Source organism: Aegilops tauschii, chromosome 6 (assembly GCF_002575655.3).
Source record: "Aegilops tauschii subsp. strangulata cultivar AL8/78 chromosome 6, Aet v6.0, whole genome shotgun sequence".
Classification (NCBI taxonomy): domain Eukaryota; kingdom Viridiplantae; phylum Streptophyta; class Magnoliopsida; order Poales; family Poaceae; genus Aegilops; species Aegilops tauschii.
The window spans coordinates 29,838,708-29,910,796 of NC_053040.3; the positions used below are offsets into that span (position 1 = coordinate 29,838,708).

At 48.2% G+C, this 72,089-nt stretch overlaps 2 protein-coding genes and 1 pseudogene across 3 annotated transcripts; 2 read left to right on the top strand and 1 right to left on the bottom strand.

Annotated features, from left to right (window-relative positions):
- The first annotated feature begins 30,996 nt into the window (after window positions 1-30,996).
- On the top strand, window positions 30,997-31,371 carry LOC109781037 (ethylene-responsive transcription factor 14-like). Its single transcript, XM_020339612.1, has one exon. The coding sequence runs from the start codon at window positions 30,997-30,999 to the stop codon at window positions 31,369-31,371; it is 375 nt and encodes a 124-aa protein (XP_020195201.1).
- Window positions 31,372-36,938: 5,567 nt separating this feature from the next.
- LOC109781043 (probable serine/threonine-protein kinase PIX13) lies at window positions 36,939-39,958 on the top strand. 2 transcript variants are annotated; one of them, XM_020339620.2, is made up of 6 exons: window positions 36,939-37,200; window positions 37,683-37,993; window positions 38,089-38,248; window positions 38,384-38,526; window positions 38,607-38,727; window positions 39,444-39,958. In XM_020339620.2, the coding sequence occupies exons 1-6, from the start codon at window positions 37,101-37,103 to the stop codon at window positions 39,737-39,739; spliced, it is 1,131 nt and encodes a 376-aa protein (XP_020195209.1). In that variant the 5' UTR covers window positions 36,939-37,100; the 3' UTR covers window positions 39,740-39,958. The 2 variants fall into 2 exon arrangements, with proteins under 2 accessions (XP_020195209.1, XP_073357001.1); XM_073500900.1 differs by having other exon boundaries at window positions 38,390-38,526.
- A 4,330-nt stretch (window positions 39,959-44,288) lies between these two features.
- Window positions 44,289-45,351, bottom strand: LOC141025294 (uncharacterized; annotated as a pseudogene).
- Window positions 45,352-72,089: the final 26,738 nt, after the last annotated feature.

Here is a 72,089-nt window from a genome sequence, read left to right on the forward strand (position 1 = left end):
TCGGCATCAGTAGTGGAACAAGCCACAATAGACTGCAAAGTTGCTCTCCAACTCACAGCACAACCAGCAATGTTGAAAACATAACCTGTGGGTGATCTTCTCTTATCCAAATCACCAGCAAAATCAGAATCAACAAAACCAACAAGTCCATCTCCAGTTTTCCCAAACTATAAATAAGCATTAGAAGTACCTCGCAGGTATCTGAAAGTCCACTGAACTGCTTTCCAATGCTCTTTTCCAGGATTAGCCATGTATCTACTAACAACACTCAATGCATATGATAAATCAGGATGAGAACAAACCATGGCATACATAAGTGAACCAACTGCACTTGAATAGGGAACTCTAGACATGTACTCAATATCTGCATCTGACTTAGGACATAAAGCTCATGATAATTTGAAGTGTGCAGCTAATGGAGTACTCACCGGCTTGGCATTATGCATATTAAAACGACGAAGAACTTTGTCAATATATCCCTTCTGACTTAGATATACTTTTCCAGACAGTCTATCTCTGGATATTTCCATGCCAAGTATTTTCTTTGCTACACCCAAATTCTTCATCTCAAATTCATTACTCAATTGCTTCTTTAGTTTATTAATATCTGACATACTCTTTGCAGCAATTAGCATATCATCAACATAAAGGAGCAAATAAATAATTGAACCATTGACAGTTTTCAAATAAACACAACTATCATAATTAGATCTTTTGAAACCTTGAGAGAGCATAAAAGTGTCAAATCTCTTGTACCACTGTCTAGGGGGTTGCTTCAATCCATAAAGAGATTTCATTAACTTGCAGACAAGCTTTTCTTTTCCAGGAATAACAAAACCTTCAGGTTGTTCCATATAAATATCCTCTTCTAATTCTCCATGTAAGAATGCAGTTTTAACATCCAATTGTTTAAGAAAAAGATCATGCATGGCAACAATACTGAGTAAAGTGCGAATAGAGCTATGCTTCACAACAGGAGAAAAGACTTCGTTATAGTCAATACCTAGAATCTGACTGTAACCTTTAGCAACTAACCTTGCTTTATATCTTGTCTCATCATTAGGAGAAACATCTTCTTTCCTCTTAAAAACCCACTTGCAACGAATATGTTTCTTCTCTCTAGGCAATTTTACTAAATCCCAAGTGCCATTCTTTTCAAGTGATTCCATCTCATCATGCATAGCGCTCATCCACTTATTACTATCACCAGAAATAATAGCCTCGGAATATGAAGAAGGCTCAGCATTACCTTCAATTTCTTCTACAACAGATAAAGCAAAAGAAATAATATTGCACTCTTCAATTAACATGTCAGGTTTATTAATACCCCGCCTAACTCAGTCACGTGCGAGATTCCAACTGGGTGGAACAATAGGCTGATTTGGAGTGGGAGTGACATGTTCATCATCAACGATGGGATCATCATGTGCATCAACATTTTCCTTACCAGATGTATCACCTGAATCAATAACATGCTCCACCTGAACAGTAGGATGCTGAATAGTAGCCTGCTGTTCACTCTCAACAGGAACATTAGTAGATGAAACATCATGTAACATAGCAGATTCATTAAAGATAACATTTTTGCTAATAACAACCTTCTGTGTTTCAGGATTCCACAATTTAAAACCTTTAACACCAGACTTATAACCAGGAAAGATGCACTTAACAGCCCTAGGCTTCAATTTTCCATTATCAACATGAGCATAAGCAGTGCAACAACAAACTCTCAACTGTGAATAATCAGTAGGTGAACCAGACCATACCCCAATTGGAGTTTTCTTATTAAGAGCAATAGATGGTGAACGGTTAATGAGATAACAAGTAGTGGAAGCGGCCTCAGCCCAAAAACGCCTGTGCAAACCTGCACTGGACAACATGCAACGGGCTCTGGAAATAATGGTCATGTTCATACGCTCAGCAACACCGTTTTGTTGAGGAGTATAAGGGACGGTGTAGTGTCTGACAATGCCTTCAGACTTGCAATAATTCTTAAATTGCTTAGAACAAAATTCCATACCATTATCAGTGCAAAGTATCTTTACATTCTTTTCAATTTGTCTCTCAATCATAATCTCCCATTCCTTAAATGCTGAGAATGCTTCATATTTATGCTTCAAGAAATAAGGCCAAACTTTTCTCGAATAATCATCAATAATACACCTAGTGACTTTCTGCGAGATGGTCCCCATAAATCAGAATGAACATAATCAAGAATACCTTCGGTTGTATGAGTCAAAGTGTTGAAGTTCACCCTCTTGTGCTTGCCGAAGATACAATGCTCACAAAATTTCAGTTTACCAGGTTCATATCCATCAAGAAGACCTCGCTTACTTAACTCTGCCAAACCAAGTTCACTCATATGTCCAAGATGCATATGCCAAAGGTTAGCAGCATCACAATCAGAATTATTTGAAATAGCTGGAGTAGCGTTACCTGAAACGGTAGAACCTCGAAGGTAATAAAGACCATTGGTCAAACTTAAATCACCTTTCATCACAATAAGGGAACCTTTGGTGACTTTCAAAACACTATCTCCACCTGTACTTGTACCCCTTTGCATCAAGGGCACTCACAGAGATAAGATTTCTCTTCATCTTCGGAATATACCGAACATCTGTCAAAGTTCTGATTGTACCATCAAACAACTTGATTCGAATGGAACCTATACCTTCAATCTTGCATGGTGAATTATCAAAACCCAAAATGGAACCAGCAGAAGTAGTGGAATCAAAAGTATTAAACCAAACTCTATGTGGACACATATGAAAGGTGCATGCAGTGTCAAGTACCCACTCATCATTGGTCTCAGCACATCCAGCAATAACGACGAGAGCATCATCAGAACTATCATCACGAGCAACGTCAGCAGAATTTTCACCTTGTTTGTTACCTTTCCTCTTTTCTTTATTCTACAACTTGAAAAACTCTGAGATGTCATGCCCGTCTCCCTTGCAATATCTGCAATATTTCTTGTCTCTGGATTGCGACCGACCCCTGTAGCCGTTTTTTACTTTTGCCTCTATTCCATTATTGGAGTTCTTCTCCTTTGTCCTGCCACGAACAGATAATCCCTCGGCTTGGGATGAACCACTAGTAGAAAACAGGGCTTTGGTCACAGGCCAATATTCACATTAGTCCCGATTCAGTCACGAACCGGGACTAATGTGAGCATTGGTCCCGGTTCGTGCGGCCAAAGGCCTGCCGGGCCTCGTGGGGGCATTGGTCCCGGTTCGTCTGGCCCCTTTTGTCCCGGTTGGTGGGACGAACCGGGACCAATGGGCCTCGCTCCTGGCCCACCACCATTGGTCCCGGTTGGTGGCTTGAACCGGGACCGTAGGCTGCCCTTTAGTCCCAGTTCATGCCACGAACCAGGACCAATGTGGTGCCCCCTCGCCCGCGAGCAGGGCCTCGCCACTGGCCCATGACCATTAGTCCCGGTTTGTGCCACAAACCGGGACTAAAGGGTTCGTCCTAGTTGCGATCAGAGTTTAGTCCCACCTCGCCAACCGAAGGGCGTTCACAGCGGTTTATAAGCCCGTCCCTCTCTGCCTTGTTGAGCTCCTCTCAAAGTGAAAATAGATGCCCTTATACAGGGAATTTAACCTAAATTCAGAGTAAATTTCTTTGAAATTCTTAGAAATTTATTATGAATTTAGGTTGAATTTTCTCTATAGGTGCATCTATGCTCATTTTTTTATGTTGGGGTTGGGGATCTTTACAGACTTTTTGTGTGTTGAATATGCACCATTCAAAATCAGTCTCTGCTTTGAATGGTTCATTTTGAACACACAATAAGTTCAAGATTGTCCATTTTGTACACGAAGTGCATCCAGTTTTTGCCGTAACCCTCTCAAATTTTAGCACATGCTATGTGGGTGAAATGATGATACCATGCCAACTTTCAACCTTTTCAGAGTTCATCTGAAGTGCTTTTCGGTTTCAGGGTCATTTAGCTCAAAAAATTCAGTAAATGCATGAAAAATAACAAATGAAGTCAGAAAGGGTTGAAAATTGATGATGTGGCTTTGAATGGTGCATTTTGAACACACAAAAAGTCTGGAGTTCAAATAAGTTCAAAAAATGAAATGCCTTTGTAACTGATGAGTTTCCGTCCGAAACCCTGATAGTTCGAAAGAGATTGTCCGTTTTGTACACGAAGTGCATCCAGTTTTTTCCGTAGCCCTCTCAACTTTTTAGCACATGCTATGTGGGTAAAATGATGATACCATGCCAACTTTCCACCTTTTCAGAGTTCATCTGAAGTGCTTTTCAGTTTCAGGGTCATTTAGCTCAAAAAATTCAGTAAATGCATGAAAAATAACAAATGAAGTCAGAAAGGGTTGAAAATTGATGATGTGGCTTTGAATGGTGCATTTTGAACACACAAAAAGTCTGGAGTTCAAATAAGTTCAAAAAAATGAGTTCATTTGTAGTGCTTTTCAATTTAAGGGTCATTTATAGCTCATGAACTAATAGCAAAAAGAATGAACTAAAAATAATCAATTAAAATATGCTGTTATGATCAACTAAAACAAAACTATAATATTCTTCAATAGCCAAAAGAATCAACTAAAAAGCTTTTATAAAACTCCAATAGCAAAAGGAATCAACAAAAAAACTTTTATAAACCTCTAGTATTATTGAAACTAAAATTATATAAAATTTATGCAACTAAAATTATCAAATCATTTTCTGTTCAAAACATTAAAAGCAAAAAGAATTTTCATAAAGAATGTTTTTGTTAGAAACTTTAATAGCAAAAAGCATTATCATAAAGATTTTTTTGTTAGAAACTAAAATAACAAAATCTGTTTTTAATAGAATAATAAAACACAGTAATATTAAATAGCTGGAAAAAGAATCACTCCAAAATCTATTTTTATAGTAAAGTTAATCACAAACTAGTGATTCACACAAATTTCAAAGAATTCAAATTTAAACTATTCAAATTTGAAAACTAATGGCACTAACAGAAAGCAAAAAGAATTAAAAAATAAACTTTAATAAAATAAATAAAAAGAGCAACAGTAAGTATTTTGTTGTAAGTAGAAACAAAATAAAATAAATAAAGCAACAAAGAAATAAAAAGTGCCATCTACTGGGCCACCACGGCCTGAATACGACTAGAAACCCAAGCATGGGCCAGGATTCAGGCCCGCAGGTGGCCCAGTAGGCCCACAGGCACATAGTGTACGGTTAGGCCCGAAAGCCTGCAATTGAGAGGAGCTCGAGAGGGTGGGCGCAGCAGCGCTTATAAACCACTCTCGAGCTCTCTCAACTAGCGAGGTGGGACTAAACTTTGGCCGTGACGCGGGCAGCACATGTCCTTTGGTCCCGGTTGGTGGCAACAACTGGGACTAAAGGTGGGCATTGGTCCCGGTTGGTGGCACGAACTGGTACCAATGCCCCCCCCTTTAGTCCCGGTTGGTGCCACCAACCGGGACCAATGAGGTGCCTATATATACCCCTCGCCCGCGAGCAGAGCACTGCAGTGCTCTATTTTTCTCTGGCCGGCGAGGGGAGGGCTTTATGGTGCTCTAGCTCACCTCCTATGCACATGAGGTGTTCGATGAAATGCCCGAGCCACAGTAGTTAAGCTTTCTCCTCTCGAAGCTCGACCTGAAAGCTCCATTTTCCTTGAGATTTGTACGGTTTAGCGGAATGCACGCAGATCACTACTGGAATCAGCTAATTTGCCATCTGCCAGCTCTTTGCCGTCTGCTAGCTGACGGCAAAGAAGCTCTTTGCCATCAGCTACCCAAAAGCAGACGGCAAAGGAATGGCAGACGTCAAAGAGTCTATGCCGTCCGCTGGCAGATGGCAAAGAGAGAGGTGGCCCCCACCCCCCGCCCGTTTGGAAAAAACTTAACGGCCCACCTCTTTGCCGTCTGCCAGCAGACGGCAAAGAGGCAAAAGGGCGGACGACAAAGAGTGGCGGACGGCAAAGAGGTGGGTACCTAACGGCCCGTACCCCCCCCCCCCCCCCGCCCGTTACTCTGTTCTCTCCTCTCCTCGCCGAGCCCCGCCACCACTTCCCACCCCCCGCCGCCGCCGCCGCCCGCCGCGCGCCACCGCCCCCACCACTCGCCGCCGCCCGGTCGCCCCACCACCCCGCCGCCCCACCGGCCCCCCGCCCCGTCGCCACTGCCGCCCGGCGCCGTCGCCCCCGCCACCCCGTCGCCCTCGCCGCCCCGGCCCCCCGCCGCCCCGGGGCCCCGCCGCCCCACCACCCCGTCGCCCCCCCCGCCCCGGCCCCCCGCCGCCCCGCGCCCCACCGCCCCGGGCCTGCCCCCCCGCCGCCCCGGGCCCGGCCCCCCGTCGCCCTAGGCCGCCCCCGCGCACCGGCCACCTCCTCCACCGCCCCGCCCCCCTCCTCCACCGGCCTCCTCCTCCACCGGCCCTGCCCCAGGAGAGCCCCCCTCCTTTTTTTTCTGTTTTTTCTGTTTTGTTCTTTTTAGTTTTAGTTTTAGTTTAGATTTAGTTTTAGTTTTAGTTTTAGGTTTAGTTTTAGGTTTAGTTTGAGGTTTAGTTTAGTTTGAGGAAAGAAGAAGAAGAAGAAGAGAAAAAGAGGAGAGGAGGAGAAGAAGAAGAGGAAAAAGGAAAGGAAGAAGAAGAAGAGGAGGAGGAGAAGAAAAAACAAGAAGAGGAAGAAGAAGAAGAAAAAAGAGGAGAGGAGGAGAAGAAGAAGAGGAAAAAGGAAAGGAAGAAGAAGAGGAGGAGGAGAAGAAAAAAGAAGAAGAGGAAGAAGAAGAAGAAGAAAAAAGAGGAGAGGAGGAGAAGAAGAAGAGGAAAAAGGAAAGGAGGAAGAAGAAGAAGAAGAAGGAAAAAAAGGAAGAAAAGGAAGAATAGGAACAAGAAGAAAAGGAAAAAAGAGGAAAAAAAACCCGACCCGACACGGCACCCTGACCCGACACGGCACCCCGACCCCGACCCGGCACCCTGACACGACACCCCGACCCCTAGACCCCGACCCCGACACCCCGACCCCGACCCCGACCCCGACACCCCGACCTCGAGCCTGACCCGACACCCCGACCCCGACACCGACACGGCACCCCGACCCCGACCCGGCACCCCGACCCCGACACCCCGACCCCGAGCCTGACCCGACACCCGACCCCGACACCGACACGGCACCCCGACCCCGACCCGGCACCCCGACCCGACACCCCGACCCCGAGACCCCGACCCCGACACCGACGCGACACCCCGACACCGACACCCTGACACCACACCCACCCTTACCCCGACACCAACACGGCACCCCGACCCCGACCCGGCACCCCGACCCGACACCCCGACCCCGAGACGGCACCCCGACCCGACACCCCGACCCGGCACCCCGACCCGACACCCCGACCCCGAGACCCCGACCCCGAGCTTGACCCGACACCCCGACACCGACACGGCACCCCGACCCCGACCCGGCACCCCGACCCGACATCCCGACCCCGAGACCCCGACCCCGACCCCGACACCCCGACCCCGAGCCTGACCCGACACCCCGACCCCGACACCGACACGGCACCCCGACCCCGACCCGACACCCCGACCCCGAGACCCCGACCCCGACCCCGACACGGCACCCCGAGACCGACACGACACCTCGACCCCCGACACCTCCCGAAAAGGTGTTCTTTGGCCTTCCAGAAGCCGACGGGGTCATATATTTGTGAATTATTAGTTAGGTCATATATTTTTCGATTTTGTTATGAAAAACATCATATATAATTGTGTTGATCGGGTAGTTTTAAATGTGCAGTTGTTTCATCGCTGCCAGGTTTGGTGTTCGACGACCTCGCCGTGCGTTTGACGAGCTCAGCCCCTTCGTTCATGGGTGAGCACAAATGACATGTCCTCCTCCCCCATTAATTATTTGATCTATTCCGATGAAACTTGATAGCTAGCTATATATGTGTCTTGAATCATCAGTATGCGTAACCAATATGTGTCTCCCGTTCGAAAGCGTCATAGTTATAAATATGCATGCATTTGCATATTTATAACCTTGATTCTTTCGAATTGTCCAACGCTATCCATGGACAGCCCGAGTATGTTTAGATTGGGTTCATTTTCCCATATGCTTTTCTCCGGATCCGACGCATAAATTTTGTCAGTGCCTCCCCTGTTGTTCTCCGGATACACATCCTCTCTGTTTATTGCAGAGACGTGTATCAGGAGAACAGCGGGGAGGTGCTGCCGAAATTTTGCGTAGGATCCGGAGCATAACATGGGAAAATGAACCCAATCTAAACATACTCGGGTGGGATTAGGACCTATCATTACCTATTAGAGTGTAGGTTGCATGGACGTAATAAAATTGACAAAGTAGATCAACTGATGAATATATACATGGTGAATTATATATATATATATATATATTTGTTGTGTGTCTAGTAGCTCTGAAAGTCAAGATGAGTGATCGTGCGTGGATGTACACCGGTCACACTGGTCAGAACAAATGGAGCACTGAATGGTTCACAAAAACCAAGGGGTTTGTGCGAGCCGCATTTGCAAATGGCAGAGGAAAACCTGGTGCCCCTGTTTACGGTGCGGCAATTGGGAAAAGAGGAGAGAGGCTGAAATGGGCAAACACCTGCAGAAGAGTGGTTTTACGCCCGATTATACGGTGTGGACATTTCATGGCGAGTCTGCCCAACGTGACCGAGCTGAGGTGGATCGTCGTCGCACCGACGAGCATGGTACCGGGATGGAAAACATGGTGCAAGACTTTGATGATGCTCGGGATTCAGACGAGGAGATGGAGGAATCTGCAAAGGCCTTCAATGAAATGTTGGAGTCTTCAAAACGTCCGCTCCATGAGCACACTGAGCTTTGTCAGTTGGATGCCATCTCACAAGTAATGGCTCTGAAGGCTCAGTTCAACTTGGGCAGAGAATGCTACGATGCAATGATGACAGTATTTGGACGCTTTCTACCCAAAGGCCATGTAATGCCTGCAAACCTGTACCAGTCGGACAAAATCCTCCGTGCACTGAAGATGCCCTATGATAAGATACATGCCTGTGAGAAAGGATGTGTCTTGTTTAGGCTTGACTATGCGGACTTGAACTATTGTCCCATTTGCAAGTCTTCCAGGTATGTTGTGGTAGACAACGGTATGGGTGAGAAGACACAGACCAAAATCCCCGTTATTGTTCTTCGGTATATGCCAATCGTACCAAGACTTCAACGTCTTTTCATGGTCGAAGAGACGGCCAGACAGATGACATGGCACAAAACGGGCAAAAGAACCGAACTAGATGCAGATGGGAATCTGATGATTGTACACGCATCGGATGGTGTTGCGTGGAAAAAGTTTGATGAATTACATGGTGACAAAGCGGCAGATCCGAGGCATCCTCGAGTCGGCATCAGCACGGATGGGTTCAGTGTGTTTGGTATGACGGCAGCCCAATACAGTTGTTGGCCCGTATTTGTCTTTTCACTGAATCTCCCCCCCCCCGGACAGATTATGCAAAGAAAGAACATTTTCCTGACGTTGATAATTCCAGGGCCCAACTATCCGGGGGAAAATATGAATGTGTACATGCAACCGCTTAAGGACGAATTGCAAGAAGCCTGGGATAATGGGTTCAAGACATACGACGCCTATAGCAAACGGAACTTCATAATGCGTGTCTGGTACATGTACTCGACGCATGACTTGCCGGCGTATGCGCTATTCGTTGGCTGGTGTGTGCATGGCTGGTGTGCACTATTCTATCTACCGTGGGCCTGCCAAACTAATCCAAATCTGAAAGGTTGGGATGTCGTTTATGAAGTGCCGCCACGTGCTAGACTATCTCCCCCAAAGGAAGAGGATTATGAACCTCACATTAACCCAGACACATATGAAGGAGAATTCTTCAAAGAGACACGTCATTCCAAAAAGCGTTTCAAGAACCGCTATACTTCACCCCAAAACATTGAAGTAGACAGCGACAGTGAATCCGACATCACCCCAGAGGAGGAACAAGAAGAGCCGGAACAAGAAGAGGTTACTGCTGCGGATGACCTGTCATTGCTTGACCGATTACGTCAAGGTGGCCTTCCACATGTTGATGCCACTGAACCCTATGAGCCCATCATTGATTATAGTGATGATGATGATTATGCATTTATTGATGATACTGATCGAGATTATTAGTAGTGTCAGGTATTAAATTTTTTTATGTTGTACTTGATGATGATACACTTAAGTGATACACATATTATTATTCATGTCGGTCTTTTTTTTATGTTGTACTAATTTCGTCTACTGTTTGTCATGGCAGGTGTTGAAAGATGGTGGGCGCTGGTCGGGAGCGCGCCAAGGCCCCTTCTTCGTCGGCGCGTGGTCTGAGGTCTTCCATTCCAGACGCACCTCTCCGCCGAGCGTTGCTGGACAGTATGGCCACACCGCCGGGCCCTTCTTCGTCGACCGCGGTGCCCAGCAGGGGACGAGGTAGGAAGAGAGGAGGTGGGGCACGTGGTCGCGGGAGAGGAGGTAGGGTGACTGCTACGGCGCCTTCCTCGCCGCCACCCTCAGTTGTTTCACCCGAGCACGTGACTGCTAGGGTGGACTCGTCCGAGGAGGAGGCTACACGGACTCCAGTCCACGAGCCTCCGGTCCATGGGTCTTGGGCCCACGAGCCTCGGGTCGACTGGCCTTCGGCCCACGAGAGTTCGGCCCACGAGACCCCGGAGGAGCACACGTCTGGATGGGGTACCTGGCCGGATCAGCCCGAGGAGCCGAGTGGCCGTGCTGATAATGCCGGGGAGCCGACTGATCTTGAGGAGGAGGGCGGCACCGTCTACCAGCGTGGTGCTACACGGCTCCCATCCGCGCCGGTGACCCGCGAGCAGAGGTGGTTGATTTTCCCTGATGGGGAGAGGTACGTAAGTGCATTTAATATTTTTGTACCTTCTGCATTCACGTTTCTTCAAATAACTAATGCGTTGGCCTTGTCATGCTGCAGGGGTTGGGACCACCATCATAGTGTCCGCCGGCCCAACTCTGTCCTTGGAGTTCTTTGTCGGCAAAACTTCCCGGGGTTTGTCACGTTGCCTGGTGAGGGTAGGCTTCCAGAGCTTGGATTGAGCTGGGAGCACTACGTGGCTGCCCCGGCTCCGCCGGATGAGATTATCGACGGTGTCGTGTGCGACACGAGGGCAGACATGGTGATCAGAAAGTTCTGGGTAATTTCTCCTTTACACATTTAAAAATCTTCAACTAGCTAGTTATTAATTGTACTAATCAATATTGTCTCATTTGATTGCAGACATTCTACAGGTGTGAGGAGGGATACGAGGAGGACGCGGCACATGTTATCGAGATCGTCTGCAAGCGCCTACTCCAGAACTTACGGCACGAGGCTCGGGTGCAGGCTGTTCGAGACTACTACGCCTTGCGTGGTATCAAGAAGACCAAGCCGGCTTACCGCGATAAGTTCCTGAGTAAGGAGCAGTACATGAAGGTAATTCTTAAGGCCTTCTACTTAAGTTCCTTCATTTAGTAATTCTTAGCCGTAGCGCTCAAGTTTCTATTTGCTAACTTAGGCGCCTCCGAGATGGTGTGCGGATCGGATGGATTGTTGGGAGGTGTTGGTCGATGAGTGGTGCTCAAAAGAATGGCTAGCCCTCCACAACGAGGCCAAGGACAAACGTGCCCAAATGGAAGGTGTGCCACACCATCAAGGCAGCTCCAACTTATATCAGTTCGGGCGCAACTGGGTATGTGGTTTGCTTCATGATTCATGCAATTCATTCATCATGCTAGCTTGAGCCCTTTAATTACTAATTTTCATTGTTTCTCTCTTTCAGGCACGCTACAATAAGGCGGATGAGGTGCCAGAGGTGTACGACCTGTATGCCATGGCCCACACTGCCTCTTTCAAGAAAGTCAAGGCTTTCTCTCAGTCTGACCTCGATGATGCAAACAACTTCACCAACATCTCCTCCCACAACAAGCTCGTGAGATATAGAGATGAGGGGAAGGCGAGGAAAGGGGAGGACTTTAACCCGAGCCAGGGTCCCATTGATCCAGAGCTGGTGATGATATCTGGTGGCGGGAGGTCCCATGGCTCCATAGCCATTGGAGATGGACTTATCCGTTGTCCTAGCACTCTCCCGGAGATCAAGGCGCGCAAGTCGAGCTCCGCTCCTGAGATAAGGCCTCGTGAACGGCCAGTGCAACTCGCCATCAAGGTTAGTGATACGTACTCAGTTATCTTTCTCCATTACATTGTGTGCGCTTCCATCAATGATTACAAATGGTCATGTGAGTGGTGTTGCAGGCTGCTATACAGACTGAGAGAGATAGAACGGAGAAACTTCTGGCAGAGGCGGCGGAGAGGCAGCGGGACATGGAGGAGAGGACGAGAAAGATGATGGAGGAGGAGAGGGCACGGAATGACATGCAGGCAAGGGCCATGTACGAGCTCCTTGTGGTAAGTTTCTTCTGCAGATTACTTGCTAGTCTTAACATTTGAGTCTCATTACTAACTAGTATGACTCTGTTGTGAAAACCAAATGTGCAGTCTGTGTGCGAGAAGTCCGGTCAGCCCGCTCCGCCGATGCCAGTGATTGCTCCTGGGAGCACGGTGAGTTTAATTTGAATGGACATTACTTGCTAGTCTTAACATTTGAGTGTCATAATGCTAACGAGACATTGGAAATGATCTTTGGTGCAGCTTAACTCCAGAAACGCATCGCACGATCCTTCTCCAGGTAGCGGCACTAGCCACCCCGCTCCTACACCTCCCTGATCACGGTAAGTTTCTCTAGTGTTTTGCTTAACAAATGCATAAAGACCTAGACTTAGCTTCTTTTCCTCCAAAATGACCCATTTTACCTAGGTTAGCTTATAAATGATGCAGTTCATCCAAGTTAGCTCAAAAACGACCCATTTTACCTAGATTAGCTCTTAAATGATCCATTTTACCTACGTTAGCTTTAAAATGGCCCATTTCACCTAGGTTAACTCCAAAATGACCCATCTTACCTAGGTTATCTCATAAACGATCCATTTCAACTAATTTAGCTCATAAACGATCCATTTCACCAAGTTAGCTAAAAAATGATCCATTTCATATCATCGTCCTCAGACTCATGATTGGATGGTGCTAGATCCACACACATATTATCGAGCACTCTAACCCCTAATGCATCAATCTCATTGTCATTCATGGGTTTAACCGCTGCATCAAAATCTAACAAATCATTTACCGAATTGGAAATCTCACTATCTGTAGCCCCGAGTGAAACTCCTAATTGGTTTGCATTATTTATAATTTCCTCATTAGAAAAATGCAATAAAGAATTAGATATGGTGACGGACATACCAGTAGAGATCGCAGCATCATGAAGCTTGGCCGCCCTCATAGCGCACCGCTGCTGCATGTCGTCAACCTCCGGAAGCTCCTGAATGTGAGCACTCATCCGCCTCCCCGTCGAGGCCGGGTCCGGGATCCCGCCAAAAGCAACGAACTCCTCCCTAGTAACTCCTTGCGCTGAAACCCGCGAAGGGTCAACCAAGGATACCGGAAGAGGCGGCTGCGGGCTCCCAAACCCCTCGGACAAGTGCCCCAAGCCAAGACCCAAAGCACCGGGTACGCTGGGAGGAGGCTCGGACCTCCTGACCGCCGACGAGGAAGGAGGAGTCAGGGCCGCCTGCCCCAAACCCCCCTCCCCCAACGCCACAGAAGGCGCGGGTGCTGCCACAGCCGAAGGAGATGCGGTCCTCCTGACCGCCGGCGAGGAAAGAGGAGTCAGGGCCGCCTGCCCCAAACCCCCCTCCCCCAACGCCACAGAAGGCGCGGGCGCCGCCGCAACCGAAGGAGATGCGCTCCTCCTGACCGCCGGCGAGGAAGGAGGAGTCAAGGCCGCCTGCCCCAAACCCCCTCCCCAAACGCCACAGAAGGCGCGGCCGCCGCCGCCACGACCGAAGGAGAGAGAACCGAGGCCGCTTGCCTCGGGCCTCCTCTCCCAACACCTGCCGGTCCCGTCCTCACCAGCGATGCCGATGTCGGGATAGTGAAGGGGGAAGTGGGAGCCACCTGCCCCGACCCCCCTGTTGGAAATATGCCCTAGAGGCAATAATAAATGGTTATTATTATATTTCTTTGTTCATGGTAATTGTCTATTGTTCATGCTATAATTGTATTGTCCGGAAATCGTAATACATGTGTGAATACATAGACCACAACCTGTCCCTAGTAAGCCTCTAGTTGACTAGCTCGTTGATCAACAGATAGTCATGGTTTCCTGACTATGGACATAGGATGTCATTGATAACGGGATCACATCATTAGGAGAAAGATGTGATGGACAAGACCCAATCCTAAGCATAGCATAAAAGATCGTGTAGTTTCGTTTGCTAGAGCTTTTCCAATGTCAAGTATATTTTCCTTAGACCATGAGATCGTGCAACTCCCGGATACCGTAGGAGTGCTTTCGGTGTGCCAAACGTCACAACGTAACTGGGTGACTATAAGGTGCACTACGGGTATCTCCGAAAGTGTCTGTTGGGTTGGCACGGATCAAGACTGGGATTTGTCACTCCGTGTGACGTAGAGGTATCTCTGGGCCCACTCGGTAATGCATCATCATAATGAGCTCAATGTGACTAAGGCGTTAGTCACGGGATCATGCATTGCGGTACGAGTAAAGAGACTTGCCGGTAACGAGATTGAACAAGGTATTGGGATACCGACGATCGAATCTCGGGCAAGTAACATACCGATTGACTAAGGGAATTGCATACGGATTGATTGAATCCTCGACACCGTGGTTCATCCGATGAGATCATCGTGGAGCATGTGGGAGCCAACATGGGTATCCAGATCCCGCTGTTGGTTATTGACCGGAGAGGCGTCTCGGTTATGTCTGCATGTCTCCCGAGCCCGTAGGGTCTACACACTTAAGGTCCGGTGACGCTAGGGTTGTAGAGATATATGTATGCGGAAACCCGAAAGTTGTTCGGAGTCCCGGATGAGATCCCGGACGTCGCGAGAGGTTCCGGAATTGTCCGGAGGTGAAGAACTATATATAGGAAGTTCAGTTTCGGCCACCGGGAAAGTTTCGGGGGTTACCGGTATTGTACCGGGACCACCGGAAGGGTCCCAGGGGTCCACCGGGTGGGGCCACCTATCCCGGATGGCCCCGTGGGCTGAAAGTGGAAGGGAACCAGCCATTAGTAGGCTGGGGCGCCCCCCTTGGGCCTCTTCCCATGCGCCTAGGGTTGGGAACCCTAGGGTGGGGGGACTTCCCCCTTGCCTTGGGGGGGAAGCAACCCCTTTCCACCCCTTGGCCGCCGCCCCCCAACCCTAGATGGGTTTTGGCCGCCCCCCCCCTCCCAAGGGGGCCTATATAAAGGGGGGGAAGGGAGGGCAGCAACCTACAGCCTTGGGCGCCTCCCTCCTCCCCTGCAACACCTCTCTCTCTCTCGCAGAAGCTTGGCGAAGCCCTGCCGGAGACCCGCTACATCCACCACCACGCCGTCGTGCTGCTGGATCTCCATCAACCTCTCCTTCCCCCTTGCTGGATCAAGAAGGAGGAGACGTCGCTTCACCGTACGTGTGTTGAACGCGGAGGTGCCGTCCGTTCGGCACTCGGTCATCGGTGATTTGGATCACGACGAGTACGACTCCGTCATCCACGTTCATTGGAACGCTTCCACTCGCGATCTACAAGGGTATGTAGATGCACTCCCTTCCCCTCGTTGCTAGTAGACTCCATAGATGCATCTTGGTGAGCGTAGGAAAATTTTAAATTATGCTACGATACCCACCAGTGGCATCATGAGCCAGGCCTATGCGTAGTTACTATGCACGAGTAGAACACAAAGTAGTTGTGGGCGTTGAGTTTGCCAATTCTTCTTGCCGCTACTAGTCTTTTCTTGTTTCGGCGGCATTGTAGGATGAAGCGGCCCGGACCGACCTTACACGTACACTTACGTGAGACAGGTTCCACCGACTAACATGCACTAGATGCATAAGGTGGCTAGCGGGTGTCTGTCTCTCCTACTTTAGTCGGAACGGATTCGATGAAAAGGGTCCTTATGAAGGGTAAATAGAAATTGGCAAATCACGTTGTGGTCATACGTAGGTAAGAAACGTTCTTGCTAGAAACCTACAAACCACGTAAAAACTTGCAACAACAATTAGAGGACGTCTAACTTGTTTTTGCAGCAAGTGCTATGTGATGTGATATGGCCAGAAGATGTGATGAATGATATATGTGATGTATGAGATTGATCATATTCTTGTAATAGGAATCATGACTTGCATGTCGATGAGTATGACAACCGGCAGGAGCCATAGGAGTTGTCTTTATTATTTTGCATGACCTGCGTGTCATTGAATAACGCCATGTAAATTACTTTACTTTGTTGCTAAACGAGTTAGCCATAGAAGTAGAAGTAATCGTTGGCGTGACGACTTCATGAAGACACAATGATGGAGATCATGATGATGGAGATCACGGTGTCATTCCGGTGACGAAGATGATCATGGTGCCCCGAAGATGGAGATCAAAGGAGCATAATGATATTGGCCATATCATGTCACTATTTGATTGCATGTGATGTTTATCATGTTTTTGCATCTTATTTGCTTAGAACGACGGTAGCAAGTAGGATGATCCCTTATAATAATTTCAAGAAAGTGTTCACCCTAACTGTGCACCGTTGCGAAGGTTCGTTGTTTCGAAGCACCACGTGATGATCGGGTGTGATAGATTCTAACGTTCGAATACAACGGGTGTTGACGAGCCTAGTGTTGGAAATATGCCCTAGAGGCAATAATAAATAAGTTATTATTATATTTCCTTGTTCATGATAGTCGTTTATTATCCATGCTAGAATTGTATTGATAGGAAACTCAGATACATGTGTGGATACATAGACAACACCATGTCCCTAGTAAGCCTCTAGTTGACTAGCTCGTTGATCAATAGATGGTTACGGTTTCCTGACCATGGACATTGGATGTCGTTGATAACGGGATCACATCATTAGGAGAATGATGTGATGGACAAGACCCAATCCTAAGCCTAGCACAAGATCGTGTAGTTCGTTTGCTCAGAGCTTTTCTAATGTCAAGTATCATTTCCTTAGACCATGAGATTGTGCAACTCCCGGATACCGTAGGAATGCTTTGGGTGTACCAAACGTCACAACGTAACTGGGTGGCTATAAAGGTGCACTACAGGTAGTGTCTGTTGGGTTGGCACGAATCGAGACTGGGATTTGTCACTCCGTGTAAACGGAGAGGTATCTCTGGGCCCTCTCGGTAGGACATCATCATAATGTGCACAATGTGACCAAGGAGTTGATCACGGGATGATGTGAGTTACGGAACGAGTAAAGAGACTTGCCGGTAACGAGATTGAACAAGGTATCGGGATACCGACGATCGAATCTCGGGCAAGTAACATACCGGTAGACAAAGGGAATTGTATACGGGATTGATTGAATCCTCAACATCGTGGTTCATCCGATGAGATCCTCGAGGAGCATGTGGGAGCCAACATGGGTATCCAGATCCCGCTGTTGGTTATTGACCGGAGAGTCGTCTCGGTTATGTCTGCATGTCTCCCGAGCCCGTAGGGTCTACACACTTAAGGTCCGGTGACGCTAGGGTTGTAGAGATATATGTATGCGGAAACCCGAAAGTTGTTCGGAGTCCCGGATGAGATCCCGGACGTCGCGAGAGGTTCCGGAATTGTCCGGAGGTGAAGATTTATATATGGGAAGTCTTATTTTGGTCGCCGGAAAAGTTTCGCACTTTATCGGTATTGTACCGGGAGTGCCGAAAGGGGTCCGAGGGTCCACCAAGGGGGTCCACCAGCCCCGGGGGGCCACATGGGCTGTAGGGGGTGCGCCTTGGCCTATATGGGCCAAGGGCACCAGCCCCAAGAGGCCCATGCGCCAAGAGATAAGGAAAAGGGAGAGTCCTAAAGGGGGAAGGCACCTCCGAGGTGCCTTGGGGGGGAAGGACTCCTCCCTGGCCGCACCCTTCCTTGGAGGAAGGGCCAAGGCTGCGCCACCCCGCCTCTCCCTTGGCTCTATATATAGTGGGGGGAAGGGAGGGCAGCAATACACTAGCCCCCGGCGCCTCCCTCTCCCTCCCGTGACACCTCTCCCTCCCGTTAGTGCTTGGCGAAGCCCTACCGGGATCCCCGCTACTTCCACCACCACGCCGTCGTGCTGCTGGATCTCCATCAACCTCTCCTCCCCCCTTGCTGGATCAAGAAGGAGGAGACGTTGCTGCTCTGTACGTGTGTTGAACGCGGAGGTGCCGTCCGTTCGGCGCTAGGATCATCGGTGATTTGGATCACGACGAGTACGACTCCATCAACCCCGTTCTCTTGAACGCTTCCGCTCGCGATCTACAATGGTATGTAGATGCACTCTCCTTCCCCTCGTTGCTAGATTACTCCATAGATTGATCTTGGTGATGCGTAGAAAATTTTGAATTTCTGCTATGTTCCCCAACACCTAGCATGTACAGACATGGCCTCGGAACACACGCAATACACTTAGGTTGACTTGACGAGCCTAGCATGTACAGACATGGCCTCGGAACACGGAGGACCGAAAGGTCGAGCATGAGTCGTATAGAAGATACGATCAACATGGAGATGTTTACCGATTTTGACTAGTCCGTCTCACGTGATGATCGGACACGGCCTAGTTAAACTCGGATCATGTTTCACTTAGATGACTAGAGGGATGTCTATCTAAGTGGGAGTTCATTAAATAATTTGATTAGATGAACTCAATTATCATGAACTTAGTCTAAAATCTTTACACTATGTCTTGTAGATCAAATGGCCAACGTTGTCCTCAATTTCAACGCGTTCCTAGAGAAAACCAAGCTGAAAGATGATGGCAGCAACTATACGGACTGGGTCCGGAACCTGAGGCTCATCCTTATAGTAGCCAAGAAAGATTATGTCTTAGAAGCACCGCTAGGTGATGCACCAATCCCACAGAACCAAGACGTTATGAACGCTTGGCAGTCACGTGCTGATGATTACTCCCTCGTTCAGTGCGGCATGCTTTACAGCTTAGAGCCGGGTCTCCAAAAGCGTTTTGAGAAACATGGAGCATATGAGATGTTCGAGGAGCTGAAACTGGTTTTTCAAGCTCATGCCCGGGTCGAGAGATATGATGTCTCCGACAAGTTCTTCAGCTGTAAAATGGAGGAGAACAGTTCTGTTAGTGAGCACATACTCAAAATGTCTGGGGTGCACAACCGTTTGTCTCAGCTGGGAGCTAATCTCCCGGATGACGCGGTCATTGACAGAATCCTCGAGTCGCTTCCACCAAGCTACAAGAGCTTTGTGATGAACTACAATATGCAGGGGATGGAGAAGACCATTCCCGAGGTATATTCAATGCTGAAATCAGCGGAAGGGGAGATCAGAAAAGAACATCAAGTGTTGATGGTGAATAAAACCACCAACTTCAAGAAGGGCAAGGGTAAGAAGAACATCAAGAAGGACGGCAAGGGAGTTGCCGCGCCCGGTAAACCAGTTACTGGGAAGAAGTCAAAGAATGGACCCAAGCCCGGGACCGAGTGCTTTTATTGCAAGGGAAGTGGTCACTGGAAGCGGAACTGCCCCAAATATTTAGCGGACAAGAAGAAGGCCGGCAACACCCAAGGTATATGTGATATACAAGTAATTGATGTGTACCTTACCAGTACTCGTAGTAGCTCCTGGGTATTTGATACCGGTGCGGTTGCTCATATTTGTAACTCAAAGCAGGAACTACGGAATAAACGGAGACTGGCAAAGGACGAGGTGACGATGCGCGTCGGGAATAGTTCCAAGGTCGATGTGATCGCCGTCGGCACGCTACCTCTGAATCTACCCACGGGATTAGTTTTAAACCTCAATAATTGTTATTTAGTGCCAGCTTTGAGCATGAACATTGTGTCTGGATCTCGTTTAATTCGAGATGGCTACTCATTTAAATCCGAGAATAATGGTTGTTCTGTTTATTTGAGAGATATGTTTTATGGTCATGCCCCGCTGGTCAATGGTTTATTTTTGATGAATCTCGAACGTGATGTTACACATGTTCATAGTGTGAGTACCAAATGATGTAAAGTTGATAACGATAGTCCCACATACTTGTGGCACTGCCACCTTGGTCACATTGGTGTCAAGCGCATGAAGAAGCTCCATGCAGATGGACTTTTGGAGTCTCTTGATTACGAATCATTTGACACGTGCGAACCATGCCTCATGGGTAAGATGACCAAGACTCCGTTCTACGGAATAATGGAGCGAGCAACCAACTTATTGGAAATCATACATACCGATGTGTGTGGTCCAATGAGTGTTGAGGCTCGCGGAGGATATCGTGTTCTCACTCTCACTGATGATTTAAGTAGATATGGGTATGTCTACCTAATGAAACACAAGTCTGAAACCTTTGAAAAGTTCAAAGAATTTCAGAGTGAGGTTGAGAATCAACGTGACAGGAGAATAAAATTCCTACGATCAGATCGTGGTGGAGAATATTTAAGTCACGAGTTTGGTGCACACTTAAGGAAATGTGGAATAGTTTCACAACTCACGCCGCCTGGAACACCTAAGAGAAATGGTGTGTCCGAACGTCGTAATCGCACTCTATTGGATATGGTGCGATCTATGATGTCTCTTACCGATTTACCGCTCTCATTTTGGGGCTATGCTTTAGAGACTGCCGCATTCACCTTAAATAGGGCTCCATCGAAATCCGTTGAGACGACACCGTATGAATTATGGATTGGGAAGAAACCTAAGCTGTCGTTTCTAAAAGTTTGGGGATGCGATGCTTATGTCAAGAAACTTCAACCTGAAAAGCTCGAACCCAAATCAGAAAAATGCGTCTTCATAGGATACCCTAAGGAAACTATTGGGTACACCTTCTACCTCAGATCCGAAGGCAAGATCTTCGTGGCCAAGAACGGGTCCTTTCTTGAGAAGGAGTTTCTCTCGAAAGAATTGAGTGGGAGGAAAGTGGAACTTGATGAGGTGATAGTCACCCCTTCCGAACCGAAAAGTAGCACAGCGCGGGAAAATGTTCATGTGGTGCCTACACCGACTGGGGAGGAAGTTAATGATGATGATCATGAAGCTTCGGATCAAGTTACTGAACTTCGTAGGTCCACAAGGACACATTCCGCACCAGAGTGGTACGGCAACCCTGTCCTGGAAATCATGTTGTTAGACAACGGTGAACCTTCGAACTATGAAGAAGCGATGGCGGGCCCGGATTCCAACAAATGGCTAGAAGCCATGAAATCCGAGATAGAATCCATGTATGAGAACGATGTATGGACTTTGACTGACTTGCCCGATGATCGGCGAGCCATAGAAAACAAATGGATCTTTAAGAAGAAGACGGACGCGGATGGTAATGTGACCATCTACAAAGCTCGACTTGTCGCTAAGGGTTATCGACAAGTTCAAGGGGTTGACTACGATGAGACTTTCTCACCCGTAGCGAAGCTTAAATCCGTCCGAAACATGTTAGCAATTGCCGCATACTATGATTATGAGATATGGCAGATGGACGTCAAAACGGCATTCCTTAATGGCTTCCTTAAGGAAGAGTTGTATATGATGCAGCCGGAAGGTTTTGTCGATCCTAAGAATGCTAACAAAGTGTGCAAGCTCCAGCGCTCAATCTATGGGCTGGTGCAAGCATCTCGGAGTTGGAACATTCGCTTTGATGAGATGATCAAAGCGTTTGGGTTTACACAGACTTATGGAGAAGCCTGTGCTTACAAGAAAGTGAGTGGGAGCTCTGTAGCATTTCTCATATTATATGTGGATGACATACTATTGATGGGAAACGATATAGAATTCTTGGAAAGTATAAAGGCCTATTTGAATAAGTGTTTTTCAATGAAGGACCTTGGAGAAGCTGCTTATATATTAGGCATCAAAATCTATAGAGATAGATCAAGACGCCTCATTGGTCTTTCACAGAGTACATACCTTGACAACATATTGAAGAAGTTCAGTATGGATCAGTCCAAGAAGGGGTTCTTGCCTGTATTGCAAGGTGTGCAATTGAGCACGACTCAATGCCCGACCACGGCAGAAGATATAGAAGAGATGAGTGTCATCCCCTATGCCTCGGCCATAGGGTCTATTATGTATGCCATGCTGTGTACCAGACCTGATGTAAACCTTGCCGTAAGTTTGGTAGGAAGGTACCAAAGTAATCCCGGCAAGGAACACTGGACAGCGGTCAAGAATATCCTGAAGTACCTGAAGAGGACTAAGGATATGTTTCTCGTTTATGGAGGTGACGAAGAGCTCGTCGTAAAGGGTTACGTCGACGCTAGCTTCGACACAGATCTGGATGACTCGAAGTCACAGACTGGATACGTGTATATTTTGAATGGAGGAGCAGTAAGCTGGTGCAGTTGCAAGCAAAGCGTCGTGGCGGGATCTACATGTGAAGCGGAGTACATGGCAGCCTCGGAGGCAGCACAGGAAGCAGTCTGGATGAAGGAGTTCATTACCGACCTAGGGGTGATTCCCAATGCGTCGGGCCCAATGACTCTCTTCTGTGACAACACTGGAGCTATTGCCCTTGCGAAGGAGCCCAGGTTTCACAGGAAGACCAGGCATATCAAGCGTCGCTTCAACTCCATTCGTGAAAGTGTTCAAAATGGAGACATAGATATTTGTAAAGTACACACGGACCTAAATGTAGCAGATCCGTTGACTAAACCTCTCCCTAGGGCAAAACATGATCAACACCAGGACGCAATGGGTGTTCGATTCATCACAATGTAACTAGATTATTGACTCTAGTGCAAGTGGGAGACTGTTGGAAATATGCCCTAGAGGCAATAATAAATGGTTATTATTATATTTCTTTGTTCATGGTAATTGTCTATTGTTCATGCTATAATTGTATTGTCCGGAAATCATAATACATGTGTGAATACATAGACCACAACCTGTCCCTAGTAAGCCTCTTGTTGACTAGCTCGTTGATCAACAGATAGTCATGGTTTCCTGACTATGGACATTGGATGTCATTGATAACGGGATCACATCATTAGGAGAATGATGTGATGGACAAGACCCAATCCTAAGCATAGCATAAAAGATCGTGTAGTTTCGTTTGCTAGAGCTTTTCCAATGTCAAGTATCTTTTCCTTAGACCATGAGATCGTGCAACTCCCGGATACCGTAGGAGTGCTTTGGGTGTGCCAAACGTCACAACGTAACTGGGTGACTATAAAGGTGCACTACGGGTATCTCCGAAAGTGTCTGTTGGGTTGGCACGGATCGAGACTGGGATTTGTCACTCCGTGTGACGTAGAGGTATCTCTGGGCCCACTCGGTAATGCATCATCATAATGAGCTCAATGTGACTAAGGCGTTAGTCACATGATCATGCATTGCGGTACGAGTAAAGAGACTTGCCGGTAACGAGATTGAACAAGGTATTGGGATACCGACGATCGAATCTCGGGCAAGTAACATACCGATTGACAAAGGGAATTGCATACGGATTGATTGAATCCTCGACACCGTGGTTCGTCCGATGAGATCATCGTGGAGCATGTGGGAGCCAACATGGGTATCCAGATCCCGCTGTTGGTTATTGACCGGAGAGGCGTCTCGGTCATGTCTGCATGTCTCCCGAACCCGTAGGGTCTACACACTTAAGGTCCGGTGACGCTAGGGTTGTAGAGATATATGTATGCGGAAACCCGAAAGTTGTTCGGAGTCCCGGATGAGATCCCGGACGTCACGAGAGGTTCCGGAATGGTCCGGAGGTGAAGAACTATATATAGGAAGTTCAGTTTCGGCCACCGGGAAAGTTTCGGGGGTTACCGGTATTGTACCGGGACCACCGGAAGGGTCCCGGGGGTCCACCGGGTGGGGCCACCTATCCCGGAGGGCCCCGTGGGCTGAAAGTGGAAGGGAACCAGCCCTTAGTGGGCTGGGGCGCCCCCCTTGGGCCTCCCCCCATGCGCCTAGGGTTGGGAACCCTAGGGTAGGGGGACTTCCCCCTTGCCTTGGGGGGCAAGCAACCCCTTTCCACCCCTTGGCCGCCGCCCCCCCAACCCTAGATGGGTTTTGGCCGCCCCCCTCCCAAGGGGGCCTATATAAAGGGGGGAGGGAGGGCAGCAACCTACAGCCTTGGGCGCCTCCCTCCTCCCCTGCAACACCTCTCTCTCTCGCAGAAGCTCGGCGAAGCCCTGCCGGAGACCCGCTACATCCACCACCACGCCGTCGTGCTGCTGGATCTCCATCAACCTCTCCTTCCCCCTTGCTGGATCAAGAAGGAGGAGACGTCGCTGCACCGTACGTGTGTTGAACGCGGAGGTGCCGTCCGTTCGGCACTCGGTCATCGGTGATTTGGATCACGGCGAGTACGACTCCGTCATCCACGTTCATTGGAACGCTTCCGCTCGCGATCTACAAGGGTATGTAGATGCACTCCCTTCCCCTCGTTGCTAGTAGACTCCATAGATGCATCTTGGTGAGCGTATGAAAATTTTAAATTATGCTACGATACCCACCAGTGGCATCATGAGCCAGGCCTATGCGTAGTTACTATGCACGAGTAGAACACAAAGTAGTTGTGGGCGTTGAGTTTGCCAATTCTTCTTGCCGCTACTAGTCTTTTCTTGTTTCGGCGGCATTGTAGGATGAAGCGGCCCGGACCGACCTTACACGTACACTTACGTGAGACAGGTTCCACCGACTAACATGCACTAGATGCATAAGGTGGCTAGCGGGTGTCTGTCTCTCCTACTTTAGTCGGAACGGATTCGATGAAAAGCGTCCTTATGAAGGGTAAATAGAAATTGGCAAATCACGTTGTGGTCATACGTAGGTAAGAAACGTTCTTGCTAGAAACCTACAAACCACGTAAAAACTTGCAACAACAATTAGAGGACGTCTAACTTGTTTTTGCAGCAAGTGCTATGTGATGTGATATGGCCAGAAGATGTGATGAATGATATATGTGATGTATGAGATTGATCATATTCTTGTAATAGGAATCACGACTTGCATGTCGATGAGTATGACAACCGGCAGGAGCCATAGGAGTTGTCTTTATTATTTTGCATGACCTGCGTGTCATTGAATAACGCCATGTAAATTACTTTACTTTGTTGCTAAACGAGTTAGCCATAGAAGTAGAAGTAATCGTTGGCGTGACGACTTCATGAAGACACAATGATGGAGATCATGATGATGGAGATCATGGTGTCATGCCGGTGACGAAGATGATCATGGTGCCCCGAAGATGGAGATCAAAGGAGCATAATGATATTGGCCATATCATGTCACTATTTGATTGCATGTGATGTTTATCATGTTTTTGCATCTTATTTGCTTAGAACGACGGTAGCAAGTAGGATGATCCCTTATAATAATTTCAAGAAAGTGTTCACCCTAACTGTGCACCGTTGCGAAGGTTCGTTGTTTCGAAGCACCACGTGATGATCGGGTGTGATAGATTCTAACGTTCGAATACAACGGGTGTTGACGAGCCTAGTGTTGGAAATATGCCCTAGAGGCAATAATAAATAAGTTATTATTATATTTCCTTGTTCATGATAGTCGTTTATTATCCATGCTAGAATTGTATTGATAGGAAACTCAGATACATGTGTGGATACATAGACAACACCATGTCCCTAGTAAGCCTCTAGTTGACTAGCTCGTTGATCAATAGATGGTTACGGTTTCCTGACCATGGACATTGGATGTCGTTGATAACGGGATCACATCATTAGGAGAATGATGTGATGGACAAGACCCAATCCTAAGCCTAGCACAAGATCGTGTAGTTCGTTTGCTCAGAGCTTTTCTAATGTCAAGTGTCATTTCCTTAGACCATGAGATTGTGCAACTCCCGGATACCGTAGGAATGCTTTGGGTGTACCAAACATCACAACGTAACTGGGTGGCTATAAAGGTGCACTACAGGTATCTCTGAAAGTGTCTGTTGGGTTGGCACGAATCGAGACTGGGATTTGTCACTCCGTGTAAACGGAGAGGTATCTCTGGGCCCACTCGGTAGGACATCATCATAATGTGCACAATGTGACCAAGGAGTTGATCACGGGATGATGTGAGTTACGGAACGAGTAAAGGGACTTGTCGGTAACGAGATTGAACAAGGTATCGGGATACCGACGATCGAATCTCGGGCAAGTAACATATCGATAGACAAAGGGAATTGTATACGGGATTGCTTGAATCCTCAACATCGTGGTTCATCCGATGAGATCATCGAGGAGCATGTGGGAGCCAACATTGGTATCCAGATCCCGCTGTTGGTTATTGACCGGAGAGTCGTCTCGGTCATGTCTGCTTGTCTCCCGAACCCGTAGGGTCTACACACTTAAGGTTCGGTGACGCTAGGGTTGTAGAGATCTTAGTATGCGGTAACCCGAAAGTTGTTCGGAGTCCTGGATGAGATCGCGGACGTCACGAGGAGTTCCGGAATGGTCCGGAGGTAAAGATTTATATATGGGAAGTCTTATTTTGGTCGCCGGAAAAATTTCGCACTTTATCGGTATTGTACCGGGAGTGCCGAAAGGGGTCCGGGGGTCCACCAGCCTCGTGGGGCCACATGGGCTGTAGGGGGTGCGCCTTGGCCTATATGGGCCAAGGGCACCAGCCCCAAGAGGCCCATGCGCCAAGAGATAAGGAAAAGGGAGAGTCCTAAAGGGGGAAGGCACCTCCGAGATCATCGTGGAGCATGTGGGAGCCAACATGGGTATCCAGATCCTGCTGTTGGTTATTGACCGGAGAGGCGTCTCGGTCATGTCTGCATGTCTCCCGAACCCGTAGGGTCTACACACTTAAGGTCCGGTGACGCTAGGGTTGTAGAGATATATGTATGCGGAAACCCGAAAGTTGTTCGGAGTCCCGGATGAGATCCCGGACGTCACGGGAGGTTCCGGAATGGTCCGGAGGTGAAGAATTATATATAGGAAGTTCAGTTTCGGCCACCGGGAAAGTTTCGGGGGTTACCGGTATTGTACCGGGACCACCGGAAGGGTCCCGGGGGTCCACCGGGTGCGGCCACCTATCCCGGAGGGCCCCGTGGGCTGAAAGTGGAAGGGAACCAGTCCTTAGTGGGCTGGGGCGCCCCCCTTGGGCCTCCCCCCATGCGCCTAGGGTTGGGAACCCTAGGGTGGGGGGACTTCCCCCTTGCCTTGGGGGGCAAGCAACCCCTTTCCACCCCTTGGCCGCCGCCCCCCCCCCCCCCCAACCCTAGATGGGTTTTGGCCGCTCCCCCCCCTCCCAAGGGGGCCTATATAAAGGGGGGGAGGGAGGGCAGCAACCTACAGCCTTGGGCGCCTCCCTCCTCCCCTGCAACACCTCTCTCTCTCTCGCAGAAGCTCGGCGAAGCCCTGCCGGAGACCCGCTACATCCACCACCACGCCGTCGTGCTGCTGGATCTCCATCAACCTCTCCTTCCCCCTTGCTGGATCAAGAAGGAGGAGACGTTGCTGCACCGTACGTGTGTTGAACGCGGAGGTGCCGTCCGTTCGGCACTCGGTCATCGGTGATTTGGATCACGGCGAGTACGACTCCATCATCCACGTTCATTGGAACGCTTCCGCTCGCGATCTACAAGGGTATGTAGATGCACTCCCCTCCCCTCATTGCTAGTAGACTCCATAGATGCATCTTGGTGAGCGTAGGAAAATTTTAAATTATGCTACGATACCCAACACCCCCTCCCCCACGCCCCACCTCAGCCGCAGCCGTGATGTCCGGAATGTCGACCTCCGGTGGAGCAAGCACCGACTCCCCGTCCCTGGAGCCAACCAAAGTCCTCACCGACGATGTCCGCACCAAGCATGCAGCCAGTGCCCCACCGGCATCCTCGAACTGCAACAAAGGTAGTGACTGCTCAAAAGCATCATCAGAATCTACCCGGTCACTCCAAAGTCTGGGAGGGGCAGAGGCTGGCTCAAAGGTCCCGAACCGCAACGAAGTCATAGGCACCGATGGTGAAGGTGCCGGCTCAACCCCGGTCCCATCCCCGGTCTGAGCCACAGGACGAGAGCCGTTAGTCCCCTCACGAGTCGACTCGTCAGTCGGTGCCCCCTTAGCTCCCGCACTGTCGTCCCCCTCGTGCATGTCAACATCATTCCCAATCATTGCCTCAGCAAACAGGGCGGCGTCCTCAAACTCGATCTCAAGAGGAAACACCTCTCCTCTATAAGTCCAGTTAACCACGTCAGGCACGAACTCAATATCCAAAACGCTCACTAAGATGCGGGCCACTCCATTTGCACGAGTAAAGGCCATATCCACTTTCTCCGTCTTGCCAATCATAATGCCCATACTGGCCACAACTCGAACATCCTGCAAAGGCTTAGATGGAGCCCCCGAAAACCTCAACCAGACCTGCGTAAGCGGCTTTCCTTTAGGTTCCACCTGCTGCCACTCATGGAACTCCAGAATGCACCTAGTGCCAGGAACTCTGCATAAACCAAAACTCAACAGTCTCTGCAGATCGTCCACTGAAGGAAACTCCACCTTGAAAACCTTGGCCTCGAGAGGAACGAGCTCCCAATGGAAGTCCCCCGGTGCCAGTTCCTGAAGCCTCTGCACAATCTGAGCCTCCGAAACCTCACCCTGAGTAGCTTTGACAACCCCGGTGGTCAAGCTCAAGGTCTCCTCCGGAATCTCTCTCGCGGCCGGGGACTCAAAGAACATTAGCTCAGCACAATAAACTCCATACATAGTCAAAGACGGAGCCTGGTCACGCAACAACGGGCAATCCCCCGAGGCATGTGCCGGCTTACCACAGGACTCACACAACTCTGCCACGCATTCAGCAATGAAGTGGCCCTTCTCACCACAACGGTAGCAAAGCATCCTTTCCTTCTTACGCGCCCACTTGGACGCCCTCTCAGCATCAGACCTGTCGGTAACCTCAGTCACACTCCCAGTCGCCGGAACCTCAACACTGGCTAAAGCCGCTACCACCTCCATCGCCTGGGGAGGGAGCTCCGTGGAAGCGCAATCGGTCTCCACTACTGACTCCGCTTGGTCAACAACTGCCGAAGGCGGAGGCGGTCTGCGATGATACCTCCCGCGGCCACCGCCCCGACCACCATGATGTCCACGGTGACCCCCTCTCTGGCGGTGATCTGGACCGGAAGCACCCTCAACAAAACCTCCTGGAGGCCCGAGAAACGGTCTCTCAGCAGACCCGTCACTCTGCCAGGCATAACCACGCCCCCCTCCCGTGGATGAGGAACCCCGGTGCTGTCCATCGCCATACACATCTAACCCATCGTCCCCCCATTGGCCTCGGGGCGGAGCACGGGAGTCTTTAGAACTAGAAATCTGCCTCGTCTGAGGTGGTCCCGACCGGTTTAGAGCCGGCCGCGCGACGAAGTTAGGCGGAGGCGCACCATGAGACTGACCTCTGCCAGTACCGGCCGCACCAGCCGCGCCCAGCATTGGGGGCCTAGGCCCGCCTCTAACCGCTGCCTGCGGAGCGACGGGCGCCGGAGGCCTGAGCCCGCCCTTTCCTGCCGCCGGCTGCAGAGACGCCCCCGGCGCTGGAGGTCTAGTCCCTCCTCGACCTGCTACCGGCTGAGCAACGGGCGTCGGCGTCCTCTCGCCCGAATTAGCGGTACCGCGGCCCGGTCCCAGTGGAACCCCCGCCAGCCGGCTGCCTCTGGCCTGGCGGCGCGAGGGCGCCACGTCCGGCCCCCGCCGCCGGAGGCGGCTCCTCCCCGCCCAGCCCTGCTGGAGCGGCCGAGGCGATTCTCTTCGGTGGCGGCGGCGCAGCCCCACGACCGGCCATGTGAAGGAGCGGTCTAATTCTTCTCGCCCGACGAGCACCGCACGTGGGGAATCCCCTAGTCCCTCGCCTGCGAACCCTAACAGTGACAGACGACGGCGCACGACAGGAAGGAGACCGATCCCTCTCGTACGTGCATGTGATTGCATTGCGGGATGGAGGCTGGTCCGGTTCAGCATGGGCCTCATACCCATCTGACCTAGGCCCAACTCCTCGTGGACTCGGCTCCCTCCGAGCCGGCCCAACGGAGCCCAACAAGCTGTTCAAACGCCGCGCTCTCGCCTCCGAGATCCCCATCGCCGGCGCTGCCAAGACCGGCGCCGCCGGTTCCTGACAACCGCCGATCCGCCTCGCATTCTTCCACTTCTTAACAGTAATCCATGACTCCGGCCTAATCATGTCGAAAAGCGTTAGATTCGGAGGACTCACCTTAGGTATGGGGCCCTTCCAAGGTCGAATCGCGGATGCCGCCGTCCTCCAATGTACTACATGTCGAATCATCTCTTTCTTCTCGTCCGCGCGAAGACCGATTCGCGCCGGATCCTCCAATGACAGAACGCGATCAATCATCGTAGCCACCTCATCTTCGGTATAACCTAAACGAAAAAATTCGCAAATGAGATCCGAAGGAGTCGGTGAGGGCAGGGAGTCCGCCGGAGAATCCCCATCGTCGTCCACGTCTTCTTCATTTGAGTCGGCGAGCGCCCAAAACCTGATTTGCTGGGGATTCGGTTTCGCTCATTAGCAACAAAAGAGAGCAAATTAAGCTAGGTAGTGATAGATTAAGAAACTTGATTTGCTTAATAAAGTGCTGGGTGGCGACATCACCAGTACCGGTCGGGTAGGAGTTTGAATAGATTAGTATGCAGCCATCTGTAAGAGGTAACTACAGTTTAGAATATGTTTGCAAATCTGTTGCTAAAGTTCTAGTTTATACGTTACAGTGGAAGTGGGAATGAGAATGAGATTTCTTGGGTCAAATGTCCCTAAAGTCGAAAGTACTAATAAATGTAGAAAACAAGTTGTATCCATTCATGGAAGAATATTAATCTCTGTTTGAAGAAGAGGGCAAAACCCCCCGGCCAGAAGCATATAAGTACATACATATCTATGTACATGCAGCATATGAATACATATACACATAGTTAAGCAAGTTGTGCGATCGGGTGAGTGAGTGAGTGGCCATGGCGGAAGGCGGAGAAGGCTCGGGCAGCCAGACCAAGTACCGCGGGGTGCGGCGCCGACCTTGGGGCAAGTTTGCGGCGGAGATCCGCGACTCAAGCCGGCACGGCGTACGTGTGTGGCTGGGCACCTTTGACACCGCCGAGGAGGCGGCGGCGGCATATGACCGCTCCGCCTACTCCATGCGCGGCAGGAACGCCATCCTCAACTTCCCCGACCAGGCGCACGTCTACGAGACCAACGCATCGCGTGATGGTGGCGGTGCTGGTCCTTCTGCGTCGGCGGCCAGGACGAAGGTGATTGAGTTGGAGTGCCTAGAAGACGGTGTGCTGCAGGAGATGCTCGATGGCCACGATAAATCAAGCAAGAGCAAGTAGCAGCCATGCCATATATACATTTTGGCAGGGTAAGTGTGTTGTATATCCATTGTAACATATCGACATGGAGCGCCTGATCCAATATTAGCCACCACCTTAGAAATTAGAATTGTAACTTGTAAGTGTCACGTTTTGTGCCTCCCTGGGCCTTCTGGTTCTGGGCGAGCGCTGAGAATATCTCAATCTGCTCACTGTTTGGCCTAATCTCGTTGCGCATATGGCTTGTGCAAATCGGTCAGGAAATAAGCCTGCCATGGCAGCGTTTTTCGCTGGCATGAGGCTACTAATAGTGGAAAGAATTATATATTAGTATCGTGCATATTTTTTTTGGAAATGGAGGAAGACCCTCGGCCTCTGCATCTGGACGATGCATGCAGCCACTTTATTAATTATTCACACAAGACCTTACAAAGTCATACAACAGTAAGACTAAAGCCACTGTCTAGGCAACATCTGTCGCTACTTCTATCCAGTTGATGAAGGGATGCTGATACTCTGGGCCTAATACCAAACAGACCTCGCAGCCAAACCTAAACATCTAAGACCTGAGGTCCCAACCAGGACGCATGCCGGATATGGGCACCTACCAGTCCTGCGCACTCCTCAACCAGGACGCCTGCCGGGTATGAGGCCGCCACAGCCACCTGCCATCAATCCATCTTCAGAGTTGTACTGTTGCATCTACCATGCCAGGTCTCTCTGCCATCGACGCCACCACGACGCCAGACAGCGTCGTCCTCCTGCGTGAGTCCATCCTCGCACATCGGACGCCGAATCTGCACTGCACCACGCCGTCGAGATCCGTCGCTATCAATGTGTAGGATGAAGCACCGCTCCACCAAAGATGTCGTCCGCTGGACCCTCGAGGCCGAGTGCACCTCCAAGAATGCCGCCCCCAAGGGGGTAACGACACATGATTGCCGCCAACATCCGATCAACAGATCTAGGGTTTCCCCCGGAGGTATTGAGTGGAGTTGGGAGCTTCACCTCGATGATGCCTTCATGAAGGAAACGATGATAAGGGCATCGTCATCACCGGCTCCGGCCATCGACCGAAGACCAGGTTTTCACCCGGATCCGTCCCAAGTAATCCACCCGACAACCTGTGCACCGTCTCGGTCGCCTTCAAAGCCCCAGATCTAGCCGCCTAGATCCGGCGACCATCCGCAACAGCAGTGTCATCGTAGGAGCCCTAGCGCACCGGCCACTGCCTGAGTGTGCCACCACTGGAGCCTAGGAGGAGGGATCCCACCCCGCCTCGCCAAGCCGCGAGAGCCGCCGAGATAGATCCCGCGCGCTCGTCACCGTCTCTGATCCGAATCAATCTGTAGATCGCCGTCACAGATCCGCCTTGGACAAGGACTGCACCACGCCATGCCGCCGCGGGAGGCCCTAGCTTCACGAGCCGCCACCATCCAAGGCCGCCTCCCCGGGATCCAGACAGAACATCACTGCTGCCACTGGCCATGTTTCGCCACCACCGACCGGCCAAGCCGCCGGCCACCGCGACCTCCGCCGCCATAGCAGACACCTAGCAATGCCTGCAAATGCAAACGGCCGCCACTTTGCATGGGCCGGCGCTGCTCCAGGATCTATTGCCCACAGATCGGAGGCGCCACAAGGAAGCGCCCCGCCGCCGTCGTCGCCCGCGCGGGCTTCGCCTGGCGGCTTCCTACAGCAGCGGCGCGGCAGGGAGAAGGGAAAGGAGCGGCCGGAGGTAGGTATCAGGTGTCGCCCCCGAGCCGCCCGGGCGAGAGCGACACGGGGGTTAGCTGCGGGGAACCAACCAAGTCAAATCATGTTTTTTTCATAGTAGCGTATGATACTATCTTCATAGTGCATAGTATTATAATTGGTTTTACTTATTATCATGCATGAAATATAGTAGTATAACATTTATTATAATACGGTATCTACCTATGTTACTCTAACTCTCTCTCTCTCTTCTTTAATTGTCCGCCACATCAGCATGTTTGCTACTCTTATCGAGTGCGTGATACCGACTAAGATACCACCACTGTGGCCAGCCTGAGGCAGCCCAATTTTGTTGCCACAGCAGCCCTTTTAGTTAGAGATTCTGTTAGCTTTTCTTTTCACTTGTTTCACTTGTTTTTGCTTTGATCGGGACGATGGACGTGGTCTGTACAATCCTCCGTGAATTAGTAGGAAGGCCTGGTTTACTAGAAAATGTAGGAAGACCTGGTGTAAGCTCGGCTCGTGGGATGGCATGATCGGTCGTTGGGCGAGCTCCAAGACATGTTTGATTTCGTTCACTGAATAGAAGGAGCAAGATAGAAAAGCTGTGGATATTTGCAAGCAGCGCAAAATCTCTTGTCTCTCTCGCTGTGTTTCCTCTAGCTTGACCAACAGCAATTGGCATCAAAGCCATGTGAGATACATGGTGGCTTCATAGTCCTAGCAGCATGAAGGAGGCGGCGACCCCAGAGCTGGCGGGCACAGGTCAAGGACATCGATGTCGTGCTATAGGACGTCGTTGTCACCCGCCCTGCATCGTGGGCGCAACCAAGGATGGATGCAAGCGAGCGAGATAGTGGCTCGTGAGAGAGTGGTAAGAGAAAGCGGCTGGTGTGCACAATTCCCGACACTCACCTGCACCAACTACGATGCACGTGCAACTCTAGTCGCAAGGCCTCTGGCAGGCCATCAAGTTCGGTGATGACGACTGCGACGTCCGGGCAGCGCTGCCGGCGTCACTCCGCGTGATCCTATCGAAGATGGTGTACACGCTCGCCAGCAAGGACAACGCCATGGCGCTGTGGGATACTTTGAAATGCTCTACATGGGGAGCCAGCACATGCGGGAGGCTAGGGTGCAATCTGCCGCCGCGAGTTGAAGGAGCTATGTTTCTGTGATGGTGAGTCGATTGAAGATTTTGCTTTACGCCTCATCACAGCCATCGTCAATGATCTGCAGCTCCTGAACGACCCGTGACCGAGTACTGGGTTGTGCTAAAGTTCCTCTGTGTGGTACTGCGCAAGTACCGGTAGATGGCAATGGCCATCAAATCCTCCGTCGACCTGCAGGAACTCATGATCGAGAAGATCTGACGATGGAGGAGAGCTGCGACCTCGATGACGTCGATTGCATGATTGGCGACCTGCATGACCTGTGGTTGGCTATTTAATTTTTTGAACATGAAACTACCAGGTCATATACTCTTTGAAGTTCATATAGTGTGTACTGCTTTGATGCTCGCATGGAATTTCCTTCGGGCAGCATGATGATGAACTTGACGAGCTCAATGCAAGTGTTTGAGGTTACCGGCAAAAAAAAAAATGCAAGCGTTTGAGGTGTAAAGTCAAGTATTGTGGTTGTCAGTGTGATTTCTGTGTATGTTGCCAATGTTATTTCGTTAAAAATAAATGTTGGAATTGATCTACGGTTGAAGCAAACGAAGAGAAAAGAAGGAGGTGACTCCCCACATACGTGCCCGGACCGGAGGCACCAAATCAACGACTTAATCTCGGTCCCATCGGTTGGATATAACAATCTCACTGGGTAAGCCACATCCCTCCCTAACTATCGATCCTAAGGAGGTGCTAAGGGGATGCAAGGTCGTCTCTATCACCGGCCACCGCAGGGCTGTGTCGGGGGCTTCCTGTTGTCATCTATTGTGGCCTTACTACTGCACTTCCTCCCTGACGATCTCCTCACAAATGGAGACCTCAAGTGCAGTCATGGGCTACACCTTAACAACGTCTGCTAATTCTAGTTAGTCTCTAATTCTCTCCACTAGAAGTGTTCTAATTTTGAGACCAAGATCCCTTTATGTTAACCCTAAATTATTATGTTTAACAATAAAGTGACATTAGTTTCAATTATAAAGAAAATTCTTGCCAAACTTATTCCGTTATTTTTCTTTCGAAAAACGTGAAGCATGCTCCACCACTTCAATAAGACTAGCCACAATGGGAGTAACTTTGAGTAGTAACATGCATATGTTACTAGTCTATGTTTCTACCTCCACAATGGGGAGTAACATATGTGTAGTGTCATGCGACACTTCATTTATTAAGTTGTAAACTCATCTTGTCTTGGTATGTGAGATGTTACTCATACTACTAGTAACTAGCTATGTTACCACATCACTCTCTTTCTTCATTAATTACGTGCCACATCATCTATTTTATTTAAATATGTGTGATGTTACCACCTATGTTACTCTCATTGTGGCTAGTCTAACAAATCCACATTAAATGTTGTGGTTCGCCAGCTCTAGCAAGAGCAGCCATATACGTGGCCTCCAACCAAAGCGTGTGTGTTTAATTGAAGTTATTAAGACAAAAAAAAACTAATGGATTTTATGTGTAATCTAAGTGGGTGGGCTCTTATCCCAGTGGTCAGAGCCGTGGCGGAGCTTCGTGGGGGCCAGCCTGGGCTGCCCCGGCCCCCTCCCCTAGCCCACGAGGAAATAGGTGAGTAGTTCTTAGTTATTTGGCCATGAATCCAAAAAAACTAGCTCAGCCCGCATAATTTTACCCCTTCTTGGCCCATTGCCCCACCAAAGATTAGGCTGAAGCTCCGCCACTCGATCAGAGGTTGCATCCTAGCTAGCGCGGGTTCAAACCTTGGTTCTAACACGGGTCTCACATTTCCTCCTTGATTAAAAAGCCGTAGAGGCCCTCCTCTAGCTTCTTTTATGTATGGCTACATGTGTCGAGTTAACACATACTCCCTCCATTCTTGAAAGAGTGTACTTTCAACTTTGTTGGAAGGTCAAACTATTTTAAAGTTTGACCGTGTTTGTGCAAAAATGTATCAGTTTTTGTGAAACCACATAGGTATATGATGAAAATGTAATCATGAATCTAATGCTACTAATTTGATGGCATAAATATTGATGTATTATTGTATAAATACAGTCAAACATAACAATGTTTGACTTTCCAACAAAATTGCAGGTACACTATTTTAAGGAAGGAGGGAGTATATAGGAGAAATATAAGTCATGGTCTCTGGTTAACACGGCTTTAGATTGGTCTAAACTCTAAACTTGAGTAGGGAGCAAATGAAAGCACATAGCTAGGTTTGGCGCTCGAGAAATGCTCCCTCCGTCTCAAAATAAGTGTCTCAACTTTGTACGAACTTTAAATTGGTACAAAGTTGAGACACTTATTTTGGGATGGAGGGAGTATTATTTAGTGCACAGTTGGTTGACACATTCTAGCATCATCAATAACTGCTGTGCACTAACCTCCCAAAAGATTTCACGCATGCCTTCCCTTTCTGCTTTCAGAAAAGGAGAGAAAAGGGCATGCAAGGACAGCAAATTAACCATCCCTCTCTTTGATTGGGAATTCGGGTTTAACCCATGTGGACAGCATACCTTCAGCACGCCATCTGTTTGAGAAGAGAGGCAATGCCTATCATTGTTTATTCATCTTTGTTATATGTAGGTGCAACTGGAGGGAAGAAGATGCACCTAAATAAATAAGTAATAAATAAGATGGCAAGTTCTCCATTCCAAAAGATGGTAATGTAAAGCGGAAAGTAGGACACGCGGTTTGATTTAAAAGAAAAGCTGAAGTGCGGTGCGGGGCAGGCCCCAGCCCACTCGGTGGAGACTTTCTTCAAAGCGACCGGAGACTTTCTTCAGTTTTTAGCTTGGCTTCTCTGCCCCCAATTGACTCCAGTCTCCCCACTCGTCTTCTTCTTCATCCCCTCCTTTACTTGTTTCTCCTTGACACCAGAGAGAGAGAGCGAGGGAGATGGCGAACATCTGCGGTGGCCGGGAAAAGGCTCGTGTGGCAGCGGATTACCGGCCGTCTAGCCCAGATGAGGAATCTGGTCTCCAAGAACCTAATTCAGGTGAGCTTCAGATTTCCTCTGTTCTTCGTATATAGCAGCAGTCAGTAGAGATCAAGGATGGGAATTAACTGGATTAGTATCATACAACTATAGTTCTCTAAGCTTGATGCCTCATTAATTTTCTTCTCTAGACATCTACAGAAGTTTGGTTACGAACTACTCTGTTCCACTTTATATAAAGAACAAATACTTTCTCCCGAAAAAAACGAGTAGTTTTCCCATTTCGCAAACCATATAGGCTGCAGCAACCATATATCACTTTGTGACAAACCGCAACCATATATTGCTCATGCCATCCTAACTGTTTCCTACTAAGGGGGGAAAAGATATGCACCAACTTCAGTTGAACTTATGTTCTGCTATATATGATATTCTTCAAAAAGAAAACTTTTCTCTTCTTCAAAAGAAAATGTGGTGATTAAATTTAGCATGTTAATGCATGATTAAATTGAGTATGTTAATGCGTACTAATTGTATAACAGGGACAATGAACTCCAAGGCAAGCAGCAGTGCCACCACTGGCTTCATGGACTCTGTCGACAGCGACGGTACAAACGGTGCAACCAAACAGGGGTGTTTCCTCGAAGGCCAAATACTGGAGGCACCGAACCTCCGAAAATTCACATTCCTTGAGATCCAGACAGCTACCAAGAACTTCAGGCCAGATCGTCTCATTGGGTTCGGGGGATTTGGGTGGGTGTACAGAGCGTGGGTCGATGAGAAGACGATGAACCCGACAACGAGTGGCCCTCACATGGCTGTTGCTATCATGCATGGAAAGGAGGAATGGCAGGTAAAATCTGGCACTTATACTGATTAAGTAAATCTTGAATTTTGAAATTCCAACAGCGTCATCACCTCCAATGTTGCTGCAACTATGCGTAACAGAAATTTCTGACTGTCAACTTGCGATCGGACATAAACCTTTTGGGAAGGTTCTCTCACCCAAACCTTGTCAAGCTACTGGGCTACTGCTGGGAGGGCAAGGAAGTATTTCTTGTGAATGAGTTCATGGCCCAACGGAGCTTGGAATACCATCTATTCACAGGTGAGTTGTTGCTGATGACCATTTGTTTCATGGCCTTGCTCATGCTGGCTGTGTGTTTTTCTTCGTGTCTGCAATTCTTGAAAGACCAATTGACTGAAAAGTACTGACACTGAAGCCGGAGGCAATTGTAATTAGTTTCAGGAAGATGTCCTCCACTATCATGGGAACAGAGGCTGAAGATCGCCATCGGTGCAGCTCGAGGACTTGCTTTCTTGCATGCATCAGAGAAGAAAGCTATGTACCGTGACTTCAAGGCTTCCAAGATTCTTCTAGATGCAGTAAGCTTTCTACCCTGCAATGTGTCTTCTGTATGTTGTCTATTTATGAAGATCTAATTCTGACCGCGTTTTGCTGGCAGGACTATAACGCGAAGCTATCTGATTTTGGGCTTGCTAAGCTTGGGTCACCTGGCAATTCGCGTATGACTATCATGCCCACGCGCACCCACGGGTATGCAGCTCCGGAATATGTAATAAGTGGTATGTGTCCTCACTCATCATATCTTTCCAGATTTAGAGTTTTGCATCAAATAGGTATGTCGATCATTCATAACAATTGCTTTCTCAAGCGGTTAATTGTCATAGTAAGTTGATCCATGTGCAAACAGATCCTTTGGCATTCCTCTACCATCACGTTCCATAAAAAGAGCAAAGAATAAATGTGCAGTCAATTTCAATTATTTATACCACATAATAGGAGGCACGGCTTGCCGCGCGTTGCCCACCTTCATGTGTGGTGACCCGTTGGGCCGTGCTCATTTTGTTGCTTCGGTGTTAACTTTATCGCCGAACTTAAACCAAGGGAAGAGGTTACAGAATATCAAAGAGGAACATGCATGCACATTTTCACTTAGCCTGTAGAAACCATATTTGGCGATATAAGGGTCCTGATCTGTTTGGGTCGTGCCCTCTTTGGCAATATAAGGGCCATGCCGGCTTCAGCATTGTAGTCTGTTCTTAATGAATGACATGCAACTCTTCCGCATGGTTCGGAAAAAAAAGAACATATGATTTGGAACACTAAATTTTGACTTTGTAGCTCATCTTTTAAAATTTGGAATCTGCTTCCTATGTAAACTAATACAAGACATTTCAGATCTCTAAAATAGTTTACATAAAAATACATGTTGCTACATATACTAGCTGTTTTTAGCGGTTGGTGGTTATTCTCTCTTCATGCTCTGGACCATGTCCAGGTCTTCTGTATGAGCAGAGCGACGTTTACAGTTTCGGGGTTATGATCCTGGAGATGTTGTCCGGTCAGCTTGCGAAGGATCCCAACCGCCCCAAGGGGCAAACGAACATCATCGACTGGGCAAAGTCATTGGCTGACCGGAGGAAACTCTCTCATTTTATGGACCCCCGGCTCAAGGGCCAATACAACTCCAAACAAGCCCTGCAGGCGTTGCATGTGGCGCTGAGCTGCCTTGCTGGGGAGCTTAGGAGCAGGCCCTCGATGAAGGTGGTTCTCAAGGCGCTCGAGCAGATCTAGGCAATGAAGATCTGCGGATATCTAAATCTATGATGTTGCTTTTGTATTATTGTATACACTAGTCATCAACCCGTGCTACCTGCACGGGCTAGCATTTAGAGAACACAGATATTATGCATTACAAAAATTTAAAATCTATTAAATAACTCACAAATGAGCCCAAGATCACCAAAGAATTGCTACCTTGGTGCCTGTATATGCTCCATGTGTCTTGCTATCCATCCATGTAAAAGTATGCCCCCTCTCAATCCCAAAGTTCACTATTTCCTTATGGAATACCTACTTGACATGGATCCGAAAAAAATAGATGAACACAGATAAAACTACATTGTATGGCAGACTTTTAACAGGAACCTTAAATATCCATGGCATAACCTAAAATTAAATTTGGTCCACAAAGGTGCAAACAACACAAAAAAGCACTAAGCTACATGAGTAAAATTGTTTAGTAGGCACATATGTCACAGAACACTATCTTATTAAGCACAACATGCTAACTTATGAATTCATGGTTAAAAGAAGTTACTCCTGAAAATACAACAGCTAAGCAGTACAGAGCTAGAGAGAGCACTAATTCTGAATATTCTTAGAGCAATTAAACGACTTTCTCATAGTCTCTCTGGACTATGGACTGACCATAGTTAATTAGAAATGACAGACTAAGTATTTGGAGTGTGGAATTTGCATAGGATAGTGCCAATAGAGCATTAAAAAATGAATTTTTGGTACGTGAAAATTTATATATTTTTTACAAATTATGTTAACATTAGATGATTTCACACATTAAGTTAATGCACATGGAAGTGTTAATATTTGGAAGCTATTAGGGGGAGATTTTTGTTTGATCTTTTTTTATTTTTTTAATCTTGTGCACGTATTCTTTTCTAATAGTTGGAAAATTTGTCATTTAGGCAGAGACTCTTTCTTTTTTTAGTTTTTAAATCTTGTGCACGTTCCCTCAATAAATTGTACGTGTCCTTTTTTTCAAGGGAACATGCACGTGGCTTTTGTTTTTGTGGGATACCATTCCTAACGTGAGACTTGGGGACTTCTCATTTGTGCATATTATTTATTTATTTATTACGAAGGGATAAGGTAAGTGGATTTTTTTATTGTTTTCAACTTGAACTTATGCATTGGGGACTCTTGTACGTGCGTTGGTATGGGGGTGTTTCTTTTTTTTTTCTGGTGGAGGGTAGCGTGTTTATTTAGGAAATTACCTGTGGACAGGTTATAGATCTCTTTTGATCCTAGTCATATATTTCACAATCGTACGGTTATTATTGTTATTTCTCTAGAATTAACATGGAGCCTCGTATAGTGTCTCCAATTAATAAATATAAGATTTATAAGCATGTTGAATGAGTTTCTGTTGGGATGATCATGAAAACATGATCGGTTCCTGGCTTGAATTAAGATGATTCTTTGCTTGTCGGTTCCTGCATTTCGGGTTCTGTGCATGTCGCACCTGTATTTTATTTTACTTTTTGTTGGAGATGGAACTAGTTTTCCATGTAATACTAGTACTGGAATGGATGAATTGATCGATGGAAGCTCCAAAAATTTGGGAAATTATTGAGTGACACTACTTGCCGATCGATGGAGGTTGGAGGCGATGCTGAATTTACTTGCTGAAAAGGCATCCAATCTGAAGAGTCAGGTCTACGTACTGAAGGAGTACGCTAGGACAGTGTTTAACTGTTTTAGTAGTAGATTTATTGTTTTCCTTTTCCATGAGTTCAATTGCGGTTATTTTTCACCAGCTGTTAGAAGCGCTGGCGCTCTAATTAAGATCCAAACTACACATACTAGCTTCATTAATTAATTATCATACGGCAAAGGATTCCAAGTGCACGAGTCAGCTGTAAGATACAAGACAACAGCTACAGCTAGAGATGATTACAGTTTGTATAGCACAGGCTGAATAAAACATCAACTCAATAATGATGATTGATTAAACATCATTATTGAGTTGATAATGTACAGGCTGAATAAAACATCAACTCAATTCAGATTGAATAAACATCTAAATTCAGTTAAAGATGAGATACACATCCAGATCTTTTACACATTACTTGATAATGTGTATGCACAGTCATAATTCAGTTGAACATGGAATCATTTAACTTGTGCACTAGTAGTAAATCTTTACCAGAAAGAAGTTTCCAAGGAGTAAGCCAGTAGTACTACCGGCTCCCAGTAAACAGCAGTGTCTCTGATTAGCAATGTAGTTAAATTAATCAGCGCCTGGAAGATAGAGTAATCCACTGTCTGTCTGCAGTCTACACAGATAGGAAATGTAAGATGATACATGTACTTCACCAACTAATCTAATGGGCTAGCATAAAGTAAAAGATAACCATTAGTTAAGCATTATGAACCAGAGGTATACTACCTTCATTAATTATCAGGCGCAAGGAACTCCAAGAGCATGAGCCAAGCTGTAGGATCATAGACAACAACTAAAGATGATTAATTACAGTTTACAGCACAAGAAATCACAAACAAAGCGCATGCTGAATGATAAAACATCTAAATTCAGATTGAATGAACATCTAAATTCAGTTAAAGATGACATACACATCCTGGCCTTTTAGCCATTTCTACTTAATAATGCATACTGACATACATATCCAGATCATGCTAAGTCAAAACTATATCGATCGTCATCCAACTCATCAAGGTGTTGGACCTTGGTACATGGAACAAAAACATGTATCCTCTCCTTAGCCTAACAGAAAAAGACAGTACAAGCTGGTCAGCTTCAGAACTGATATGTGCTGGCAAATGCTGATTGCATCATCCACTCGGTTAGAGCATCTCCAGCCGCGCCCCCAACACAGCCTCCCCAGACGATTTTTTCGCGCCGGCGTCGGAGAAACGGCCCAGTCGCGCCCCCAGGAGCCCGATTTTCGCCGGCTTGGGCCGAAATCAGCGCCGGCGGACCCAGGCCGAACCCGGCGCGCTGGGGGGCGCCCGGGGGCGCCAGGGCGAGTGTTTTGGCACGAAACAGCCACGAGCCCGCCGAGTCAGCGAGACGGCCGCTTCGTCGCCCTCATCGCCTCGGTTCCCGCAGGAATCAATGCCAAGGCTGCCGCCGCCGGTCAGCCTTGTCATTGATTCCTCATCACGGGCGGCGCGTCACGGGGCGGCGCGGCGACGCCTCCCCTCCCGCCACGCGTACACACGGGTGCGGCTATATAAGCCGGCGGCTTCCCTCGCCTCTGGCCACACCAGCCCTAGCCACCGAGCTCTCCCTCTCCCGTGCTCCCTCTCCTATGCGCCGCCGCCGCCGCTCCTTCCCTCCCTCTCCCTCACACCGACACCCCCGATGGCCGCGCGTTTCCCCGGCGACGCGGCGCCGGCCAACGGCTTCAGCCGCCGCTCGCTCCACGACTGGGAGTCGTGGCTCCTGTTCGAGGCCAACATTCCGGCGCCGCCGGACATGCGTGCCGGGCCGACGAGGTGGAGGCTCAGCAACGGGGGAGTGCCCATTCCCCCGTTGCCCGACGTCGAGGCGCGCCCCCCTACTTCGCCCCGAGATCGACCGCGTGCGCGCCTCCCTCACCGACGAGCAGCTCACCCTTCCCCAGTACGCCGCCGCCAACCACGCGGCGTGGGCGGCGTACTTCGAGCGCCGCCAGGAGCAGAGGCTGGCGTCTACCAACGGGGCGCCGGTGGTGGGCGGCGTGAAGAACAGCGAGGGGCGTCGCGTGTGGTGGGGCGCCCCCGGCCGCACGCTCGAGGGCGTGCTGGCGTACCTTGAGGGCGGCAACGAACCGTCGCTGGCATACCCTCCCACGACGGCCGCCCCGGCCCACCGCCGACGCATCGAGCAATGGATGCCCAGGAGGTTCGGTTCCTCCTCGTCTTCCTCCTCGCACTCCTCATCACACTCTTCTTCCCAGTCCTTCGGCTCTCCGGCGTTGCTCGGCGTCAAGGCCGAGCCCACAACGAAGACGCCGCTCGGCCGGCGCACTCGCAGCGCCGGCATCGTCATAAACAAGGGCGGCCGGCGCGCCTCCTCGTAGGCTCCTCCGCGCTTCGTAAAGCCAAAGACAGAGCCGGGGCTCGCTACCGTGAAATCGGAGCCGGGGCTTCCCGCCGTGAAGACAGAGCACGGCGACGTGGAGCTCGACGATGAGGCGGCCCTGAAATGGGCGTGCAAGGACTACCTCAAGATGGAGATGGAGCGCCAGTGCGCCGCCCTGCCGCGCTTCAAGCAGCGCCGCCGGGGCCGCGACGAAGGAGGCATCGTCGTCCTCGACGACAGCGACGACAGCGACGCACCGCCACCGCCACCAGTCCGCCATGGCGACGCTGGGCAGGGGTCCAGCAGGGGCGGCCACGTCAAGGAGGAGAAGGCCACCGACGACGACGGCGGCGGCTATGGCGACTACGCCGCGTTCAGTGACTTCTTCCTCGCCCCTTAGTTGTACTTTAGTCCTTTTTTTAGATAAATTTGCTATGTAAACCGCCAACGTGTCTAATATATGCCAAGTTTGCCGAATTTTAGCCGAGTTTAACCAAACTTTCGCCGAATGTTTTTTTTTTTAAAATTAGACGGCGTCTGGGGGCGGCGACTGGGAACCAAGTCGCCCCAGGCCGTTTTTTTCGGCCGGCTCGCCCCCAGGTGGCGATTTTACGCGCCCCCTGGAGGGCCAACGGCTGGAGATGCTCTTAGAGTCACCGGTGTGCTTGGAGCAGAACCATACCAATTGGTCGAGGCCACTTCATCGTCCGTGGTGTCGCCTCCTGTCCAAGAACCAGAAGTGCCAGCATTTGGGGCACACTGCAAGAAGCTGCAATTTAGCATTGTACTCTGGCCCTGTGACTCAACAACAGGTTGTGGTTCAAAGACTGGCCTGAACAAGTTGGCTTGATCAGAAATCTCAGAGAAGGGCGTGACTGAACCACCATGGAGGACCATGTTGTCATAGCGATAGGTGCTCGTCGTGGAACCGGTATGGAGGACCATGTTGATGCCTGTAATTGATCTCTGATTCAGGGACAGGCATCAACAGGTCACCGCGAAGGACTTGATCAGAATTGTCAGGAAAAGGCATGCATGCACCACCTTCGTCCAGGACAGAGTCACAGTAGCTGCTCACTGCATAACCGGCGTGGTCGGCCATGTAGAAGCTGCAATTGGCATTTGATTCAGGGACAGGCGTCAACAAGTCGCCCAGGACTTGGTCGGGTGTGAGGCCGGACATGAGATCTTGAAGAAGCTCGTCCTGCTTGTATCCTCCGATGTTTCGTCCCTGGTCGTCGGAAACAACCTTCCTGCCCTTCTCGGAGTGCCACTGGCCCTTGCCGTCGCCGACCACTCGGGACCTGCGCTTGTCACGCACGGACCTGGCCTTGGTGGAGCCGAAGAAGTACCAGTAGCGCCTCCCCTCGCCGGTCTTGGGCGACACCAGGACCGCGGGCAGGTGTCCGGCGACGAGCGCGGCCGGATCGGCGGCGTAGACGTCGGCGGAGTGCAGGAAGCTGGCGGCTGGTTCAGGGAGGCGCTCGCGCGCGATCATGGGGCGGAGGTAGGCGGAGATGAGGTCGGCATCGTCTGGGTTGAACCTGCAGCCCGGGGGAAGGTCGGAGGAGGGCGCCATGGGACATGGAGGTGACGGCCGGCGGGGAAGGAGCTAGGGTTTGGGGAGGCGCGGGCGTCGGATTTGGGATTTGGGGATCGGAAGGGGAGGGTGGAAGAAGACGCGCGCGCTCTGCCGCCTTTTCTACTTCAAATCTGGCGGGAAGGGGAACGCGGCCTTGGGAGGGTTGAAGAGGCGGGTTTGGGTTTCGGTGGGCCCATCGCAAAGACGTGGGTTTGGGCTCCGGTTGGCTCTTCCCCACAGACGCGGTTTTGGGCTTTTTCCTTTTATTTTTTTCTGTTCGCTCGATCGTACGCCGGTTGGCAATGGTCATACAACTCAACCAAACCTGTTGCTCAAAAAAAAATTCAACCAAACCTAAACCATATAAGTAATCAATGTGGAGTTTGAACCAGAACTAAACCACACCTCTCCAATGGTCGCGCAGAACCAAAACCGAACCAAACCGTACGCTCTGTCCATCTCAACCAAAACCAAACCACTCTTCGACCTAAGGGTTTAACCTAGTTCTTTGTTTTGGGTTGAAACCAAATCAATATGCTGTATGTGTCCAGCCGCTTTGTGTTGTGTACACACGTGTGTCCAACCGCGTCGCGTGAGTACGTCCAGTCCAAAAAACGGTCTGAACCATGATTCGCAACTGTCATCCACCAAACCATTTAGGCCCACACCCAGCTATACCTAACTTTTATTTTTCCGCACGCGTTTTCTGTTTTTGCTGGGTTTTTTCTGACTTTTTGGTTTTTCACCGGTCTTTCTTAACTTTTGGACAAAAAAAATTAGAAGATTTTGTGTGAAAACACGTGTTTTTTTCGTGAGAGGTATGTTTTTTTTCACGAGAGGCACGGTTTTGCTTCCGCGAATTTTTTCTTCCGTGACAGGCACGGTTTTGCTTCCGCGTGAGGCTCTTTTTTTGTTCCGCGAGTGGCACGGCCGAGCCTCTCGGAAATGAAAAAATACGTGTTTTTCCTTCCGTGAGAAGCACGGTTTTATTTCCGCGAGAGGCACGGTTTTGCTTTCGCGAGTCGTGCCTCTGGAGAACGAAAAAAGGTGTTTTTTTTTCGTGAGAGGCACGGTTTTGCTTCCGCGAGAGGCACGGTCGTGCCTTTCGAAAATGAAAAAAAAACATGTTTCTCTTTTTTTTCCGCGAGAGGCACGGTTTTGCTTCTGCAAGAGGCACAAATTTGCTTTCGTGAGAGGCTTCTGAAAAGGAAAAAACGTGCTCCCGGTTTGGTTTTTTCATACGGTGTTTCCTGTGAAAAAAATAAATTCGTCAAAACCTATCAACATGGGATCTAGTTTTGAAGATCTCGAAGCGAGGAATCCAATAGTGAAAGATGGTTTGAGATTTGGATGCACGGTTTAAGTAAACATTTTAAATAAACAAATCTACGAAAAAAGAAAAACTCACAACTTGCGACATATGACACACATGCAGTGCGCCACTTATCACAATATGGGGAGGGGAGTGATCTTTGAAAGGAGTACTCCTCAATAAGTGATTTTGACTAAACTGATAACAATCTGGACCAATCACAACCCGAACCAATCAAGCCCAGAGCGAATGTACAGTTACTAAAAAAAGTATCCGCATGTACAGAAGTGAGGTAGACGGTCGTACTTTGTTTTTTTACTGTTATAAAGTTTTTTTTTCCTTGGCTGACCGGAGAAAGCTCGCACATCTTATGGACCCCTGGCTCCGGGACCAATACAACTCCAAACAAGCCCTGCAGGAGGTGCATGTGGCACTGAGCTGCCTGGCCGGCGAGCCAAGGAGCAGGCCCTCGATGAAGGTGGTTCTCGAGGCTCTTGAGCAGATCTACACAATGAAGGGCCACTAATATCTTCATCGGGGATGTTGCTTTTGTATACATTTATAAGCATGTTGAATGAGTTTCTGTTGGGATGGCCATGCAAACATGACTGATTCTTGGCTTGAATTAAGATGATTATGTGCTTGTCGGTTCCTGCATTTACGTTTCTGTGCTTGTCACATTTGTATTTTACTTCCTCTGTCCCATAATATAAGAACTTTATTTCAAATAGGAGATTTGAAAGCTCCTGGCCCGGATGGACTTCATGCTATATCTACCATTCTTAAGAAGTTACTCCCCACTACTTCCTATTTTCTCACCATGCACAGTATCCACATCAGCGATGTGCCATGTCATCCTCTATTCTTAAATAGCTACCTCTCACTAAGAATTTTTCATGCAATTTGGTGATGCCACGTCATGGGCAGACGTCACTTAATTTATTTTTTCTCCTCGCTTCGTGTCCCCGCACTAGCCTGGCCAGACCACTCGCTCGCTTGCCTCCCCTTCTTTTTTCCGCTCAAAACGCTGGCCCATCACACGCCGAAATCTAGCCCATAAGACCGCTCGCTAGCCTCCCTTTTCTCCGCCCAAAAGGCTGGCCCACCACACGCTCGATTTCTTCTCCACACGAGAGTAGGATTCCCGGTCGCGGCAACGCTGCTTCAACCCTTCTCCATGGCGGTCGGCAGCGCCCTTTTGTCGCCCAAAGGATTCCCCATGGTAGGCTTGCTGCCTTCTATCTTCTCCACTGCAGCGCCTCTTCCTCTTCACCTTCTCCAGCCTCAGTTAAGTCCCACTACTTTTCTCCAACAGAAACGGATGGATTTAATTCCCCCTGCCCAGGTAACCGATGCAATTCCTCTCCCCATTAATCGGTGGAGCTGCTCGAGAGTCCCCGGGTTCTCCCCTTATATAAATCAGCCACACCCATCGCCTGCTGGTGCTCTGCACGTTGGCTGGACACATCTGCTCCCTCGACGCCGCGTCCCCTGTCTGTACCTTCTTCTTCGCAGCCCCTGTTCGTACCTGCTTCCCCGCAACCTCCTCATACAATAAGTTAGTATTACTCGCTGTTCTTTTTTTTTTTTTGCAAAACTATGCTGAATTGGAACTATATGCATGCAAATCTATTTCAATCCCATATTTGTACGAGGTTCTCCCTCATTCATCCACTCCCAGTCCCCTGTACCATGTTGTTTCTTTGTTGTTAGATCACTACCATGCGCTTGGCCTGTTGATCCTTTTCGCCCTGCTTTCGTTTAGTATATATTCACAGAGAGACAATGTTTGTATCATAAATTCTAACACATAGCTGCAGGCCAATTCATTTTTTGGTTGCTGACCGGACAATCTGAACTTTTTGTATCTGAAAATAAATTATACTCTTGCTTTGGGAGTCTCTTTGGAGTTTAGAGCTACTATATAAATAGATGTTCTACTCACTTGATTGTGTAATATAGATGTGTAGGTGAGAGTTCAAACTGAACAATAATATGAGGTTTAGAGATGCAGATGCAGATGGGCAATGGTCTCAAACGTGTTTGTGCTGTACCAGCATATATGCAGTTCTGGTGATTGACTCACAAGTTGGTCGAAATACAAAATCAGTACGATCATTCAGAAAAACCGTGTTACTAGCTAGATCACTGTATAGGCCACTTTGTTATAACATTTTGAAGGTTGATTAGTATGCAGAACACAAAGGGTTCCATTATCCCATTAGTTGATCACATGTTTCTAATAAATCTTTTCATTGAAGACTATATGCGTGATTTTTGAAATGAACCTTTTTTGTGATGATAGTCATGTGGCTTGCTTCTTATTCTCATACATGGGGGCTAAGGAAACATTTTTTTTTCATCTTCTATAAAATCATTAAATTTATGTAATTTTCTGAGTGTTTTCTTATACATATTTAATCAGTATAGTTCCATGGGAAGGCTACTATTAGCTATTACCATCAGCAATATATCACAATTTTCCATGACGCTCTCATTTTACGTCTTCATGCAGCACTACAAACAACAAGAACGCAGGAAACATTCTAGGGCAGGTAGAGTAATGCTGCTACAAAAACAAAATCAGAGGTTTAATGCACCACATCACAGATTAAACCAGTTTTTCGGGATGAAATAATGCACCATTCTATCCACTTAATACCTTCCTAACAATGCTACAAATTTGTACACTATGCAGGGCAACGTCAAGCTATGCTACAATGAAGATACATGCTTCAGTGCCATCCATGCCAGTTACTTATAGTATAGTATTATCAATAATCGTTACCTTGATCGCTACCTATTGTAACTAAGAAACATTCTCATACTTCAAGATGATTTTCAGCGGTACAAAACTACAAATATATTATGATGTGGGACTACATGTATCTGCGGCAACTGTTGACATCATGTGCACCTTTTTTTTGCAAAGTTCCACTTATATTCATGTGTTTCCTATTGACCCAACCTTAATGTGGATTGCCAGTTCTACAGAATAAGAAGTTAGATGTGCAGTTTTGTCACTTCAGTTTGGATCCTCACCTTTCTTAGAAAATTCATGACAAAAAATCCCGCAGCAACGCGCGGGGCATCATCTAGTTTTTAAAAAGATTTTGGCACATTGTGGGCGACGAGTTGACTGATGAAGTGCTCAATGCTACAAATTAAATTAAGATCCCTTCGGGATGGAATTCAACAAATGTAGTGCTAATTCCCAAGGTCAATAGTCCAGAGGAAATTACGCAATACAGGCCAATCAGTCTTTGCAACGTGGTTTATAAAATAATTTCAAAAATGTTTGCAAACAGACTAAAACGAATCCTTCCTGAAATTATATCTCCAACACAAAGTGCTTTCGTCCCGGGCAGACTTATTACTGATAATGTGTTGGTAACTTATGAGTCTTTCCATGCAATCAAGAAAAAAACACATGGATCAAATGGATATTGTGCCGTGAAGCAGGACATGAACAAAGCCTACGACCGTGTTGAATGGGGCTTCTTGGAAAAATAATGTTGCGAATGGGATTTCATGCACATTGGGTTGTGATGCCCGGATAATTACCTACAGTAATCCTGCGTTAATGATGCCATGTCACCATGGTTATTGTTGTTAATCTCGTGTTAGTTCAAAATCGATTCAAATTCAAATTTGAAATTAAGGCAAACAACAAAAGTTTTCCAAAAATAAAACTAAAATGTTCTAAATGTGTTGGATAAATCATAGGTAATTGTGGTGAAGAAACCAAACTGTGATAAAGAGTATAAAAGCTCTAAAGTAATACCACGTCACCATGGTTTTTTTACTGTTATAAAGTTTTTTTTTCCATGGCTGACCGGAGAAAGCTCGCACATCTTATGGACCCCTGGCTCCGGGACCAATACAACTCCAAACAAGCCCTGCAGGAGGTGCATGTGGCACTGAGCTGCCTGGCCGGCGAGCCAAGGAGCAGGCCCTCGATGAAGGTGGTTCTCGAGGCTCTTGAGCAGATCTACGCAATGAAGGGCCACTAATATCTTCATCGGGGATGTTGCTTTTGTATACATTTGTAAGCATGATGAATGAGTTTCTGTTGGGATGGCCATGCAAACATGACTGATTCTTGGCTTGAATTAAGATGATTATGTGCTTGTCGGTTCCTGCATTTACGTTTCTATGCTTGTCACACTTGTATTTTACTTCCTCTGTCTCATAATATAAGAACTTTATTTCAAATAGGAGATTTGAAGGCTCCTGGCCCGGATGGACTTCATGCTATATCTACCATTCTTAAGAAGTTGCTCCCCACTACTTCCTATTCTCTCACCATGCACAGTATCCCATCAGCGATGTGCCATGTCATTCTCTATTCTTAAATAGCTACCTCTCACTAAGAAATTTTCATGCAATTTGGTGATGCCACGTCATGGGCAGACGTCACTTAATTTATTTTTTCTCCTCGCTTCGTGTCCCCGCACTAGCCTGGCCAGACCACTCGCTCGCTTGCCTCCCCTTCTTTTTTCCGCTCAAAACGCTGGCCCATCACACGCCGAAATCTAGCCCATAAGACCGCTCGCTAGCCTCCCTTTTCTCCGCCCAAAAGGCTGGCCCACCACACGCTCGATTTCTTCTCCACACGAGAGTAGGAATCCCGGTCGCGGCAACGCTGCTTCAACCCTTCTCCATGGCGGTCGGCAGCGCCCTTTTGTCGCCCAAAGGATTCCCCATGGTAGGCTCGCTGCCTTCTATCTTCTCCACTGCAGCGCCTCTTCCTCTTCACCTTCTCCAGCCTCAGTTAAGTCCCACTACTTTTCTCCAACAGAAACGGATGGATTTAATTCCCCCTGCCCAGGTAACCGATGCAATTCCTCTCCCCATTAATCAGTGGAGCTGCTCGAGAGTCCCCGGGTTCTCCCCTTATATAAATCAGCCACACCCATCGCCTGCTGGTGCTCTGCACGTTGGCTGGACACATCTGCTCCCTCGACGCCGCGTCCCCTGTCTGTACCTTCTTCTTCGCAGCCCCTGTTCGTACCTGCTTCCCCGCAACCTCCTCATACAATAAGTTAGTATTACTCGCTGTTCTTTTTTTTTTTGCAAAACTATGCTGAATTGGAACTATATGCATGCCCTCTTTTTTGCAGTTTGCTCTCGCAATCGTTAGCGAAAGGTTGGAAACATCCTAGGCCGGGTCACCTCTGCGGCCTCAATGCCACCTGCAATCTATTTCAATCCCATATTTGTACGAGGTTCTCCCTCATTCATCCACTCCCAGTCCCCTGTACCATGTTGTTTCTTTGTTGTTAGATCACTACCATGCGCTTGGCCTTTTGATCCTTTTCGCCCTGCTTTCGTTTAGTATATATTCACAGAGAGACGATGTTTGTATCATAAATTCTAACACATAGCTGCAGGCCAATTCATTTTTTGGTTGCTGACCGGACAATCTGAACTTTTTGTATCTGAAAATAAATTATACTCTTGCTTTGGGAGTCTCTTTGGAGTTTAGAGCTACTATATAAATAGATGTTCTACTCACTTGATTGTGTAATATAGATGTGTAGGTGAGAGTTCAAACTGAGCAATAATATGAGGTTTAGAGATGCAGATGCAGATGGCCAATGGTCTCAAACGTGTTTGTGCTGTACCAGCATATATGCAGTTCTGGTGATTGACTCACAAGTTGGTCGAAATACAAAATCAGTACGATCATTCAGAAAAACCGTGTTACTAGCTAGATCACTGTATAGGCCACTTTGTTATAACATTTTGAAGGTTGATTAGTATGCAGAACACAAAGGGTTCCATTATCCCATTAGTTGATCACATGTTTCTAATAAATCTTTTCATTGAAGACTATATGCGTGATTTTTGAAATGAACCTTTTTTGTGATGATAGTCATGTGGCTTGCTTCTTATTCTCATACATGGGGGCTAAGGAAACATTTTTTTTTCATCTTCTATAAAATCATTAAATTTATGTAATTTTCTGAGTGTTTTCTTATACATATTTAATCAGTATAGTTCCATGGGAAGGCTACTATTAGCTATTACCATCAGCAATATATCACAATTTTCCATGACGCTCTCATTTTACGTCTTCATGCAGCACTACAAACAACAAGAACGCAAGAAACATTCTAGGGCAGGTAGAGTAATGCTGCTACAAAAACAAAATCAGAGGTTTAATGCACCACATCACAGATTAAACCAGTTTTTCGGGATGAAATAATGCACCATTCTATCCACTTAATACCTTCCTAACAATGCTACAAATTTGTACACTATGCAGGGCAACGTCAAGCTATGCTACAATGAAGATACATGCTTCAGTGCCATCCATGCCAGTTACTTATAGTATAGTATTATCAATAATCGTTACCTTGATCGCTACCTATTGTAACTAAGAAACATTCTCATACTTCAAGATGATTTTCAGCGGTACAAAACTACAAATATATTATGATGTGGGACTACATGTATCTGCGGCAACTGTTGACATCATGTGCACCTTTTTTTTGCAAAGTTCCACTTATATTCATGTGTTTCCTATTGACCCAACCTTAATGTGGATTGCCAGTTCTACAGAATAAGAAGTTAGATGTGCAGTTTTGTCACTTCAGTTTGGATCCTCACCTTTCTTAAAAAATTCATGACAAAAAATCCCGCAGCAACGCGCGGGGCATCATCTAGTTTTTAAAAAGATTTTGGCACATTGTGGGCGACGAGTTGACTGATGAAGTGCTCAATGCTACAAATTAAATTAAGATCCCTTCGGGATGGAATTCAACAAATGTAGTGCTAATTCCCAAGGTCAATAGTCCAGAGGAAATTACGCAATACAGGCCAATCAGTCTTTGCAACGTGGTTTATAAAATAATTTCAAAAATGTTTGCAAACAGACTAAAACGAATCCTTCCTGAAATTATATCTCCAACACAAAGTGCTTTCGTCCCGGGCAGACTTATTACTGATAATGTGTTGGTAACTTATGAGTCTTTCCATGCAATCAAGAAAAAAACACATGGATCAAATGGATATTGTGCCGTGAAGCAGGACATGAACAAAGCCTACGACCGTGTTGAATGGGGCTTCTTGGAAAAATAATGTTGCGAATGGGATTTCATGCACATTGGGTTGTGATGCCCGGATAATTACCTACAGTAATCCTGCGTTAATGATGCCACGTCACCATGGTTATTGTTGTTAATCTCGTGTTAGTTCAAAATCGATTCAAATTCAAATTTGAAATTAAGGCAAACAACAAAAGTTTTCCAAAAATAAAACTAAAATGTTCTAAATGTGTTGGATAAATCATAGATAATTGTGGTGAAGAAACCAAACTGTGATAAAGAGTATAAAGGCTCTAAAGTAATTAAATAGTAGTTAAAACAATTAAATAAAGGGAAATAAATGCCTATTGAATTTTATAAAATATTAAATTATTTTGGGTTAAGGATTAATGTGGCAGTAGTATATTTACAAATACTAAGTTAGGTGCTAGTGATAAATTTTACAAAACTAAAATTAAGGAAACTAGAAATAAAACACAAAAGAATAACTAAAAAGAAAAAAAAGACAGAGAAAGGAAGCCTCCCTTCCCCCACTGGGCTTCGGCCTAACTAGCCTCTGGGCCACCAGGCCGGCCCACCCCACTCCCCATATCCTCCCCTGTCGGCCGAAACCCTAGGGCAACCACTCCCAGTTCCCCCCCACGACGCAGCTCCCTCCCCCCCCCCCTAATCACCAGATATCGCCTATTCCTTCTCTCTACTGCTTGCATTAGAGTAGTGTAGCATGTTACTGCTTTCGGTTAATCCTATTCTGCTGCATAGCCTGTCATTGTTACTACAGTTGTTACCCTTACCTGCAATCCTAAATGCTTAGTATAGGATGCTAGTATTCCATCAGTGGCCCTACACTCTTGTCCGTCTGCCATGCCATACTACTGGGCCGTGATCACTTCGGGAGGTGATCACGGGCATATGCTATATACTTTATACTGTTACATTACTTATGATACTGTTCGGAGATGGGGGCTGAAGGGGCAGGTGGTTCCATCCCGGTAGAGGTGGGCCTGGGTTCCCGACGGCCCCCGACTGTTACTTTGTGGCAGAGCGACAGGGCAGGTTGAGACCACCTAGGAGAGAGGTGGACCTGGCCCTGGTCGGCGTTCGCGGTTACTTTAAAATAACACGCTTAACGAGATCTTGGTATTTGATCTGAGTCTGGCCACTGGCCTATACGCACTAACCAACTACGCGGGAACAGTTATGGGCACTCGGCATCGTGGTATCAGCCGAAGCCTTCTTGACGTCAGTGACTGAGCGGCGCGCGTTGGATTGGACTGGAACGCCTGCTCTTGTATTAGGGAGGCTAGGTCTGCTTCCGGCCGCCCTCGCAACGTGCAGGTGCGCAATGGGCGATGGGCCTAGACCCCTGCGCCATAGGATTTAGGCCGGCGTGCTGACCTCTCTGTTGTGCCTAGGTAGGGCTGCGACGTGTTGATCTTCCGAGGCCGGGCATGACCCAGGAAAGTGTGTCCGGCCAAATGGGATCGAGCGTGTTGGGTAATGTGGTGCACCCCTGCAGGGAAGTTTATCTATTCGAATAGCCGTGATCTTCGGTAACAGGACGACTTGGTGTTGTACCTTGACCTTATGACAACTAGAATCGGATACTTAATAAAACACACCCTTCCAAGTGCCAGATATAACCCGGTGATCGCTCTCACACAGGGCGACGAGGGGAGGATCGTCGGGTAGGATTATGCTATGCGATGATACTTGGTGAACTTACCGTCTACTCTCTTCTAGATGCTGCAAGATGGAGACTGCCAGAAGCGTAGTCTTCGACAGGACTAGCCATCCCCCTTTTATTCTGGGATTCTGCAGTTCAGTCCACCGATATTGCCCCTTTACACATATACCCATGCATATGTAGTGTAGATCCTTGCTTGCGAGTACTTTGGATGAGTACTCACGGTTGCTTTTCTCCCTCTTTCCCCCCTTTCCTTTTTACCTCGTTGTCGCAACTAGCGGTTGGAGCCCCGGAGCTAGACGCCACCGTCGATGACGACTCCTACTACACCGGAGGTGCCTACTACTACGTGCAGGCCGCTGACGACGACCAAGAGTAGTTTAGGAGGATCCCAGGCAGGAGGCCTGCGCCTCTTTCGATCTGAATCCCAGTTTGTGCTAGCCTTCTTAAGGCAAACTTGTTTAACTTATGCCTATACTCAGATATTGTTGCTTCCGCTGACTTGTCTATGATCGAGCACTTGTATTCGAGCCCTCGAGGCCCCTGGATTGTATTATGATGCTTGTATGACTTATTTATGTTTTTAGAGTTGTGTTGTGATATCTTCCCGTGAGTCCCTGATCTTGATCGTACACGTTTGCGTGCATGATTAGTGTACGATTCAATCGGGGGCGTCACATGGGTGGAGCTTATCATGGAGTGTGTATCTTCAGTAAGCTATAGGGTCCGGTTCAATCATACAGAAACTGAAGAATTCAGTCCCACGAGAGGGCTCAGACAGGGCGACACATTATCACCTTATTTATTTCTCTTGTGCTCCTAGGGTCTTTCAAGCTTATTAGCTCATGAACAGGAAATTGGAGGACTGGAAGGGGTCCGTGTTTGTAGAAATGGTCCCCCTATCTCACATTTATTGTTTGCAGATGACTCCTTGATCCCAAGTACACTCAAAAGGGTTCTTAACACATATTGCGCTAGTTTTGTGCAACTAGTTAGTAATGCTAAATCGAGTATCTATTTTAGTCCTAATACCATTGTTAAAAAAAAATCTTCCGATTCAGCGATTTATTGTCCGATTTATCGCTACTCTTGGGGTGACCGATAAGATTATGCCTTATCTTCACCGTTTATCATTTGGGCCGATTTATCTCTATGACAAGCGAATTATCGGGAATCTACCGACAAATCGGGCCTATTCATAGCACTATGTTTGCAAAAATTATGTTTATTAGTGTTTTGTGGACCTTGTTATGGCTACTCCAACATAGGATCCGATCCCCATTGCATGTGCATGCCCCTCTTTCTCTCTTTTCCCTCTCATGGTCTGACTCTTTGCATGCCTACAGTATCTTTCCTCTGTCCTCAACCTTCATTACTTTTAGTTTTCTTTTGATAGTTTAGATGGTTCATATCTTTCTGATCAAAAATTCCTTACTGAAACTTTTATATATATTTGAACTCCTTGTTGGAAATATGCCCTAAAGGCAATAATATCGTATTATTATAACTCCGCGTTCATAATTAAGAGCTTATTTCATGCTACAACTGCTATGATCCTGGAATATGCGATTCAGTGGAAAACTGATATGCACGTGTGGAATGATAAACGGTAAGGAATTGGTTCCTAGTCTTGCCTCTGTTAGCTCAAGTGTTATCGGTGATCATGTTTTCCGGATCTTACAATATCGTTAAGTGTAACGATAGTCCTAACAACATTGAGAGTATGACGTTAGAAAATGATCATATTGAATCGAATCAAACTTAATTGTTATACTTTGAGATAATATTGTCTGAAAATCAATAGTAATAAAACGGAGTGTTCGCATGTGTTTTAGTTCCTCAGACCATGAGAGTATCATGGTCACTTCCTACCGTACGGTGGATTTTGAAATTGCCCAAACATCATCTATAACTAGGTGATCATAACAAAAAGTTACATGTTCATCGGAAAGTTTGACAAGGGACTGGATAGCTTGAGACTGGGATTTGCTCCTCTGACAATGGAGAAATATTCTTAGGGCCCTCTCGGTGTGATGGCATTCTTCATAGTCTAGCTAGACACAGGTGACTACGTCACGGGGATGCTGGAACACTTCAACAAGAGAGAATAACAAAACCGATAACGGGATCAACGGTATAGTGAGAATATGCATGACTCTGGAGGATACCAATGCACTCCAGGTTTTGTAAAGTATCGCGAAGCGAAGAAACATCACATGATAACCAAATATTCACCCTCACCTGTTGCCCACCCGCAACAGGACGCAAGGGCGCAGCTGGCCTCCCCAGCTGTCGCACCGGCATAGCACCACCACATACTGCAACCAAGCCGACCGTCGGCGCCGGCCGACGACCACCGAGGGACACGCGCAGCTCCGCCCCTGTGGCCAGATCCGAGGATGACTCCTGCTAGGTTGGCTCCCCGATGCCAGATCGAGAGGCACTGGTGCCACGCGTCACCACCAGCATGCAGCAGTAGGAGATTCCATGGGCAGCCAAGCCGCCGTCGAAGGAAGGCTGGGACCTGCCGTAGGAAGGAAGCACGAGGGGGCAGGAGGAGGAAGAGGCGCCCCGCCGCCGCCTGGCCGGCCAGGCGGCCGCCAACGAAGACGGCGAGGAGGATGGGCTGTGTGGTGGCGGCGGGGGTCGTCCCGTGAGTCGTGAGCAAGGTTTTGGATCCCAAGCAGGACTTTTTTCTCGAGGGGCACCGAAATTCACGGTTACCACGGTAACCACGAAATACCAAAAAAAAAGAGGACGAAATTTAAAATGAAATTTTGAATTCGAATATTCCAAAGTCCATATAGAAAAAGCTTAACCCTTGATTTTAAATCACTAAACTTATCCTAGCGTATTGGCTGTTCGCACGCACCCACGGCTGCTGCTTGCTCACATATCTTGAGTTCGACTCCCTGCCTGCCCCTCCCACGATTTCACAATTTTTTAGTTTTTTTTTTACTTTTGCATTCTAAAAAAGAGGGGCACCGAAATTCACAGTTACCACGGTAACCACACGAAATACCAAAAAAAATTCGGACGAAATTTAAAATCAAATTTTGAATTCGAATATTCCAAAGTCCATATAGAAAAAGCTTAACCCTTGATTTTAAATCACTAAACTTATCCTAGCGCATTGGCTGTTCCCACGCACCCACGGCTGCTGCTTGCTCACATATCTTGAGTTCGACTCCCTGCCTGCCCCTCCCACGATTTCACAATTTTTTAGTTTTTTTTTTACTTTTGCATTCTAAAAAAGAGGGCACCGAAATTCAGAGTTACCACGGTAACCACACGAAATACCAAAAAACATTCGGACGAAATTTAAAATCAAATTTTGAATTCGAATATTCCAAAGTCCATATAGAAAAAGCTTAACCCTTGATTTTAAATCACTAAACTTATCCTAGCGCATTGGCTGTTCGCACGCACCCACGGCTGCTGCTTGCTCACATATCTTGAGTTCGACTCCCTGCCTGCGGCTCCCACGATTTCACAATTTTTTTAGTTTTTTTTTTACTTTTGCATTCTAAAAAAGAGGGGCACCAAAATTCACGGTTACCACGGTAACCACGAAATACCAAAAAAAAATTCAAACGAAATTTAAAATCAAATTTTGAATTCTAATATTCCAAAGTCCATATAGAAAAAGCTTAACCCTTGATTTTAAATCACTAAACTTATCCTAGCGTATTGGCTGTTCGCACGCACCCACGGCTGCTGCTTGCTCACATATCTTGAGTTCGACTCCCTGCCTGCCGCTCCCATGATTTCACAATTTTTTTAGTTTTTTTTTTACTTTTGCATTCTAAAAAAGAGGGGCACCAAAATTCACGGTTACCACGGTAACCACGAAATACCAAAAAAAATTCAGACGAAATTTAAAATCAAATTTTGAATTCGAATATTCCAAAGTCCATATAGAAAAAGCTTAACCCTTGATTTTAAATCACTAAACTTATCCTAGCGTATTGGCTGTTCGCACGCACCCACGGCTGCTGCTTGCTCACATATCTTGAGTTCGACTCCCTGCCTGCCGCTCCCACGATTTCACAATTTTTTTATTTTTTTTTTACTTTTGCATTCTAAAAAAGAGGGGCACCAAAATTCACGGTTACCACGGTAACCACGAAATACCAAAAAAAATTCAGACGAAATTTAAAATCAAATTTTGAATTCGAATATTCCAAAGTCCATATAGAAAAAGCTTAACCCTTGATTTTAAATCACTAAACTTATCCTAGCGTATTGGCTGTTCGCACGCACCCACGGCTGCTGCTTGCTCACATATCTTGAGTTCGACTCCCTGCCTGCCGCTCCCACGATTTCACAATTTTTTTTAGTTTTTTTTTTACTTTTGCATTCTAAAAAAGAGGAGCACCAAAATTCACGGTTACCACGGTAACCACAAAATACCAAAAAAAAATCAGACGAAATTTAAAATCAAATTTTGAATTCAAATATTCCAAAGTCCATATAGAAAAAGCTTAACCCTTGATTTTAAATCACTAAACTTATCCTAGCGTATTGGCTGTTCGCACGCACCCACGGCTGCTGCTTGCTCACATATCTTGAGTTCGACTCCCTGCCTGCCGCTCCCACGATTTCACAATTTTTTTAGTTTTTTTTTACTTTTGCATTCTAAAAAAGAGGGGCACCAAAATTCACGGTTACCACGGTAACCACAAGATACCAAAAAAAAATCAGACGAAATTTAAAATCAAATTTTGAATTCTAATATTCCAAAGTCCATATAGAAAAAGCTTAACCCTTGATCACTAAACTTATCCTAGCGTATTGGCTGTTCGCACGCACCCACGGCTGCTGCTTGCTCACATATCTTGAGTTCGACTCCCTGCCTGCCGCTCCCACGATTTCACAATTTTTTTAGTTTTTTTTTACTTTTGCATTCTAAAAAAGAGAGAAAAAGAAAAGGGGTAAGACTCGAACCCTCGACCCGCTGACCCTGAAAGCATGCCTTCGACACTAGGCCATAACAAGCTATGCTGCTAGTATTTAACAGTAAGGCCAGCGTTTCAATTCCAAATTTTCAAAAACTCGAATATTTTTCCACGGTATGAGTGTTTTCCGTGGGGTAGTGGTAACCGCTCGGGATCACGAAATTTCGAGCGGTACCCAAAACAGTGGTCGTGAGAGCGGCCCCCGAGACGCGGCTTCCTTCCTTCCGGCCAGGTTCCATAAGATTTGCGATCCGAACTAAAACCGCGGCACTTATTTTGTTTCGAGGCAGTTGTCCTTTCTCCGCTATGAAAAATAAGATTTGTGATCTGAACTGAAATCATGGCACTTATTTTGGAAGAGAGGGAGTATGTTCCTTCCTGGCTCAGCATCTGATCCCCTCGTTTTCACGTGTCTATCAGACGCCACGGTCAGGCCACCTGAGTCGCTCATAACAGTTTGGCTGGAATTGTGCTCCACGATGAAAGATTGGGTCTGGAGGTGAGGGCAGACGGCACGGATGCGGCAGAGAGGTTATTAGCCGGGAGCTCCAGTAACATACGCGAGTATTTCCAAAAATAAAATGAGGCAAGTGGTAGGTCGCCCGAGGTGGAGGCTGAGAAGCCGCCATAGCTGTAGTCGTAAGTCGTAACATATGCTGCAGCGCAGTAAGCAACAGGAGGCCTCCAAATCCACGCACAAGGAAGGCTTGTCCTGAGTTATTTACAACTCAAGCTATGAAGGGATTCCAACTTTTGTCCACAACAAGTTCCCTTGTTGTCCTTCAAACTGTTTACACCGACACTCAACCTACATACTCCCTCCGTCGGAAAATACTTGTCATCAAAATGGACAAAAAAGAATGTATCTAAAATTAAAATACGTCTAGATACATCTCTTTTTATTCATTTTGATGACAAGTATTTCTGGACGGAGGGGGTATATCGCACTTACGCACACGCCACAGAACCTTTTTCGCCAAGCACGACCCCAATGGATTCAACGTCGGCGGCGCGCAACGGCGCAGACCACATCAGCGACCTCAGCGACGACCTCCTCCTGCGCATACTCTGCCTCCTGCCCACCACGCCCGACGCGGCGCGCACGTCCTTGCTCTCGAGGCGGTGGCGCGACCTGTGAACGCGCGGCCCCGTCCTCCGCCTCAGCGATTTTGGATGCAGCAGGCGAGATCCAGACAATCTGGCCAGGTACAACGATTTCGTGCACAACGTTCTGGCGCGTCGTGCCTACGGCGACGCCTGCGTCGACAAGCTCCAGGTGCGCACCATGCGCTGGCCTTGCAACTCGCGCGCCGAGGTCTGGATCCGCCGCGCCATGCGGCTTGTGGTCGGTTGACTTCGACCTGTGGATGCCTTGGAAGAACACATGGTCGATGCCCCAGCACCTGGCGGACAAGCTGCGGCCCAAGCTGCCGCTGCCTACCTCAACGAGGGCGATGAGGATGGCCCTGAGTTCACATTACGCCGCCCTTCTGATCCCACGGAAGGTCGATTTTCACGCGCTAACGGACCTGACCCTGTGCGCCTTCGAATTCACCGACGGCAACGGCGACCGCCTCTGCAACCTTCTATCGTCGTCGTCGTGCTGCCCGAGGCTGCGCAACCTAAAACTTTCGCACCTAGCAGGGCTGGAGGAGCTGAAGCTCAATTGCCAAGCGCTGGAGATGCTGCATCTAGGAAGCCTCACGGCTATGAGGCTATTGGATGTGAACGCCCCGCGGCTCTCCTCGCTTCACGCGGAGACCAAATTCATGTACCCCCAGATATCCGCCACGCCCCCAAGTAGCATCACCATCCAGGCGCCGGTGCTGGAGAAGGTGGAAACCTCCCTGGATATCGGCAATTACCAGCTCGTCATCCAAACTTGCACAATCCAACTACTGCAAGAATCAGCAAATGTTGCCGCGCATAAATTAGCAAAAGTAGGTGTAGGTGAAGAACTTTGTATGGTCTGGTTAGGTGTGCCTCCAGAATGTATTCCGGATGTGATCGCAGATGTGATCCCAAACTTCGTTTAAAGTAATAAAGCGGCGACATTTACCCTAAAAGAAAAACTACTGCAAGAATCCCGCCCCATTGATGGACACATCTTATCCCAATATGTTTCAGAAGTACGCAATCTCATGTGTTTGCTCCCTCTATCCGGGAATACTGCATTTTCTTGATTTTATTAATATGGCTTTATATGTGTTCGTTAGCAGAATTAACTAAATCTTTTATGTGATTCATAATTATTCTATATGCAGACACTAATGGTGGACGACCTGAATGAAATCGCGGAGATATCGAAACTCCCTAGTGTCACAAAATTGACCCTACGTTGTTCCTTCCTCGGACAATAGCCACTACCAGAATCGCACCCTATGCCGACGGCCCTGGCCGTCGGCATAGCCCTGATTGGCCGTCGGGACAGGCCTATGCCGACGGCCCCCGTCGGCAACATATCCGTCGGCGTAGCCCGGGAGGCCGTCGGCATAGAAAGGCCGTCGGCATAGGCCCTATCCCGACGGTGTCCGTACATCTATGCCGACGGCCCTGGCCGTCGGCAACTTTACCTCCTAACGGCGGCCGCCGTCAAGTGCTGACCAACGCCTGCTCGCCACGTGGCAAGTCTAGGCCGTCGGCATACAGATTCAAACTAGCCGTCGGCATAGGCCTGCCACGTGGCAGCAATTGGGCTCTCCTGGGGCAAGGCTATGCCGACGGCCTGGCCGTCGGCTTAGTATATATGTATGCCGACGGCCAGGCCGTCGGCATAGACTTGCCCGAGGAGCTCCCAGTTGCTGACACGTGGAGTCTATGCCGACGGCCTAGCCGTCGGCTTAGTTTGAATCTGTGCCGACGGCATAGATGCCACGCGTCAGCAACTGGGAGCTCCGGCCAGCCCTATGCCGACGGCCAGGCCGTCAGCATAGTTTGTATTTGATTTTTTTTTCTTTTTTCGGTTTGTTTTCAAATCAATTCAATTCAGATATACAGCACATATCAGCAGATATATATGATGGAAATAGACATATAGAACACATCTAAGTATCATCCGTCACCATGACAACAATATATGCATAAGCATCATCATAATCAACATAAAGATAAGCATAAGCATATAAAGAAGCACGCAAGTCATCTAAAGGACCATCAAAGACCATAAGTTTATCATCATCACCACACACAAGTCATCTAAAGATACATAAGCATAAGCACACAAGTAACCAAAAGGCTTAAGCGCCAGGACGTCGAGCACCGCGGAGGTCGTCACCGCCAAGACCGTTGAAGTCCGGGTCGTCAGTGCTAGCGGCAGCGCTACCGCCAAGGCCGCCTCCACCTCCGCCTCCGCCTCCATGGATCGGAGTGGTCGGGCTCCGTGACTCGGGAGTGCTGCGAAGACCACCGCCAACGGTTGATCCACCGGTTCCCTGGATGTTGAAAAGACATATTAACGGGATATACGACTGTGTTGAAAGGCATGATATGCTTTGAGTGAATAGATTGGGGATGAACTAACCGGCGAGGGGCCAGCGTTCTGTGCCACAAACTCCTCAAAGGTTAGCAACGTTGGTTGTGCTGGAGGACCCTCTGCTGATGGCCATTGAGGACACCTGCCGGCCGCCATTTCCTGAAAAGCGTGCTGCATCTAGCGATCCCTCTGCTGATGGTATGCATGTAGGCGGTCGTGCCACGCCATGGTCTCCTGGCATGTGTACTCCATGTAGGCCTACAGTATGACATGATGAGACTCATAAGACTACTAAATGCGGAAAATAAAGGGAGCAATGAAGATAAAAGGGAAAATACTTACAGTTTGCTGCTCCTGAAAGAGGGACAGTGACGATGCACTGCTCATGGGCGTGCTCGTGCGCTGGCTCAGGGTCGGGTCGATCCGACGGAGCTGTGTGTAGGAGATAGTAGGAGTGATCACAGCATCGAGAACTGCCTCCCGACCGTGCTCCTTCGGCCCCATGCCCACCACCACCCTTTCGTCCAGATCCGCCGCAATGGGGTCAGGTGTGTCAGGATGTAACGCCAGATACCCATCGGAGTAGGCCTTCTTCCTATGCGCGGTCTTCTTGCCGTAGTACTTGGGCTCGCCAGGCTTGGGGTCCTTCCGCGTATGGGCGATCTCCCACGCCTGCATGTGTGAGAGCGGCCGCTTCAGTTTTTCCTCCTGCACCACCAAACAGAGGTTAGTCATACATAAGAAAGTAATGGTAAATAGAAGAAGAAGAATGTTTAATGGGGTTAGTCATACATTAACTGCCTTGTGGAGATAGTGGTTTCGGTTTCCCTGAGCATGTACTCCCTCCTTCCCTCGGTTAGCCTTGGTTTTGACTCTCATAGCCGCCCAGGCTCCAGCCTCATCACACCAAAGATCCACCAATGCCGCCCGGTACTCATCTTTTCCATAACACCAATTTGGTAACACCTACATAATGAAAGCATAATGGCATGTCAACACGAAACGGTGAAATGTACCACAAGGTAATGAAAGCGTAATGAAAAATCTTTTATACTTACCTTCAAGAACTCGTCCCTCTCCAAGGTAATGCCCATCCTCGGCGCGTCTTCCTTGGTCATCTTCACACCAAGATAGTCGTGATGGTATGTCGAGATGGCCTAATAGCGCACCTCGTACTGCATCTGGCGGGCCTTCTTCTTGCATTGGCGCAGCACGATCTGGTCCGCTCTGGCCCTGTGCTCCGGGAGAACTCGATAGAATTTCTACAATCATGCACGAAACAAGAATGGAAGAAGCCATGAGTTAAATCATTCATGAAACTAGAATGGACTTGTGCTTCTGAAGAGAACTCACCCAGAAAGTGGTGATCACGGCCTTGGCATGGGTCCCATGGTCCGCGTGGAGGGCCGCTTCCCAGTGCTCCCAACTCGTGGCCAAGACCCGATGGTTCGGGTGCCTGACTGGATCCGGACAGTACAACCCCGGCCAGTGTAACTTCAGAAAGACGGTGATGAGGCGGTTGGGAATACGGACCCCTTTAGAATATATCCAGTTGCTGCAAAAGAATGAACTATTAGCATGTGACAAGCAAAATAAATAACAACCGGAATGAGCATGTGACAAGCAAAATAATGAAATTATTATAAAGTGGCACTTACTCTTTCCCCGCGGGCTCAATGAGCCACTTCTACTCCTCAGTAGCAGGAACCTGCTTTGGTAGCTTTGCGTTACCACGCAGCCACCCCTTGTTGTCAACCCCCTCCCCGCCAGCACCATCATCCCCGCCACCACCCTCCTCCTCGCCTGCCTCCCCCTCCCCAACCTCCTCCTCATCCTCCTCCTCCTCGTCCTCCTCCTCCACCTCCTCCTCGGCCCCATCCCGAACCTCCTCCTCCTCGCCTGCCTCGTCCTCCTCCTCCTCCTCCTCCTCACCAGAGGAGGGTACCTCACTAGAGGAGGGTACCTCACTAGAGGATGGCCTCGAAGACAACACCCCTAAGTCGGTGAGGGTGCGCTCTTTCTGGCCGCGACCCCCTGTAGTGGCTCTCCCCCCACCACCTCGCCCTCTAGGGGCTCTCCCCCCGCCCCCTCCTCCTCTAGGGGCACCTCTCCCTCGACCTCCCTGTGAGGAGTCATCGTCAAGTAGCCGGGGGGAGGATTACATGCTCGACCACTCCGACTAGGTAGGCCAACGATCTTGCATAGGAAACCCACGCCGTCGGCCTTCCCCTTGCCCATGTTCCACGAACCTGCATTGAAAAGAGAATAAGCAATTAGTAAATGAATGAAATGAAGGAAAAGGCATGATAATAAACACATTAATAAAAATGCATAAAAGGCATATTCCTAAACTATAGAAAAAAAGACTTGACACGTACATCTGCTAGAAACCATATGAATCATCACTGTTGTAACCTCTTTCTCGGTTTGTCTCATCATCACTATCAATCATATCATCTTCGTTGTCTGACGGAGGTGGAGGCTCTTCCTCGTCGTCAGCGTCTTCGTTTAACTTTTCTAGCATAAGTATGTCATTTTCATTGACAATGGTCTCACCATCATTCCGTGCTTCGTCGTCGTTTGGATCCACATCATCATCACCCAATGGTCTAGCGTCATCGTTTCTAACCACATCATCATCATCAGGTTGCTCTTGATAGAACACTCCCTCGTATTTCATGGGGTTAATGTTGTAGTAATCGTCTTCATTCGGGTTTGGTAGCTTACCATGTGGCGACACCTTGAACACAACTTCCTAACCCTTTAGGTACTCTTTCTGGCATGGGTAAGGCAGATAATATACTTGTGTAGCTTGGGTAGCCGCGATGAAGAGATCGGCTCCGGCATAGACGGTTGATGGTTTAACTTCGACCAAACCAATGGAAGGCGTATGTTTTACCCCCTCCCGCGGATCGAACCATCGACATTTGAACACAGGCAGACTTAGGGTCTCGCGCCCCTGGTGGAATTTAATCTCGTATATATTTTGTACCCTTCCGTAGTAGTCTACTGAATTTTGACCGAGGGTGTACACTCCGGTATTTATAGTTTTGGGATCAGGCCGGCTGTTCTGGTGATCCTCTGTATGGAAGCGATACCCATTCACATCATACTTTTTACATGTCATGACGACAGGGTCAAAACCCATGGAAACCCATCTCAATTCATCATCCATAGATATGTTCGGATCTTTTCCCTACAAGTATAATTGAAATTGTTGCGTGCATTAGTTAACTAATAAATGTTGAACTAGGTATTTAATAGGGGAGTGTGGAAAATTACTTTCTCCATGAACCAAGCAACAAATTTTTTACGTCCAGGGTTTCCATGACGGAGAAGAGTAAGTGCCTCCGCCTCAGTAGGAGGATCCATTCCCGTCCATTCCTCTTGAACGAAATCACTAAAAAAAAGAAAACCGGTGTTAGACCGGGACTAAGTGAACATAAAACATGATGATGTGGAAGACATAAAGGAATGGTGTAGTGGTATTACCTCATCCACACTTCCTCAAATTCCCTGATGTTGTGGAAGATATAGAACATGAGGTCCTCCCACTCTTGTCGTGGCATGTCATAAGGTTTCGAGGCCCCAGCCCTCCCACCTTGCGCGTTGAATAGATGGAGCTTGGGTTGATACTTCGGCTCTTCTATATTGTATCGAGGCACCTTGTTATGCAGATGGGGAACGTGGTCTGGATAGTATGATGTCCTGAGGTCTGACACCTCCTCTAGGATAACTGCCTCAGCTATGGAAGCTTCAATCTTAGCTTTGTTTCCACATTTCTGTCGGAGATGCTTGTTCTGTCTCTCAGGGCCGTACTGCCAGCGATTCTGCACAGGCCCCCCCAACAATACCTCGTTCGCGAGGTGCAGAATGAGATGTATCATCGGTGTAAAGAAGCCTGGCGGAAAGATCTTCTCTAGCTTGACTATCAACTCCGGTGCCTTCTTATGCAATTTTTCAATCACGTCTTTACTTACTTCTTTAGCACAGAGCATGCGGAAGAAATGGCTTAGCTCGGCAAGCACTCGCCATACATGCTCGGGGACATAGCCTCGAACCATCACCGGCATTATCCGCTCAATCCATACATGGTAGTCATGACTCTTCAGGCCGGTCACTTTGCCCGTTGAAAGATTGACTCCCTTACTTATATTCGATGCATAACCATCGGTGAACTTCAAAATGTGTTTCAGCCAGATAAGTACTTCCTTTTTTTCTGGTGGTTTAAGGACAAAGTCAGCATCTGGCTTGAACCAGTTTTTTCGACCGCCTGTGGGAGGCTTCATGTTCAGACGTGGTCTATCACAAATTCTCTGTTGATCGGCTCTAGCTTTAACGTTATCCTTCGTCTTATCAGGAATATTGAGGATCGTGTGGAAAAGGGACTCTGCCACATTCTTATCGTGTGCATCACATCGATATTGTAAGGAAGTTTGAGGTCCTTGAAATAGGGAAGCTGTGAGAAGGGGGTAATGTGAGTCCAGTTGTGCGTCTCACCATATCCCTCGAAGCCTTTGGCTTTGGCTTTGCCTTTGCCTTTGACTTTAGGCTGGAGAGCTTTTAGCTGAACAAGAACATCTGCCCCCGAAAATGTTGGAATCTCGGTTACTTCATGAACAACCCGGCCTTTCGTGAAGTTCTTCTTGTCTTCCCTGTCTGGATGGTCTGGAGGGAGGAACTGTCGATGCAGGTCAAAGGCTACATACTTGCCACCCTTACTCAGCCAAATCATTCGCAGAGCCTGCATGCACACTGGGCATGGCATCTTCCCACTTGTACACCATCCGCAGAATAGAGCATAGCCGGGAAAGTCATGCATGCAATAGTGCAACCAAACTTTCATCAAGAAATTTCTCTGCAGATCCCGGTCGTATGTCAACGTCGGAAAGTACCAAGAATGGTGCAAAGCATCCACCAGCGGCTGCATAAACACACCCAATTGCTTCCCCGGATAATCAGGCCCTGGAATGATGAGTGACAAGAACATGGTCTTGCGTTGCATTAGGGCACCGGGGGAAAGATTGAGCGGAATTACAAACACGGGCCAGCAGCTGTATGGATTGGACGACATACCATATGGATTCAACCCATCACCTGATATGGCTATTCTGACACTCCCAGCCTCGGCTGCTTCCTCGGGGTATTCTTCATCGAACGACTTCCATGCTTCCCCTTCCGATGGATGTACGATTTTTTTTTGGATTGTACCTTATACCTTCCTTGTGCCACTTCATCATTTTGGCAGACTCCTTCGTGATGAAAAGGCGCTGCAGTCTTTTTATAAAATCAAGATACCGAAGAACCTTAACGGGGATGGTTAGCTGCTTTTTCTCACCATCCTCACCGACCACCTCAATGTACCGAAACGAACCGCACTGCCTACAGTACTTGTCATCCGCATACTCGTGCCTAAACAAAAGGCAATTCTTCGGGCAAACATCTATTTTCTCATAATCCATAGAGAGTGCCTTCATGATTTTCTTTGTATCGTACATGCTTTTCGGCAGTTCATGACCCTCAGGGAGGCTGTTAGCCCATACTCCCAAGAATGCTTTGAAGCATTTCTGGCTACAGCCGTACTCAGCCTTGACTGCAATCAGTTGCAAGAAGGCCTTTGAGGTTGCCTCCGGCTCCTCCGGTTCATTCTCTGAAGGTGTCGCATTTCCCGTTTCTGCAACAATGACATCATCTAGCATGTCCCTGACCCCGTCGTCCTCATATCCATCTATGCGTTGTCGCATCACCTCCTCTCTACCACGGTCCTGCTCGGCTATGTTTATCGGCGGCATGTCAAAGTTTGGCATATATCCGTGCGTGCGAAGGTGCTCACTCATGTCCGTCTGATTTCTACGGTGACGTCTGGCACATCTCGCACAGGGGCATGGTGGGATAATTCTCATTGGACGACGGAATATCTCCTTCAAATACACATCGGTTTTCGCGATCCACTGTGATGTTACTCGATTCCGACGGATAAAACCACTGTACATCCACTGATTATCTGCCATCCTCTGCTTTTTTGCAAGCCACACAACATAATTAAGGATTCATTTAAATTAATCACATCAAATTTTCAGTTTCTACCGCGTTTAATCCACCTACATCTCTAATAGGTAAAGATGGGTCCTAATCCCACCCGAGGATGTGTAGACTGAGTACGTTCTCCATTCTACCCCGTTCCGAGACAAAATTTCGGCAGCACCTCCCCGCTGTTCTCCAGATACACGTCTCGGCAAATAGCCGAGAGAATGTGCTCCGGAGAACAATGGGGAGGCACCGCCGAAATCCTGTCTCGGAACGGGGTAGAACATGGAGAACATACCCAATCTACACATCCTCGGGCTGTCCGTGGAAAACGCTGGACAATCCGAAAGAGCTGCGGTGATAAATATGCAATTGAATGCATATTTATCGATGCAACCCTTTCGGACGGGAGACGCCTAGGTTACGCCAGTTGACTTGAGAATGAAATCTAGTCACATGAAAAAGGAGGTGATGGATTTGTAGCTCACCCTCCGCTGTAGAGGAAGTAGTCGAACAACAGAGGGATGCTCAGGGACCAACGCGTCGTACAACGGCCACTCCGGTGAAATGTGACACCACAAAGCCTGCAAATTCCATCGCGACAAAAATTAGAACATCACAACTAATAGAACATCACAATATCATCATCATCGTCTAACAATCATCGAATCATAAAAAAAACATCATCATCATCCAAAAATTATCGAAGCATAAAAAAACATCATCATCTATCATCAACATCATCATCTACCATCTGTCATCTATCATCATCATCATCATCTCAAAATCATCGAAGCATAAAAAATCATCATTATCACTTCTCATCTAACAATCATCATCATCATCATCTCAAAAAAAAATCCGTATGAACAAGTTATCTATCTAACTACCATCTATGTGTCTAACTATCACATTTAGCCCTCTTATCCTCTGCAAAATCATGAAAAAAACAGAAAAAATGTTCTTGGGAGGGAAGGGGGCCGGACCTAACGGAGAGGAGGTCGAGGCGGTGGCTGCTCCGGGGAGGGAGCGCGGCGACTCCGGGCAGGAGGCCCTCGCCTCACCACCGAGCGGCGGCGGTGTTGGGTGGGGATGAGGTCGACTCGAGGCCGGGTGTCGGCGTTGGGCGGGGACGAGGTCGGGGTGGGGCGGCGGCCAGGGCGGGGACGAGGTCGAGCCGGGGCGGCGGTGTTGGGCGGCGACGAGTTCGGGGCGGGGACGAGGTCGGGGCGGGGAGGGGCGTCGGCCGGAGCGTGGACGAGGTCGGGGCGGGGCGTCGGCCGGGGCGGGGACGAGGTCGGGGCGGGGAGGGGCGTCGGCCGGGGCATGGACGTGGTCGGGGCGGGGCGTCGGCCGGGGCGGGGACGAGGTCGGGGCGGGGCGGCGGTGTTGGGTGGCGGCGGCTATCGGGGTCGAGAGAGAGTTTGGGGTCGGGGTGAGACAGAGAGGGAATGGGTGGAGGAGGATGAACATCGAGTGGATAAGGTCACCCCTATGCCGACGGCCTGGCCGTCGGCATAGGCTGGGTCCACAAATCAGTGGAGCGGGAGGAGTGGATAAGGTGGCCCTATGTCGACGGCCAGGCCGTCGGCATAGGAGTGGTCCCACCTGGCAACGAGAGGGCCATCGAGTGGATAAGGGTGGCTCTATGCCGACGGCCAGGCAGTCGGCATAGATAGGAGGCCTATGCCGACGGCTATGCCATAGGCATAGATGGCAACTACTTTTTTTTGAAAAAATAGTCCAACCTCGCCGAGTGAAAAGCAATTTGACCTGTTTAAATAGTTCACTAATCCGTACCTTATAAGCTCCATTATTCATTAGACTTATATGAAGAAAATGGACAGTTGCTGTGAACTTTTCAGTGCCCGGGCAGCAGGCCCGATGCCTGAGCACTAAAAGGTTCACAGCAATTGTACATTTTAAATGATGAATACCGGAGTTTTTAATCAATTCAATTATTACATTTTTAGATTCTTAGTTTACCGTCTGTATGGGACCCGGTACCCGGCACCTGGAGGGGGGAAACGGACGCGTCGGGTCTACACGGAGGGGATCTTGCTGTGGGTCTGGCCCGGATGTTGCTCCAAAGTGTTTCTATGGCTGACCTACCACAACCGGGTGGATAGGTCCACCGCCCAAGCCCGCCCGTGCAAAGTTAAAGGGCTAGATCCCGTGGTCAAACGCTACAAGGTTAGGCGGGACGGGGGCCCTGGGGGTAGCAATC

Bases quoted from the DNA above. Each gene is read 5' to 3' on its own strand.
- LOC109781037 (XM_020339612.1), top strand. From the start codon at position 30,997: ATGGCGGAAGGCGGAGAAGGCTCGGGCAGCCAGACCAAGTACCGCGGG.
- LOC109781043 (XM_020339620.2), top strand. From the start codon at position 37,101: ATGGCGAACATCTGCGGTGGCCGGGAAAAGGCTCGTGTGGCAGCGGAT. The intron at 37,994-38,088 runs GTAAAATCTGGC...TATGCGTAACAG, and splicing joins ATGGAAAGGAGGAATGGCAG to AAATTTCTGACTGTCAACTT. The intron at 38,249-38,383 runs GTGAGTTGTTGC...AATTGTAATTAG, and splicing joins GGAATACCATCTATTCACAG to TTTCAGGAAGATGTCCTCCA.